Below are 72,089 nucleotides of genomic sequence, written 5' to 3' on the forward strand. Positions count from 1 at the left end.
CAATTTATGTAGGTGGCATGTGTCCAGGAATCTATCCGTTTCTGATAGGTTTCCCTGTTTGCTGGCATACAAGTCCTTATAGCAATTTCTGATGATTTTTTTTATTTCTGTGGTGTCTGTTGTTACGTTTCCTTTTTCATCTCTGATTTTATTGGTTTGGGTCTTTTCTTTTTTGGTTAGTTGGGCCAGTGGGGTGTGGTGTCAATTTTGTTTATTTTTTCAAAAAACCAGCTCCTCGTTTGGCTGATTTTTGTAATTTTTTTGGATTCAATCCTGTTGATTTCTTCTCTGATTTTAATTATTTCTCTTCTCCTACTAGATTTGGGTCTGGTTTGCTGTAGGTTTTCTAGATCCTTGAGGTGAACTGAAAGCTCATCTATTTGGTGCCTTTCCAATTCCTTGATGTAGGCACCTATTGATATAAACTTTCCTCTTAACACTGCTTTTGCTGCGTCCCATAAGTTTTGGTATGTTGTGCTGTTATCTTCATTTACTTCCAGAAAATTTTTGATTTCTCTTTTAATTTCTTCTAGGACCCATTGTTCATTCAGGAGTATGTTGTTCAATCTCCATGTGTTTGTGTATGCTCTAGGGATTCCTGAGTTGCTAATTTCCAACTTCATTCCTTTATGGTCTGAGAAGCTGCATGGTATAATTCTAATTCTTTTGAATTTGCTGAGACTTGCTTTATGGCCTAGTATGTGGTCAATCCTAGAGTAGGTTCCATGTACTGCTGAGAAGAATGTAAAATCTTTAGCTGTAGGATTGAAAGTTCTGTATATATCGGTTAGATCCATTTGGGCTATAGTGTCAATTAAATGTGCTGTTTCCTTGTTGATCTTCTGTCCGGTTGATCTATTTCTGAGAGTGGAGTATTGAAGTCCCGAGTACTATTGTATTGGGGTCTAAGTCTCCCTTTAAGTCTCTCAACATATCTTTTAAATACACCGGTGCCCTGTAATTAGGTGCATATATGTTTTTAATAGTTACATCTTCCTGTTGAATTGATCCCTTAATCATTATATAGTGCCCCTCTTTTTCTCTCTTAACAGTTTTTGTGTTAAAATTTATTTTGTCTGATATTAAGATGGCTATGCCCACTCTTTTTTCATTTCTTTTTGCATGGTATATCTTTTTCCAGCCTTTCACTTTCAGTGAACTTTCCCCCATGGGGCTTCAAGCCTCATTCTCTCTAGGCTCTTTCTTCCACTTTCCCTCCAGTGTCTCTGGCTGCTGAGGTTTTGCCTCACCTCCCTTTCCAGTGCTGGTGCGTAGATTCAGTGGCTGTGGTCCCGAGCCATGGGTCCCTTTGCCTCCACGTTGGTCCCATGTCCCACTAGTTCTGGAAGAGTTTCCTCTGCTGTTTTTTCCCTAACTCTTCCTGAACCTGCAGTATCTCCACTTTTATTAAATTGTCTTTTCCCGGACTATCAGTATGTTCCTTCCCTAGTCCACCATCTTGGAGCTCCTCTCAAAGATTATGAAAAATATTCCTCAAAGTGGCATTAAACAATTAGGACCTAAGAACAGCATATTCAGTCACTGGTGACTGAATAGAGCAGCCTGTGGAAAGGAATAACAGGGTGAGCAAAAGTCATAAATCTGAAAAGAGTTATGAAGTCAGCAGGTGTGAAGATTTAGAACAGGTAGGGAAAAGGAGAATGAAATAGGTTGAATATATGGTTAGGGTCAACGCAATGAATTCTGTAAGGATGATGGAAATGCATTTCCATGTGCACAACACTTGGAAAGGACTGATCACTCATATGGGAGCAAGTAAGCTTTCAGAAGAATGATTCAATTGCTGATTGTTGAGTCTTGGAAAGTAACTCCAGGTGTTTGGCAGAACCAAGAGGAAAAACTGGCAAGGCAAGACAAAGAAGACCAAATCAAGAAGTGGCAGAAATGGTATGTCATGAGGGCTAAGCGAGGAGAGAACATTGAGAAAGAATTGAAAATCAGCTTTAAAAGTGTAGTGCCTAAGAACCAAGCAAGACTGATTGAACATTGAACATCAAAGACATTAGAAGAATTTCATGGAAACAGTGAAAGAAGCACTCATCCTTGACCATGAAGGGGGCCTGAACTGTACAATGAATGCCTGAATCTTGAATGTCTACCCTGCCCTCCATCAGGGAGGCAGGACTGGCTATCACTTGCATGGCATAGTCAAAAACAAAAATGTGGGACACCTAGCTTAATAGTTATTAGATGGTATCTTAGGGGTCAGCATTATGGCACAATGGCTTAAACTGCCACTTGCAATGGCATCATCCCCTATTGAAGCCCTCATTTGAGTCCCAGCTGCTCTGCTTCTGATTCAGCTCCCTGCTAATGTGCCTGGGAAAGCAGTGGAAGATGGCCAAGTGCTTGGACCCCTGCACCTGTGTGGGAGACCCAGATGGAGTGCCAGGCTTTTGGCTTTGACTGGGGCATGGTGCCCACTTGGAGAGTGAACAGCAAATGGATGACCTCTTTCTCTCTGTCTCTCCCTCCACCTTTCTCTCTTTCACCCTGCCTTTCAAATAAATAAAAATAAATCTTTTAAAAATGAAATTTAAAAAATTAATTCAAAAGGATGGTAGATTAGTCCACATGTGCTACTTTATCAAAATACCTTAGTCTGGGTAATTTTTAGAACAGAAATTTGTTTCTCACAGTTCTGGAGGTTGGAAGTCCAAGATGCATGAGTAGCAGGTTCACTGCCTGGTGAGACCCTGATTTCTGCTTCCAAGGTGGTGCCTCCTCACTGCATCCTCTGGAGAGCACACTGTGCTCTCTCATAGCAGGAAAGCAAAGGAGAGAACTCTTGCTGAAGACTCTTTTAGAAGGACATTAATTTTTTCATGAGGGTGGAGCTCTCAGAACTTTCCACCTCTTAACAGCATCACAATGGGTATGAAGTTGCAACATTTGGAAGGGACAAAAACATTCAAACCTTAGCAGATGGCAACAGCGGAGCATTGCACTAAGCCCAAGGCCCCTCTGAGAATGGGCCCTGTGCTGCTGAGGACCTATGAGGCTGGCCCTGAGATAGGAAAGAAGAAAAGCAGAACACCCTTTGAAAACAAAACAGCAGTGGCTTTCTCAAGATGGTGGTTCTGAGCCTATTTTAAAAGCAAAACCAGGCCAAAGTGGAAAGCTCCCTACTTCATGGGCTACCAGCTAGTTTTATTTGGCTGACATCTCAAATTCAAAAATGGAACTCCTTTCATTGAAACATCCTTTTGTTGCCAATTTTCTTTTATTTCTTATGGGATGCACCACTTAAAACACACACACACACACACACAAGCCAACCTCGACTCAGCCTGGTTAGAGGGATCGGCACTGTGGTATAGTGGGGTAAGCTTCCACCTGTGATGTTGGCATCCACCTTCCAGGGGAACTCTTCTTCTGTTAGGGTCTGAAAAAGCCCACCACCCGAGGAACGACTCCAAGAGACTTTTTCTCTCATGCAACCAGCAAAGGGTTAAATTTATTGATCCAACATGTTGGGGCCCTCTGACAAGGACAGAGAAGCAGTGAGGAACTACAGCATAGGGTTTATAAAGGCAAAAACCGCAAAATCGGGAGGGGGGAGAGAATACACGGTTGCTAAGCGGTTGCTAATATCTTACAATTTGCAATTATGATCTTAAGACACAGACAAATCACATCTTTATTATTAGCTCAGGTAACCCAGGTGTAACCTTTTTATTTTTAAGCTTGGGCAATCATGCTAGGGGGTTTTTGTGCGTTGCCAAGGGTGATGTAGTGCACTGCTATTGTCCGACTATTTGAGATCATAGTTTCAGACCAGAGTCTCACGGTGTGGGGGTGCTTTCCCAGAATGGAGTCTCAAGTGCTCCAAAATGGAGTCCCTACTGTCAAGGTGCTACTTCACTCTGTTGTATTTTTACAGCTGCACCAGGAAGGTTTAAACCTGTAAGCTTAATCTTAACTTTTTACATCCGCACATATACAATTTTAACTCTTCACTTCAAAGCATGAGTATCTCCCTGCTGGGTGTGGGAACCATCCCCATCCTCCACTTTCCAAGACCAAGTACTCCTTTTGGACTTCAAGCCCAAAGCAGGTCAACACACATCAAGAAACAAAAGCAGGGACTGGTACTGTGGTGTGCTGGGTAAAAGCTGCTGCCTGCAATGCTGGCAGCCCATTTGGGCAGTGGTTTGATTGCCGGCTGCTCCACTTCCAATCCAGCTCCCTGCTAATGAGCCTGAGAAAGCAGTAGAAGATAGCCCAAGTGCTTGGGCCCCTGCACCCATGTGAGAGACTTGGAATAAGATCCTGGCTCCTGGCTTGGGATCAGCCCAGTGCTGGCCTTTGTGGCCATTTGGGGAGTGAACCAGCAGATGGAAATGCTCTCTCTCTCTCTCTCTCTCTAGCCTTCTCTCTGTAACTCTCTCAAATAAAAAAATAAATCTTAAAAAAAAACTGGTAAGAAATCTTAAAAAAAAAAAACTGGTAAGAAGTTGGGTCCTATGCCCGTTTCATTGTCTGTAAAATGGAAATAATTAGGAAGTTTTAAAGGGCCAATTTAATATAAAGTAACTACAGCCATCCCATCAGTCTATACAGATTATCCTATCAAATGTTGCCTTTGAATTCTCTCTTGAAGTCATTGCTTTTTTATTTATTTATTTATTTATTTGACAGGTAGAATTATAGACAGTGAGAGAGAGAGAGAGAGAAAGGTCTTCATTCCATTGGTTCACTCCCCAAATGCCCACCACAGCCGGCGCTGTGCCGATCCAAAGCCAGGAGCCAGGTGCTTCCTCCTGGTCTCCCATGTGGGTGCAGGGCTCAAGCACTTGGGCCATTCTGCACTTCCCTCCCAGGCCACAGCAGAGAGCTGGAATGGAAGAGGCGCAACCGGAACTAGAACCCAGGACCAGAAGTCATTGCTTTTTCCCTCTCCTAGATTCTCATCTTTGGTCATTCATGGGATCCTGAGCATTGGCCTCCCTGGCTCGCCTTCTTGCATCTACTACTACCAAAATCATTTTCCTTGCAAACAGGTTCTGTCCTGTCACTGCTCCAAGAGCCAGCTTCTCTACTTACAAATCTTAAATCAGTTTTTAAAGTGTTGCCTAATGGTCAAGTTTAAGCTTCCCTGTGTGGATTTCATGGCTCTTCCAGACCTAGTGGGAATCCTGGAGGGCCAGGTTGATTGAGCTTCACAAAGTTTCCTTCTGTCATTCTATGTCTTCCTGTTGAGGAAGGCCATGAGAATGCAACCTGAAGACACGCTTAGGAGCACTGGAGCAGGGAAAACTGTAGACTTTTATCTACTCTGCCTAACAGTTCATCCTTCAAAGAGACAGCATGGAATGCAGGACTCAGAGGCAATAGGTGAACACAATGTGGTCTGGAAGAGTACTGGTGACTGGGGAGTTAGAACATTATCTAAAAGCACTCACATTTCTAATGACCTAGACCATCCATTCAACAACACTTCTCATTCACTGACTCTGAGCCAGGACTCAGATTTAAGAAAGTCCCCTGATACTGCCTTCACAGACTCCATCATCTTTTACCATATTGTGCACACAAGGGTGCTTCAGAAAGTTCATGGAAAAATGGAATTAAAAGGTAAGGTTTTGTTGTGTGTGTGTGAAAAACTTTTCAAATGCAGGTATAGTTTTTCACAATACGTATTTTCCAGAAACTTTTTGAAGAGCCCTCATACAGTCTCATGATTCTTTCATGAGTCATCACCGGAAGAAAAAAATTCAAGAACTACAGAGTGAGGTACTTGGTGGTACATGAGGAGAAACAAGAAAGCAGGGCATTGGCTGAAAAGGAAATATTGAACTACCTATCAAAGGACAAGAAGCCAAGGAACCCTAGAACCATCCCTGGGAAGTGACCAAAACCGGGGAGTGGGGCAGCTCTCCTTGAGTATTTCTGGAGAGAGAGTGTGGTGTAGGAAAAGCAATGCCACCCCATGTCAAGGAGATAAGGTAGCAGGCTGGGGAAGAGGTGATGACAAACAGGGAGCCAGCCAGCACTTCAAGCAGGAGAAATGAGAAGGGTCCCCGTGACTCTGGGAGGGCAGCCAGTGGGGGAACTTGTGCAGAAGGCACCAAAGTGCAGTGTTTAAGACAAATGTCAGCCAAGATTTGGGGTACAGACTTAAGGGGCAGAATGGGGTGGTCCTTGGGCCACATCAAAGCAGTGGCAAAGGGAATAGAGAGAGCCACATGGAAGCAAGAGGGTGAGGAAAACAGTGAGGAGTAGACAAGGAGACTGAGCAGCAGTGCAGCAAGCCCTGGACAAAGAAGAGAAGTCTCAGGTAAGACAACTCACCTTCTCTGCCGTTCCTCACATGCCCAGAGACAGGCTTTTGTTGAGGCCAAGGTCATTTTGTGGGTTCTGTGTTTCTAGGGTGGCTCCTCCTGCAATGAGTGGATGCTCCAATCCAGCTAAAATGACAGACAGGAGGCAGCCATTTGGCCTAGTGGTTAACATGCCTGTCTCCTACATCGGAGTGCCAGGATTCAGTTTCCAGCTCTGGTTCCTGAGCCCAGCTTCCTGCGAAAGCAAACCCTGGGAGACAGCCAGGATAGCTCAAATCACTGGGTTTCTGCAACTCATGTGGGGCAACTGGATGGAGCTTCTGGCTCTGTGCTTCAGCCCCAGCCACTTGTGGGCATTTGAAGAATGAAACAGCAGATGGGAGCTCACTCCTTCTCTCTCCCTGTAGTCCAATTTTTTTTTTTATGAAAAGATGTCTGTGAAGGGGTTAGCTATCCCTAAAATGAAAAAATAGGGAATGTGATTTTGTGAAAGGGATGTAGATTGCATACTGACACTGCTGTCTGATGAATGCCAAATTACAACAGTAGGCATTTACACATGCCAACCTACTGTGAGGGAAACTGGGAATCTGAAAGCTTAAAAACCCAGCCCACAATGGAACCAGACTAGAAATCCATGAAATCCTCCTTCTAACTGCCTAACATCCTTCCTGTGAGCATCCAGGGAGAATCCTGAAGCTATGCGTACGGCTGGATGCAACAGCCACCTCTACACGTTTCCGTAACAGCTTTGGATGGGTGACTCTGGAAATACCTGATACTGCTGCAGCCTCTCTAATTCAGAGCAACCTGACTTTGAGCCTCCCTTCTCGACCTTCCCCTGCCTCTCAGGGGTACAGCTGCCACTGACCTCTCTAATAGTTTACAGACGGGTCATATCCACCAATGCTACACTTCACAATACCTTTAAGGATTTTGTGTGGCCGGCACCGTGGCTCAATAGGCTAATCCTCCACCTTGCAGCACCGGCACACCGGGTTCTAGTCCTGGTCCAGGCACTGGATTCTGTCCCGGTTGCCCCTCTTCCAGGCCAGCTCTCTGCTGTGGCCAGGGAGTGCAGCGGAGGATGGCCCAAGTGCTTGGGCCCTGCACCCCATGGGAGACCAGGATAAGTACCTGGTTCCTGCCATCGGATCAGCACGGTGTGCCGGCCGCAGTGGCCATTGGAGGGTGAACCAACGGCAAAAGGAAGACCTTTCTCTCTGTCTCTCTCTCTCACTGTCCACTCTGCCTGTCAAAAAAAAAAAAAAAAAGGATTTTGTGTGATCACCCAAGATTTCTGAGATACGTGGATGATTACAATTCATTAATCACATTTTACTAATGAGGATTAGTTTGCTTATCACACTTAGTTTTGGACAAATAGAACAGGACTCCTGCTTCCCGATCTCTAATAAAAGTGGTAAAGACTTCCCCTAACGTTTCTTCAACTCTGTTCAGTCTTGGAAGTCTGGAAGGTTAAGCTCGAGAGAGAAGCCATTAGAATTTGCAGTGGAAATCCACACACCTCTCTGCATTGCTGACATGATAGTCCCATCTTCTGGCATGTCGTGATTTATAAAAAAGTTGTGTACTGACCTTGTCAGGCAGAACACACTGCACAAGCACAGCAGTTCCAAGCTGCACTGGCTATAGAAATTATCCAACCTAATCATCTCTTTTATTGGTAAAGAGCTTAAAGCCTAGGGAATAAGTGTATTGCCCAAGGTCACACCAGCAGTTTGTGGCCAATACAAGATCAAATTTCAAGCTTTCTGACACCCTCTATTATAGCTCCGTACCCTCTCTTATGAAGGTAAAATTCTTTGTTGATCTCTCCAAACTACTTCCATAATATCTTCCTGATGATTAGCAAACCAATATAATAGGCATACATTCTGCAGGCAAGAGAGATTAAATGACTCTTCCCCGAGGGTATGGTGACTATTACAAAGGGAAGAAAAAACAAGAATAAAAAGTTCTAAGTCTCCTGAAATTGGAAGGATATGGCCGATAAAATTAGCAATCTTTCCAGGGTCTGGGTTATATGGTGTCTAACTTGCATCGGCATGTAGTATTTGCTCTTTTTAAAGAGAATTCTTTTTGTTGGAGTTTTGAGGAGTAGAGAATGGAGAAATTTGTTTAAACACATTTTCTTTCAGATAGAAATGCTTTAAATAACCAGTATCTGCAACACTGGAGAAAACATATCAAATTTACCAAAGTGGTTATTTCCTGCTTAAGCAAGATGAAACACTGGTTCTTAACTTTCAAAAGTGATCAGTCCTGTCACACTGTTCCAGTCTGTCCTGTGGCTATTTGATTCAATAGTAAGTGGCCACCCACTATGGCCAGAGGGCATGGCCAGGAGCTGAACTGTCAAAAGGAAACAAGTCCTGGCACATGCTCTGAAAGAGGACTGGGGTGCAGAGAGCAGAGCCTCAAGCTTTCAGTCCTGCAGAATGCATGGCCCCAAGGAGCTGGAGCGAAGAGGGAGGTCTTCCAGCAGAGGGACTTTCAAAGGTTTTTATGGAGGAGCTGTGTCTTAAAAGGAGATAGGATTTTCCTTACTTAAGGTATACTAAGCTGATCTTCTGTATACTAAGATAATCGAAAATGAATCTTGATGTGAATGGAAGGGGAGAGGGAGTGGGAAAGGGGAGGGTGGTGGGTGGGAGGGACGGTATGGGGGGGAAAGCCATTGTAACCCATGAGACGTACTTTGGAAATTTATATTCATTAAATAAAAGATTAAAAAAAAAAAAAAAAAAAAAAAAAAAAAAAAAAAAAAAAAAAAAAGGAGATAGGATTTTGAAATGCGGCCAAGAAGGAAAGGAACTGCAGGTAAAGGAGACACAGCTCTCAAGTGAGTTCTAAGATGAGTACACTGATTTCTAAACTATTAAATGCTTTGCTGGCATTATATTAAAAATGATTCTAGTATAGTCCCCTACAGCAGATAGAAAGATGTAGTGTCAAATAGAGGGATGAAAGGATGCAAAGCCAACTTTTCAGTTGACAAATCTTTGTTGCACATAAAATGCTCGTCAGTTACTGCATTAGGTATTGGGAATACAAAGATGTCAGCAACTTTGAATGAATTTATCAAAGGGCTTAAAAATCAGACACGCTCTTCAATTCATGGTAAAATGTTTGCTCTTCAAAATGATGCTATCATATACTTTCTTCTAGGCAGTCAGAAGATTCCATTCTATCATATTTTCAGGAGAAATCCAGAATGAACCAACACAAAATAGGATCAGGTGAATATGGACACACATACTATACGATCTCATCTCGTAAGAAAGATTTCATGGGGCCGGCACCATGGCTCACTTGGTTAATCCTCCACCTGTGGCACCGACATCCCATATGGGTGCTGGGTTCTAGTCCCAGTTGCTCCTCTTCCAATCCAGCTGTCTGCTGAGGCCCAGGAGGGCAGTTGAGGATGGCCCAAGTGCTTGGGTGCCTGCACCTGCATGGGAGACCAGGAAGAAACACCTGGTTCCAGGCTTTGGGTCGGCGCAGTGCTGTCTGTCTCTCTTACTGTCTGTAACTCTCTCAAATAAATAAATAAAATCTTAAAAAAAAAAGATTTCATGGTATACTAGGATAGACACAGGATGTCATTCACTTGAAACAATCAAGTTGCCTGGATGCACAATAGCTACAGCATGGAGGCTGCACCCCATGACCCCCCAAACTCAACACATGCCTCCTTCACTTGGCCCTGCTGCCACCCCAATCACGGAAGCTCTGCCTTCTTCATCTCTCCCACTTCCCAGCTTCCACTTTATCATCCTCACCAACTCTGGGCTGTACCTTTTCTACTATGCCTGAATGGTCTAAAACACTTATGCACCCCTTTCAGCTCAGCCAAAAGCAGCTCTAACAACACAACTGTTAGGCCATATGTGCAGGGAAGATGCCGGTATTATCTTAGATAAGAAATGTTAGACACCAGTGAAAAAGAGAGGTAAACTGAAAGGAAGTGAGGTATTTCAATGTAGTTTTCACCCTCTTTTGTGAGTATGTTTTCATAGTTGCTTTCCTGATTATTCAGAATTCAAATACAGATGATGAAAGGTTGTTGTCAAATTTAGCAAATAAAAACACAATCCAATGTACAAAAGATACTTGTTTTAATTTTAAAGATATTTACACCTTAGTATGTTTTAAACAAATTATTTAGTCAAATAAATTCTTGCCATTGTGTGCTGTTTCCTATGGCTATTCATTGGTGCCTATTTCAGGATAGCATAGACATGTTACTTACAGGCAAGAAAATCTTGTTTGAAAAAGCATGGATATGAGCAGTTATGAAAAATGGAGGATCCGCATCTGTGTCTCTAGATTAAAGTACAACCAATGGTTTGTAGTGCTCCAATAATTTATATGAATATAAAATGTAACAATTTGCATTCTTAAGTGTATGACATATATGAGATTGCAAATAACTTTATAAAAATTTTGTTCAGTAATAGGATTTTATTTCAAAGATGTGATCTTAAACAAAATGAATTATCTTAAATTTAAAAGCATACAATGATTCACTTTTATTATTTATTTAAGAAAATATTATTATAATGAATTATAAAATGTTTATCATGGAAAAACATCCGTTTTTGTTTCTTTAACCTTACCTCATACTGTAATTTAGAATCAATTTTATAGAACTAAAAATCTAATCTGTGCAACTAGTAACATGGTTTCATTCAAAAGATTTAGAGATAATATTTGCAATTCAAGCAGAATTTTGCTACAATTTTTCTACAAAGCCCTGGAATATCTACTTACTTAATTAGCTTTGCTTCTTAGAAAATCTAAAAGGGTTTCAAGTCTTCTACAGATACAGATTTTGAACTCTTTCCAAAAAAAGACAGTTATTTTAAGTTATCTTTTCCTCCACTGTAGAAAATCTTGAAGGTCTTTTTTTTCCTCTCCTAACCAAAATCTCATTTTCACCTGAAATAATCACATTCAGGTTTTCTCAGAAGGTAAAGTACACCTTCTCACAAGGTTTCAAATTTCAGGATTCTAATAATGCCTTTAGGTTAAGCACCCCCTTTGTGTGCCTATTATTTTGCAGTTCTGTTATTTGCACCCCATGTGGGTCCTTTGGAGGCTCCCAAGCCCTAACCAGGAATCCCTCAGTCCCTCAAAGTGGATCACTGACCACAAAGATGCTTGAGGATCTCCAAGCCCTATCCTCCGTCCAAAAGGAAAAGATAGGGCTTTGTGAGGCCGAAAGGAAGCGAAGGAAAACCGGACAAATGTAGCTCCTGCTCAAAGTGAAAAGTGTTTGGACAGATTAGTATATTTTTCTGCCATGCATCCTGCCAAACCTTTTTTTTTTTTTTTTTTTTTGACAGGCAGAGTGGACAGTGAGAGAGAGAGACAGAGAAAAGTCTTCCTTTTGCCATTGGTTCACCCTCTAATGGCCGCCCCGGCCTGTGAGCTGCGGCCAGCACACCGTGCTGATCCGAAGGCAGGAACCAGGTACTTATCCTGGTCTCCCATGGGGTGCAGGGCCCAAGCACTTGGGCCATCCTCCGCTGCACTCCCTGGCCACAGCAGAGAGCTGGCCTGGAAGAGGGGCAACCGGGACAGAATCCGGCGCCCCGACCAGGACTAGAACCCGGTGTGCCGGTGCCACAAGGCGGAGGATTAGCCTAGTGAACTGTGGCACCAGCTCTTTTTTTTTTTTTTTTTTTTTTTTAAGAGAGAAGAGTTATTATTAATTTTTTTGGTCTGATTTTTTTCTCTCAGTTTCTTGGAAAGTGTGGGTATTTACCACCCCCGTTGGCCCTGAAACCAGGGCCAGGCCCTTTTGTATTTTTCCCATCAGCCCACATCCCTGACCGCAGCTGCCCCCACCTCACCCTGTCAAAAGCCCGGCTCCAGGTGGCTCCTGAGGACACATCCTACTCTGGCCCTCTTGCCCATGAGCTCAGGATCCCCCACCCCAGACTTCCTGAGAGCCAGAAATCTTTACTTAAAGGCCTCCCACCCCCAAGGACCAATGCCTCCCGGTTCGCCCCCTACTCCCAGCGCCACCAGGGCTTGGCCACCTCCCCTCCCTCCGGAAGGCTTGAATTTGCACACTTCCTCCCTTCCTTGCCACAAGCCCCCCTGCCCCAGCTCAAGGCTGTGCTCAGGCAGAGTAGGCCTCACTAACAAGGTAAAAGAAGCATGATGTATTATTTAACTCAGTGTCAAGCCAAGCCTTCAGGTGGTTCTCCTTTGAATAAAAGTGTTTTATGCATGAATAATGCATTTATTAGGACTTATTTCAATGAAAGCAGGAAAGGCAGAATTCTCTTGTTAATTCAGTATATTAAAGGTACATTTGTTCCTTCACCCTCTGTGCATTTCTTGAAAAGTTACCAGCGGATCTGGGTTGCTTAAGTGAATACAAGTTTTCACAGTGGTGTTCTCCTTATTCCTTGCTCATGCAGAAGAGCTTGATAATGCTGAATTTTTGACACTTGCAATTGTATCCTTGTACAACTATTAGACACCAGGAATTATTAGAATTTTTCTCTGCAATCAAGGAGAAAATGGTTTTTAAGAGGGAAATTTGTATGACCTTGAATATTTTGGGAGAACTTTCCTATGGGTAGAGGCTGAAATTGTGCAACAGGTTAGGCCACTGCTTGTGATGCCGGCATCCCATATGGACACCAGTTCAAGTCCCTGGTGCCCCAGCTCTGATCTGGCTCTCTACTAATGTGTCTGGAAAATCAGTGGAAGATGGCCCAAATCCCTGGTACCTTGCCACCCACATAGGAGAACAGGATGAAGCTCCTGGCTCCTGGCTTAGCCTGGCTTATTACTGGCTGTTGTGACCTTTGGAGAGGGAAACAGCAGGTAAAGATTCTCTCCCTCTCCCTCTCCCTCTCCCTCTCCCTCTCCCTCTCCCTCTCCCTCTCCCTCTGCCTCTGCCTCTGCCTCTGCCTCTCCCTCTCCTTCCCTCTCTCCCTACCCTCTCTCTTTCTCTCTCTGTCTTCTCTAACTGCCTTTCAAATAAATAGATCATTTTAAAAATTCAGAATTGGGTAATAATGTCTAAAACCTAGGTGAAATCCTAGCCATCAGTATGTATGTACTGGTCATGTATCTGTATTCCTTGTTAAATGTAATGAAGGCGGTGGCACAGAAAGAACCTCTATATTGAAATGATCCAAAAAATGTTAGCAGGTCTGAAATTTATTTCAGAATGGGGTAACCATGCAGCAACTGCTATAAGTAAACATTGCTGAAGCTCTGGAAAGTCCTTGTAGTAGTCTCTTCATGAGTGTATATATGATGTTTTCTGTAGTAACAAGCTTAAAAAATGTTCCTGCTCTTGAACTAAGAGTCAGAAGACTGCTTCTCTCCTGACTCCTCCACTTATGAGCTGAGTGACCTGGGGTGAGCTTCTCATGTCACTTGGCTGCTGTTTGCCCACAATGAAATAGAAATTATTACTACTCTTGGGACCTTAGAGAGTTACTGTGATCAAATGAAATTATGTGTACAAAGACCAAGCACTTCATAAGTGTAAGGTGCAATTGACAAAACCAACTCCTGCCCTAAGTAGTTGATAACCTGGAGATCGATAGTGTGTGTGCCTTCACCTTCCTTGCATGTGAAGGTAGGAATGGAGCTAGGTCTGTCTGAAAAGCTGTGTGTTGGATTTACAGCAATTCTACAAAATGTCATCTTTCATTTGGGTTTTGGACATTGGTGTCTGGTTTACCCAGTGCTGCACCATATTTGTTGGTAGATTAATTGGGTTAAGGTCTGTGGACCAAATGTCCCTGAGAACACAATGTCAAAACTGATGAGTTTCATTATTTCGTTTGTATTTCACTGTTCAGGTTAACTCAAAGAGGAGTTTGAGTCTTTGCTTGGCCTTTCTTCCTCTCTCTCTCTTTCTTTTTTCTTTGACAGGTAGAGTTATAGACAATGAGGGAGAGACAGAGAGAAAGGTCTTCCTTCTATTGGTTCACTCCCCTAATGGCCGCTATGGCTGGCACTGCGCTGATCCAAAGCCAGGAGCCAGGTGCTTCCTCCCGGTCTCCCATGCAGGTGCAGGGATCCAGGCACTTGGGCCATCCTCCACTGCCCTCCCAGGCCACAGCAGAGAGCTGGACTGGAAGAGGGGCAACTGGGACTAGTACCCGGCAGCCCCACCGGGACTAGAACCTGGGGTGCCAGCACTGCAGGCGGAGGATGAGCCTAGTGAGCTGCAGCACCAGCCATCTTTTTAAAATTTTTAAAATCTCAACAGAATTATTCACTTTTATGTCACATATTGGAATTTCTCCTTGTATATATTCATAGGCTGTTCTGTGGCATGACTGCCCTCTTACATTTAAAATTTTGTCTCATGTACTCTGTTTAACTCATTAAGAAGTTCTGTCTACTGCAAGGAAATAGTTCTCATTAAGGAGCCCTAACCTCTGCTGGATTCTCTTTTCTTTGCTTCCTTTTATTGCTAAGTGATCTCATAATTTCAGTGTTAGGCATTCCTAATGATTAGTATAAAATTTACTTTTCCTAAAGTACTTTTATTTTTAGAAGGTATAAAGGACAAAGTTGGAAACAGTAACACACTTAGCAACAGAACAAGAAAAACAAAAGACTGCATTTCAAGGACCGACTTAAACTTTAGAGTACTGGCATATTTAAGAACTTTTTAGTGGAAACCAAGAGACTATCTGGGTAGTCTCATATTGAGAGTTTTAAATGATGAAGTCTACATTACAACCATGTAGAACCACTTAAAGAGGGTATTAAATAGCCTTGGGTAAAAATGGGATGTTTTCTTATTGAGCCATGAGAAACCAAGAGACATATTTAAAGACTGGGTTTAGGAGAGACTCCTAGAGCTAATCTGAGAGTGAAGTGCATGTACTTATGTAAGTCCCTTAAAGATTAGAGAGCATATGTCTTGGTAATAAAACTTTCTTCCTTTACACAATAACACACTAAACATTTGTGACTTCCTGCTAGGAATTACAAATTGTTTTAAGCCCATAGGACTTAATCAGCGGTTATTTAGTTAACGAGTAGCTCATTAGACTGGAACCAGTGCCAGTGTGTTTTCCACTAAGTCAGTCAGTTTTGAAGGGACACTGTTTTAGAAGCATCACTCTAGTCCTCAAATGTAGGCTGACTCAGGATCTCAAGCGCTGTATGAGCTCAGTTGATTCAGTGATACCAATTCCAGCCCTAGAAATTGGGGCTTTTGAGACAGGTCAAGAGAAGCATCTCTGTCTATGAAAGATGGAATAGGCTTTTATTTTTCATGTCAGTTGATATAAAATTAAAAGGTGGTGTTATCACTAGGCAAATAGAGAATGGTATAGAGATGTGTCCATGTCTCTGAAAGGACGGTTTGCTTATTAAAAAAGGAAGAAAGTGGAGGGAGATGAACTAAGTTGAAGTAAAGATGAGAGAACCTGGGGTAGCAATTAAGTTTCTTGGCAACATCAGAATCTAAAACCTGGTGAAGTGAAAGTAGGTGAAAAATGTGGCATGTCTAGAAAGCCACCCACCCACTGCTTGCTGAATGAATAAACCTAGAATGTTGTTTAACTTGCTAATTTCTGCACACCTGAGAACTTGTGAGCTTTGAGGAAAAGCTAAATGAGTTAATATTTGGCATCAGTCAGTCTCTCAGCTTCTGGAAAGATCTTGGAAACTAAGAATCATCTCCCACAATTCTCCCAGTATCTATGTCTGATGCAGAGTTGTGCTACAGGCTGGGGAGGGAGGGGAGGCAAGAGCAGAGGCAGGTGATTTCTAGAATGTCCTCTGGGCTCCTTGTGCTCCATGGCCTTCCCTCTCTTGGCTACCTCTCTGTAGCATCCTCTTGTCCCCCTCTGCTGGGGCTCCCTCTCACCTCCTCCTGATGTTCTCTTTCCTTCCTGTGACACTCAGCATCTCAGTGCTCTTCTGCTTTGACTGTGAGTCCAAGGTCTAAGCAGGAGACAGAAACCACACCTGTGATTTTAACAGAGAACTTAATGAAAGAATTGCTGGAGTAGAGGTTTGGTGCAGCAGTTTAAGCCATTGCTCAAGACACCTACATTTTACTCCACAGTGCCTGAGTTCCAGTCCCAGCACCACTTCTGTTTCCAGCTCCCTGATAATTGCATTCCAGAAGGCAGCAGGTGATGGCTCAAGTACCTGGATTCCTGATACCCACTCTGGAGACCTGGATTGAGTTCTGGCTCCTGGCTTTGACCTGGCTCATCATTTGGGGAGGGACAAGTGGATTGGGCAATCGTCTGTCTCTGTCTTGCCTTCAAATATTAATTCACTGATTAAAAAATGTAAGCCTTTCCAACAAGAGCAAAGTTATTAGCTAGTAAGCAGGAGTGGCATAGCCTACAGGAAGATGTCCCAGAGTAGGGGTCAGCGCTGTAATATAGCTGGTAAAGCTGTTGTCTGCAGTGTGGGCATGCCGTATGGGCTCCAGTTTGAATCCTGGATGCTCTACATCTGGTCCCGCTCTACGTTATGACCCAGGAAAACAGTAGCAAATGGCCCAAGTCCTTGGAATCATGCACTCATCTTGGAGACCTGGAAGAAGTGCCAGGCTCTTGGTTTCAAATCAGCTCAGGTCTGTCCATTGTAGCCATTTGAGGAGTGAACCAATGGATGGAAGACTCTCTCTGTCTCTTCCTCTGCCTCTCTGTAAATATGCCTTTCAAATACATGAATAAATCCTTTTTAAAAAAAATTACCCCAGAGTAACCAAGGCAGGCAACAGCATTGCTGGAAAGCAAACTAGAAGGAACCAGTACTTTCTGCCTCTTCCAGCCCTGCAGTTTCCCCACCTCCACCCCTTCTGTGTGGAGCCTCACACCAAGCAGATGGCCAAGGAGCTGGTGATGTTTGCAAGGGTGGCCCCAGCTTTACAGAGCAGAGTACAGAAGGCATGGAGCAATGAGGTGGCAGCTGGGCAACTGGGCCCCTCTCACCACCAGCAGGTGCTCCTGCGACCAGGGCCATGCGACCAGCCAGCAGCTATGGTGCTAAATCTCAGCCCCACAAAATTCCTCGTGCCACCCCCAGAGAGAAAGAAGCTTTCACAATCTGAGTTGCGATTGAAAATACAAAGTCTCCTCTGTCCTGCCCACCATTCTGCCATGACTACCAGATCTGGCTTCCCTCAACATGGCTTTCTCCTCCTAGTGTTATAATGCCTAAGACTGTGTCCTAGAGATGATTGCCCCACCCTTTCTGCTCTGCCCCCACCTCCATAACAGACTTCCTGATGGAAGGGCCTTCTACCCTCTACCTGTTGTTCCTTCCTCTCCACCAGCCTTGCATCTTGTCTTTGTATTTTGTAATTCACATGTGCTTGGGTCAAGGGCGTGTTTCAAATTGGATCAACAATAGGAGTCTTACCTCAGAAAAGCACACACAGCCAGCGCCGCGGCTCAATAGGCTAATCCTCCGCCTAGCGGCACCGGCACACCGGGTTCTAGTCCCGGTCGGGGCACCGGATTCTGTCCCCGTTGCCCCTCTTCCAGGCCAGCCCTCTGCTGTGGCCAGGGAGTGCAGTGGAGGATGGCCCAGGTGCTTGGGCCCTGCACCCGCATGGGAGACCAGGAAAAGCACCTGGCTCCTGGCTCCTGCCATCGGATCAGCGCGGTGCGCCAGCCGCAGTGCGCCGGCCGCGGCGGCCATTGGAGGGTGAACCAACGGCAAAGGAAGACCTTTCTCTGTGTCTCTCTCTCTCACTGTCCACTCTGCCTGTCAAAAAAAAAAAAAAAAAGAAAGAAAAAAAGAAAAGCACACACAGATGCTGCTTTGGTACAAAGTCCCTGTGATTCCTTGACACCCTCCACATCCTGGCTGTGGACCCTCCAGGAGCCAGCAGTCTGGAGGGCATGGTCACTCTTGATCCAGACATCAAGATCCAAAAGTTCCCTGTCTTAATACAGCTGGCTCTGGATCACCAGCTACTGTGGAGGTTGGCTCATTCTTTGACAATGCTTTGTGTTCCTTAGATTGTTTCTTTATTATGCCAGAAATTGGTGGCTTTCACTTATTTAAGAATTGTTTCTTTGAGAGGCACAGAGAGAGAGAGGAAACACACACAGATAGACTTGAGAGATCTCCCTTGCACTGCTTACTCTCCAAATGCCCACAATTGCTGGGGATGAGCACGGGCCAGAGCCAGAAACTGGCAATGCAATCTAGGTCGGCCATGTGGCTGACATGCACCCAACCACTTTACTGACTACTACATCTTACCAGGGTACACATTAGCAAGCAGCTAGGATAGGTGGCAGAGTCAGGACTTGAACCCAGGAACACTAATGTTGGGGGTAGGCATTTTAACCTGTTAGGAAGAACACCCAGCCTGGGTGGCTTTCACTGACCTATACATTCATGTATTCATGTCCCAGTTTTCCGACTCTCATAAACACTGTGTGGAGGAATTATGTCTCTCCCTCCTTTCTTTTCTGCACATCACACAGTATTTGCACTTTTAAAACTTTATGTATGTATGTTTGTATCTATGTATGTATGTATTTGAAGAGCAAAGTTACAGAGAGAGTGAGAGAGAGACTGAGAGAGAGGGGGACTTAGAGGGAAAAGAGAGAGAGAGAGAGAGAGAGAGAGAGAGAGAGACCTTCCATCTACTGGTTCACTCCTTAAATGGCCTCAGTGGCCCAAGATGGACTGATCTGAAGCCAGGAGCCAGGAGCTTCTTCCTGGTCTCCCACATGGATGAAGGGGCCCAAGAATTTGGGCCATCTTCTGCTGCTTTCCCAGGTGCATTAGCAGAGAGCTGGATCAGAAGTGGGGCAGCTGGAACTCAAATTGGCATCCATATGGGATGCCGGCACTGTAGGCAGTGGTTTTACCTGCTAAGCCACAGTACCAACCCCCTAGTAATAAGAAGCAACAAATGGATTGGGGCAGAGTATGGAGGGAGATAACTGCTCTAGCCTAAGGAGAAGATAGTTTAAAACATGTGGAGATAGTGTAGTCTCAGGGAAGAGTTAGGGGGGAAAATGGCAGAGGAAACTCTACCACAATTAGAGGGACATGGTAGACATATCTGGAGGGTGTGGTCACCCATGACTCAGGACTCCAACAGCCAAGAGCCTACACACCAGAGCTGGAAAGTGAGGTGAGATGGGACTGCTGTAGCCTTGGCCACTGGTGAAAAAGCAAGGAGAGCTTAGAGGGAATGAGGCTTGAAGCCTCATGGGAGAAAGTGTACCAGCCAAACTAGAGGAGAGAAAAAAAAATAAAAAATAATGGTATGGACACAGTTCCCTCTCTCCAATCACCTTACAATGGCATACAAACCAATAGAGCAGGTGCCATTTTGGAAATACATACCAGCTGCGCCAGCTAGTGTCTGCTCCTGGCAATCAGCCGAGTGGAGACTCCTGACTCTAGTAGGGAGAAATAACAGTCAGCTAGGAGCCTGTGACTGTGTGAAGCTTCTGAACTGGGACTGTGAAAAAAAACAGGGTGTGTGGGAGGATTCACAGTGTGGGTGGTACTTTGAGCAGTCTCAGTGGGAGATGCCACAAGCTCTGGTGGTCCTGGCTACCTGGTGAGAGACAGTGCTGGGGAATTGGAACTTAAACTGAGAACTGCATGGATGCTTTGTGTGGTCCTTGGGACAGAGCAGACAAATATTATATGTGTATGCTATGCTATGGTTACCCCAATGTGGAACACAGATCAGCATACCAATATCACAGTGATGTTACTATAAATCCAAACTCTTGATCTCTACCTGGGCTGAAGGTCCAGACACATTAAAGTTGGAGAAGCACAGTCATGTATAGCTACTGTAATTTGGAATAATACTTTTACTTGGATGTGTGATATAAATTTCAAGCTTGAGTTTATTTTGGAATTGTTACTATTGCTATTATTCCTTTGTTTCATGGCTCTATGGTGCTTCAGGAGTATTTCTCCACGATTGTTCTCTGCTTTGCCCCTGTTATGTGTGGCCCCAAGAAGCCTGTTTCTGAAAAAAGCTAGAAGATAGAGAATTAAATGATTACTATCCATGTTATTTAAATAAACAGTAAATTATTTGGTTTTATTTTAATTGTTTTATAAAAATTCCTTATCCCACTATTCCAGCAAAACTCCCAAACAATGATTTTGAAGGTAAGTAAATTTTATTCTATTATATAGAGAATTTGAAACATGGAAAATGTTCTTGAAAAAAGTTTACAAAATCTGAAATATAAAGCAAAAGTATTTGTGAATTAATATTGAGCTCCAATACAAAGAGGCTGCACATGTAGTTTCTTGTGTTCTTTAAAAACCCTTATTAAGATTTTAAATTGCTGTCAAGGGCAACTTATCATAGGAAGATGAAACTATGATTCATTTACCAAGTGTGACTGTGACAACAAAGATTAATTTAATTTGGGTTTTTAGACATGAGTATTCAAATGGAATCTGAAGCAAGAGAAGTAGTTGATTTTTGTCCATTTTTTTATGGAGATACTTTTCACCTTCTTCATTTCAGTAGTCACAATGAGCTGGTGGAATAAACAGTGATATCAATAACTTCAAATATGGGTCATGACTGAAAGTTATTCTAAGATGTTTTAGGTTCTTTAGACATATGCTGGAATGACACAATCATGGAAGCAGAGGGTATGACATTTATTGGGGAAAATAAAAGTTAGCTCAGCAGAAATGGACATTTCTAGCTTCTTGTGTGAATGTCAAGCATAGTTTCAAATCACTTTCCCATGTGGGTCCCTGTATCTTGGTCTTGGGCCTCAGCCCAGTATCAAATTAGTGGCTTACCTTTTATTCCCAAAATTAATATTCATGTCAGTCAGTAGCATGGTGGCAAAATTCAAAGCAAGCTAGATGTTTCCAGAGCTGCAATAAACTAGCAGGCATTCAGGAAATGAGGTTAGAGCTGGGAAGATGCACGGTGCTGTGCAAGTGTCAGCCATCCCATTAACGTCAGGATCCCTGAGTACCATGACAGGTGGGCTCTTGCAGATCTCATCAGTAACACTAATCTCAATTTTGAGCCTATTATCAAGATTATGCACCATGGTTGATATTTATTGGTGACACATCCATAGATACTCTGGATAACAAAATGCCCTACCCCTGTCCATCAGTGGTAGTTCTTTTATTTTTCTTTTTTGTCATATACCTATATATGATAAAATATCCCAACAGGCTTTAAATACTCCTACACATGACATAATAAATTGTTCATGGAGATCATGATAAAGTAATATAAATACCTTTATTCTGGCATGAAGGCAAATATTGTTGACTCCTACATTTTTCAATGATCTGAAAACATCTTTCCCATAAAGTTGAGGTGTCAAGATCCTGAAGGGCAAACTTTAGAAATTGAACAATGAGTCAACAGCATCACCAAGTAGAATATGGGGGGAAAATAACTCACTACAATATGTTGGAAAGAGCAATTACTGGTAGAATCTTATGTTATCATAAATAAAAATTACATAAAGTATAAATCACATTCTTACATAATTTGAATGAAGGAACTACCAATGTAATATTATTTTCCTCAATAGTTCTCCTATATGTTTATTTCCTATGTATAATAGATATTATATTACACTCAAAAATATTTAATAGTATACATTTTACATAGAAAAAATGAATGTCCTTCTTGAAAAGTTCCTTACTTTCATGTTAAAGAAACCGTAACTTTATAGAGAACATTTTGTAAAGCAATTTCAGCAAGATCATATGTGTTTTTAGAGGACATGATTTATGTGGACAAACCTAAACACTCCACCAAAAAGCTGTTAGAATTGATAAACCAATTCAGTAAAGTTGCAAGTTACAAAATAAATATACAAAATCAAGTGCTTTTTCTAGGTTAATGATGAACTCACAGAAAAAGAAATCAAGAAAGAAATTTCATTCACTGTCAAAAAAGAAAAAAGAAATTTCATTCACAATAGGCACCAAAAAATCAACTGTTTAGGAATAAATTGAACCAAAGAAGTGAAAGGCTTATACAATGAAAAGTCTCAAACATTGAAGAAGAGGTCATTAAGGGCTGCAAACAAATGGAAAGATACCACTAGCTCATGGATTGAAAGATTCAAAATCATTAAAATGTCTATTCTATATAAGCAATCTACAGATTCAGTGCAATCCCTATCAAACTACCAATGACATTCTTTACAAAACTAGAAAAAGCAATCCTAAAATTTGTATGGAATCACAAAAGACCCAGAATACCCAAAGCAATCCTGAATGAGAAAAGTCAAGCTGGAGGCATCTACCTGACTTCAAAGCATACTACAAAGCTATAGTGATCAAAGCAGCATAGTACTGGCATAAAAACCAATACATCTCTGCGAGTGAGATCCCAGTGGAAAGAACAGGTCATCAAAGAAGGAGGTACCTTTCTCTGAAGGGAGGAGAGAACTGCCACTTTGACTATGACCTTGTCTAAATATGATCAGAGTCGGTGAACTCAAAAGGCTTCCATAGCCTTGGCAACTCATGACTAGAGCCTAGGGTGATTACTGATGCCATAAACAAGAGTGTCAATTTGTTAAGTCAACAACAGGAGTCACTGTGCATTTACTCTGCATGTAGGATCTCTGTCCTTAATGTGCTGTACATTGTGATTTAATGCTATAACTAGTACTCAAACAGTACTTTATACTTTGTGTTTCTGTGTGGGTGCAAACTGATGAGATCTTTACTTAATTTGTACTAAATTGATCTTCTGAATATAAAGAGAATTGAAAATGAATCTTGATGTGAATGGAAGGGGAGAGGGAGCAGGAAAGGGGAGGGTTGTAGGTGGAAGGAAGTTATGGGGGGAAAGCCATTGTAATCCATAAGCTGTACTTTGGAAATTTATATTCATTAGATAAAAGTTAAAAAAAAAATACATAGAATGATGGAACTGAACAGAGAGCCCAGAAATTAATCCATATACATACAAGCCAACTGATTTTTGACAAAAGTGCTCAGACCAAACAGTGGAAGTAAGGATAGTCTCTTGAACAAATGGTGCAGGGAAACTGGATTTATATGCATAGAAGAATGAAATTAGATCCATACCTATCACCATATTCAAAAATAAATTCAAGGTGGATAAAAGACTTAAATTTTAGACCTGAGACTATGAAGTTGCTGGAAGAACACATAGCAAAATCACTCCAAGACATTGCTGTAGGGGATGGCTTATTGGATAAGATCCCCAAGCACAGCCGACAAAAGAAGAACTAAATAAATGGGACTATATCAGACTCAGCAGCTTTTTCAAAGCATAGAGAATAATCAATAGAGTGAAGAGACATCCAAATGAATGGGGAAATATTTGCAAATCACTTTTCTGACAAAGGATTAATATTCCAGATATATCAGTAACTTTAAAAACTCAACAATAATAAATAATCCAGTTGAGAAATGGGCAAAGGACTTTAATAGGCAGTTCTCAAAAGAAGAAATACAAATGGCCAAAAATATGTGAAAACAGGCTCAGCATCCCAAGCCATCAGGGAAATGCAAATCAAAACCACAATGAGCTATCACCTCACCCCTGTCAGAATGGCTAAAATCCAAAACAGAGTGCACCAAGTGCTGGTGAGGATGTAGAGAAAGGGGAACACTTATACACTATTTTTGGAAATATAAATTACTGAAGCCACTGTGGAAAATAGTGTGGAGATATCTGAAAAAAAAAAAAAAAACTAGAACTAGATTCGCCATATGATCCAACAATCCCACATTGGGTATATCTCAAAGACTTGAATACTATTAAGAGATACCTTCATAATTATGTTCATAGAAGCTCTTCACAAAAGCCAACATTGGGAATTAATGAAGCTGTCCACCATCAGAAAAATGGATAAAGAAAATGTGGTAGATATACACAATGGGGTATTATTCAGGTATAAAGAGGAGAAGGAAATTCTACCATCTGAAGCCAAATGGATGCCACTGGAGGACATCAGGATGACTGAAATAAACCAGACCTAGAAAAACAAATACTGCATGCTCTCCTTTATTGGTAGGGGCTAAAATTAAAAATAAAATAGAAGAAAAAAAGAAATGTCTGTGTGTATTAGCATTATTGAAAATACTGTTTCGTGAAATTTTGTTATATATCTTTGTAAATCCAGTGGTTAAATGTGTTATATTACTCTAGTTTCAATGATCTGTGACTACTTCAAAATTTATTGTACATTATTTTTATACCCATTGTCTATTTTTCCCACTAAACTAGGGTCTTTTGCTTTTTACTTGTTAAACTTCTTATTCTGGGAAGTGTTAAGCCTTCGTACCATAATATAAATTTGAAATGTTATCTCAAAAACTAAAACAAAGGGGGGGAGGAAAAAGTTTGGGAGGGAGAGATGGGGAGAGTGTAAAGGTGGTGGGGAAAGTTATTAGGTCCTTAGGATTACATATACAAAGTAAAATGAGTCTGTTAAAAACTAACTAAAAGTTAAAATTAAAAAAAAAAACACTTAAAGTTTTTAGAAATTTTAATGCAATCAATAAACCCCAGGATTGGGGGGAAAATGAATACATGGATGGTGGGCATTGTGGTGTGACAGGATGACATCAGAGTATCTAGGGATCAGATCTCATCCATTATTCAAATCCAGCTTCTTAGTGGTGTGCCTGCATGGCAGCAGATTGTGGCAATGATGCCTGGGTTTATGCTACACTTGTTAGAGACCCAGATGGAGTTCCAGGCTCCTGATTCAGCCTGGTCCAGTCCTGGCAGTTGCCAACATTCAGGGAGTGAACCACTGGATGGAAGATTTCTTGCTCTCCCTGTTGCGCTATCATTCACATATATGGATGGATGGATGGATGGATGGATGGATAACTGAATGTTAAAGTAATGGGTACTTGTGGAAGTGGCCTCCCTTTACAAAAATTCTCCTCCAGGCTTTCTTTCATTCTTTACTGCTTTACACCAGATATGACAGCTGAGGACAACTGCCTTTGAGAACCAGGTAAGATACACAATCTCACAGTGTAAAACCAAATAGCCAGAGTATAGGGAGGGGTCTTCCCTTCAAAGAGCAATTAGTCAAAGGGCCTCAAGTGTTGAACACTGTTTTCATCCTTACTGGTAGGAGGTTGCTGTGGTTCAGCTCATACCCACAAGTGAAAACTTTCAAATATTAGATGACCTTTTACAAGATACTTTCATGGCAGGGACACTAACCCACTGTTGGTGGGAATGCAAATTGGTTAAGCCACTATGGAAGTCAGTCTGGAGATTCCTCAGAAACCTGAATATAACTCTACCATTCAACCCAGCCATCCCACTCCTTGGAATTTACCCAAGGGAAATTAAATTGGCAAACAAAAAAGCTGTCTGCACCCTAATGTTTATTGCAGCTCAATTCACAATAGCTAAGAGCTGGAACCAACCCAAATGCCCATCAACAGTAGACTGGATAAAGAAATTATGGGATATGTACTCTTTAGAATACTATACAGCAGTCAAAAACAACGAAACCCGGTCATTTGCAACAAGATGGAGGAATTTGGAAAACATCATGCTGAGTGAATTAAGCCAATCCCAAAGGGACAAATATCATATGTTCTCCCTGATCAGCGACAACTAACTGAGCACCAAAGGGGAAACTTGTTGAAGTGAAATGGACACTATGAGAAACAGTGACTTGTTCAGTTCTTGTCCTGATGGTTGATGTACAGTGTAATACTTTATCCATTTTAGTATTTTTTTTGTTCTAGTACTATTGGTTGAACTCTGTAATTAACACACAATTATTCTTAGGTGTCTAAATTTAACTGAAAAGTGATCCCTGTTAGGAATTTGGAAAACATTATGCTGAGTGAAATAAGCCAATCCCAAAGGGACAAATACCACATGCTCTCCCTTATAGGTGACAACTAACTGAGCACCAAGAAGGAAACCTGTTAAAGTGAAATGAACACTATGAGAAACGGTGACTTGATCAGCCCTCATGCTGACTGTTGATGAGCAGCTTAATACGTTATCCCTCTTAGTATTTTTTTTGTTTGTTCTACTTAATACTTTTGGTTGAATACTGTAATCAATACACAATTATTCTTAAGTGCTGAAACTTAACTGAAAAGTGATTGCTGTTAAATATAAGAGTGGGAATAAGAGAGGGAAGAGATGTGCAATTCGGGACATGCTCAAGCTGACTTACCTCAAACGGTAGAGTTAGAAACATACCAGGGGATTTGAATTCAATCCCATCGAGGTGGCATGTACCAATGCCATCTCAATAGTCCCAGTGAACAATTTCTGTTCACAATTGATCATAATGATAGGACTAAGAACCAAAGGGATCACATAAACAAGAATAGTGTCTGCAAGTACTAGCTGATAGAATTAAAAAGGGAGAGAATGATCCAACATGGGAAGTGAGATACACAGCAGACCCATAGAATGGCAGATGTCCTAAACAACACTCTGGCCTCAGAATCAGCCCTTAAGGCATGTGGATGCAGCTGAAAAGCCCATGAGAGTATTTCAGGCATGGAAAGCCAAGACACTCTGGGGGGAAAAAAAAAACACCTAAATGAATGATCTCTGCGAGATCCCAGTGGAAAGAACGGGTCATCAAAGAAGGAGGTACCTTTCTCTGAAGGGAGGAGAGAACTTCCACTTTGACCATGGCCTTGTCCAAATAAGATCAGAGTCGGTGAACTCAAGGGGCTTCCATAGCCTTGGCAGCTCATGACAAGAGCCTAGGGTGATTACTGAGGCCATAAACAAGAGTGTCAATTTGTTAAGTCAACAACAGGAATCATTGTGCACTTACTCCTCGTGTAGGATCTCTGTCCTTAATGTGCTGTACATTGAGATTTAATGCTATAACTAGTACTCAAACAGTATTTTTCACTTTATGTTTCTGTGTGGGAGCAAACTGTTGAAATCTTTACTTAATGTATGCTAAACTGATCTTCTGTATATAAAGAGAATCGAGTATGAATCTTGATGTGAATGGAAGGGGAGAGGGAGCAGGAAAGGGGAGTGTTGCGGGTGGGAGCAAGTTAAGGGGGGGAAGCCATTGTAATCCATAAGCTGTACTTTGGAAATTTATATTCATTAAATAAAAGTTAAAAGAAAAAGAAAAAAAAGTTGAACTAAACTTGCTATAAGTAAGGCAGTAATTCAGGATGTGTTCTTATGGAAGAAAATGATCAAAAGCATTTGCCTTGGATTACTTTTTTAATGTTCATTTCTTTTCAGCTACTTGAAAGGCAGAGTGACAGTGAGACAAAGAGAGATGCTTCATCTGACAGCTAACTCTCCATATGCCCAGAACAGCTAAGGCTGGATTAGGCTGAATCCAGGAAGCTGAAAACTCATTTGAACCTCTTTCATGGGTGACAGGGGCCCAAGCACTTGAACCATCATCTGCTACTTCCCAGGATGCACTGGCAGGAAGCTAGATTGGAAGTGGAGGATCCAGACACAAAGTAGTACTCAGATATGGGCCAAGGACATCTCCAGGATGACCCAAGTCATTACACCACAACACTCTCACCCCTGGACTCTAAATAATGAACACCCATCTGTGATGAAATGTTTGCTAATCATTCACTATGATTAGAAGTGTAAAATGTGATGGTGCACAAAACTTAAAAGTGTCTTGGACCACAAATGAAAATCAAGTTAAAGATATGTTAGCAGATCTCAAAGTATATCTTTAGTTACCAGGTAAAAATATTCAATTATCAAAACCTAACTTAAAGCAGTTTTGAAATATTTGTAAATATGTCAGTTTGGTTGCATTTGTTAAGTTTATTAAATAGTTGCAAAATATTGAGGATGGCACTGTGGCATAGTGGACTAAGCCTCTGCCTGCAGTGTTGGAATGCCATACAGGTGCTGGTTCTTGTCCCCATTGCCCCTCTTCTGAGCCAGCTCGCTGCTATTGCCTGTGAAAGCAGTGGAAGATGGTCAAGGTACTTGGACCCCTGCACCTGCATGGGAGACCTGGAGAAAGCCACTGGTTTCTGACTTCAGATTGGCTAGGCTCCAGCTTTTGCACCCATTTGGGGAGTGAATCGCAAATGGAAGATCTCTCTGTCTCTCCCTCTGTCTGTATCTCTGCTTCTCAAATAAATAAATATATATTTAAAAATTAGCTGCAACATGCGTTTCATGTCTACATTAATGAGGATAATTACAACCATTACTAGCATACATATGTCAATCAAACTAAGTACTTCAACAAACTAAAAATAAGAAGTATATGAACAACCTGAAACCCAAGGGGAAAGAGGCAATATATCTAACCGTGTCCAAAGACTCTGCAGTGTTGTGATGTGAAGCCTGAGTTGCTGAAGTAGGAGTCTCCAAGTTTTGTTGTGGAGTAAGATCTCTGCTGAGCCAGAAACTATTAGCACGATTTCCAACGCTATGTGACACTACCGAAGTTTGCGTAGAAACAGTTTGCGTAGAAACAGACTTGGTTAATGTTCCAGTCTGTTGTTTCTCCAGGAGAAAATTTTTAGTTCTGAACTCTGCTAACACTTCATTAGCTCTGTGAAGATTGAAAGAACCAATGTTTAGTACTTCATTTTCCCCTTAATAATTCTTACATGAATTTCATTTTTTAAAAGTAAGAGTCAATGGGCATGCACAAATAACAGTGTTTTAATACTGAAAATGTGTCAGAGCACAGTTTCTGTATAATTAAGGCCTTTTAATTTTTTTTATTTTTATTTTTTTTTTATTTATTTAATGAGCATAAATTTCCAAAGTACAGTTTCTGGACCACAATAGCCTCCTCCCCCCCCCCCCGGTGTCTTCCCTCCCATCCACAACGCTCCCCTCTCCCACTCCCTCTCCCCTTTCCCTTCACATCAGAATTAATTTTCAATTATCTTTATATACAGAAGATCAATTTAGCGTATGTTAAGTAAAGATTACCACATTTTGCTCCTACACAGAAACATAAAGTGTAAAATACTATTTGAGTACTAGTTATAGCATTAATTAAACACCTAAGAGTAATTGTGTATTAATTACAGAGCTCAACCAATAGTTTTAAGTAGAATATAAAATGCATCTTTTGCATTGTTGTGGCTTCCCCCCGACCTCCCTCCCTCCCGTGGCCCTCCCCTCACCTATTTCCTCTCCCCTCCCCCCCCTTCATCACGTTTCATTTTCGGTTACCTTCATATACCGAAGATCGATTTAGTATATACTAAGCAGGGATTTCAACAGGTTGCACTCACACAACCGAACCAGGTATAGGGTATTGTTCGACTAGTAGTGTTGTATTTGAGTTTCATAGATAAACATATTAAGGACAGAGATCTTGCGAGGGGAGCATGAACCCAGTGACTCCCGTTGTTGATTTAACAATTGGCACTCTTATTTATGACGTCAGCAATCACCCGAGACTCTTGCTTTGAGCTGTCTAGGCTATGGAAGCCCCTTGAGTTCACCAACTCTGAATTTGTTTAGTCAAGGCCATATCACAGTGGAGGTTCCTTCCTCCCTTCAGAGAAAGGCGCCTCTCTCCTTGATGAAGGCCTTTTAATTTTTAAAGTTAAAAATTTCACAACGTGACTCAAACCCAGTACAAGGGAGAAGGATGCCTGTCAATGCTGTATGACTGATCCGGTGACATCTGCTTCCTCCCAAAAGGCTCTATTCTCAAAATCCTTGCGCATGCCATTAGAAATATTTTATTTAAATAACAATTCTGATATAATGGATGATGATTTCTTCGATGCTAGTAAACATTTTCTAATATATAAATATTTCAAAACATGTTTTGCCACTTAAATATATGAAACAGTAACTTTTTGAAAAGGATAGAAAACTAAGTTAGAGATTTAGAATACCACCAAAGACATTTTCAGGTGCTTACTTTCAACAGCCCTGCTTTTTTCACCCACTTTTTGGGAGAAATTAAGCAAATGCTTGATTTTTGGCATTGAGAGATAATTCAGAACAACAATGACTGTGGGGAATGAGATAGCCAAGTAAGTATTCAGCAACAACTAAAGCAGCCAGGAAGACGGTCAAAGGTGGGACTTGCTCTTTCTTTCTTCCAGACACTATACTTTCCTTCCTCTCTTTCTTAATCTTTCTCAAGGCCTCCTTTGGTGGTAATACCATTGATCACAATAAAGGATAGGTAACTAGACCAGTGCCATATTGTACCAGCAGGTGGAGGAGGGGGAGGGAGTGATGCTAGACACTTAAGTTGTAATCTTGAACTTAAGTTAACAGAGTTGTTAACATTTACGTAAATTGTTCTGCACTACAAATTCACTGGTAATTTCATTTACTAACATTATTTTACAAAATCACTTTGTCTAGGTAGATTATATCCTTACTAATCTCAGGAATCTGTTTCACTAAGAATTATGCTTTAGTGGCAAATTAGCGAATGTAAGCTATTGTCTGCGATTCTATGTTTTGACTTACTCATTCACTTGCTTTGAAAAAGCTTTTGCAACCTGAATGATCTCATCTTGTTTTCTTCTCAAATCTTCAAATCCCTCTAGAAGGAGTTGCTTATATTCCTCCAATTCTTTAGAAATGGCTTCCTGAGGAGCTTTCATTTTGGAGAGTTTAGATATCCCAACATGGATTCTGTGTTCTTTTTTGTATACTTTTTGAAATGTCATCACTCTCCATTAGATACTCGGAACTTTTTTGAGATGATGCTTTTTTCTAAAGCAAAATAAAAAGGTAATTTAAAAAATCATTAAAATATATATTAATGTTTTTATTTACTTCTTTTAGTTTTGAATCAGTGATTCTGAGAGAAATTTTAAAGTAAAAAACAAGCCAAAGTTTAAAATGTTTATCTTCAATACACATTGACTGAAATTTGAATTATAATGAAAATAATACCATTATTACATTACTACTCATGTAAATTTGTTATCAAAGAATATAAGCATTGATTAAAGTGAATAGCAATTAAAGCAACTAAAACTATACTATAATTCCTAAATTACAATTTGCCCCTTGAGGTTAATGAGAAATCACAATTGCTTCTTAGAAAATCTAAAAGGGTTTCAAGTCTTCTGCAGATACAGATTTTGAACACCACTGAACTCTTTCCAAAAAAGGACAGTTATTTTAAGTTATCTTTTCCTCCACTGTAGAAAATCTTGAAGATCTTTTTTTTCCTCTCCTCACCAAAATCTCATTTTCACCAGAAATAATCACATTCAGGTTTTCTCAGAAGGTAAAGTATACCTTCTCACAAGGTTTCAAATTTCAGGATTCCAATAATGCATTTAGGCTAAGCACCCGCCTTTGTGTGCCTATTATTTTGCAGTTCTGTTATTTGCACCCCATGTGCGTCCTTTGGAGGCTCCCAAGCCCTGACTAACCAGGAATCCCTCAGTCCCTCAAAGTGGATCACTGACCACAAAGATGCCTGAGGATCTCCAAGCCCTATCTTCTGTCCAAAAGAAAAAGGTAGGGTTTTGTGAGGCCGAAAGGAAGCGAAGGAAAACCGGACAAATGTAGCTCCTGCTCAAAGTGAAAAGTGTTTGGACAGATTAGCTTTTTTTTTTTTTTTTTTTTCTGCCAGGCATCCTGCCGAACTTTTTTTTCTCTCTTTTTTTTTTTTAAGAGAGAAGAGTTATTATTATTATTGTTTTGGTCTGATTTTTTTTTTCTCAGTTTCTTGGAAAGTGTGGGTATTTACCACCCCCGTGGGCCCTGGAATCAGGGCTGGGCCGTTTTGTGTTTTTCCCATCCCTCCACATCCCTGACCGCCTCTGTCCCCACCTCACCCTGTCAAAAGCCCAGCTCCAGGCGGCTCCCGACGACACATCCTACTCTGGCCCTCTTGTCCGCTAGCTCAGGATCCCCCACCCCAGCCTCCCTGAGAGCCAGAAATCTTAACTTAACCGCCCCCCTCCCCCAAGGACCACTGCCTCCTGGCTCGCCCCCCACTCCGAGCGCCGCCAGGGCTCAGCCGCCTCCCCTCCCTCCTGAAGGCTTGAATTTGCACACTTGCTTGGCACCGCGCCGCGAGCCCCCTGGGCCCAGCGCCTGGCGGGGCTCGGGCAGAGTCGGCCTCCCGGGCCCTCGTCCCCCGCCGCCGCCGCCGCAGTGCCCACCTCCTCGCAGCAGCCGAGCGCTGCCAGAGTCCGGTTACCTGTTCCGCGGGGCCGCGGACACGTGCGGAGGTCGCGGTGACGCCGCAGCCCCCTCTGGAGGCACAGCGCGACCCGGACCCTCAGGTGAGGAGCTGCGCGCTTGGGTGGGTGGGATGCCGGGTAGGGGGTCCCGGGGGAGCTCTGAGGGCTCGCGGGGGTCCAAGGCCGGCGCAGAGGTGGGGTGCTGTGTGTCCTCCCTTACGAACTGAGACGGGGTCGGTCACGGGGGCCAGTTCTCGTGAGGCAGCGGCGCCTTTCCCGGTCTGGCGAGGAGGCGACAGCCGGCCGAGGGGAGACCGCCGCCAACGGGAAGTCGCGTGGCAGCGCCCACGCGTCCGTGCGCGCGGACACCCGTTCCTCCAAACGGAGCTTGACCGCTCCTCGGACATCCGCGGAATCCGCACTTAAAGGGCTTAACGGGCAGCGCCTCAGGGGACTCCATGCTGGAGAAAGTGGTTCCGCCACCGCCCCACCCCCCACCCCCCAAACCAGAGCTGCGGCTCCAGCTCCCGGAGGTGCGGGCGTGGGCTCCAGCGTTGCCCACCGTGAAACACACGTTCACGCAGGCTTCCTGCTGGCAGCCCCGCGTGGACGCCTCGCTTTGCAGGTCTGTCCTCTCGGGAGCGCAGACCTCGGCGTTCGAATGCGTGGCCCCCGCCCGGCAGCCCCGGGCCCCGCGGCGCGGCCGCCCGGGTGTACCTGGGCGCTTGTGCGTGTGCGCACACGCGGGAGTGGCGGGACGTCCCCGAGGCTTCCTTCGTGGCCGAGACGGGGCCGGACTCCGCCGGGAGGGGCTGGTCCGGCGGCCGCCGGCGGCTCCCCCGCTACCTGTGGGGCCCCCGACCAGGCTCAGACCCCTCGGCGGGCTCTAGGGGCGCTTTCCTGGGCTGGCTGGGAGAGTTGTGACAGGAGTGCGTGTGGGAGGCTCCGCTCTCGCTGCGGTCCGCTCCGCCCGCACGCCGGGCCGGGAGGTCGCGCCGCTTTGCAGCTGCCGCTGCCCCTTTGATCCTGGCCAAAGGCCAGCGGGCCCGCGGTTGCGGGGCAGGTAATGCCGAGGTGTCCCGGGAAGTGCGGACGCGCGGCCGGCGCGGTGAAGGCCCAGCTGAGGCCGCGGCGGCCGCCGGGGAGGGAAGCTCCTTTGGCGGGGGAGCGCGGCTGCGAGGACGGGAAAATGAGGGCACCCCTCCGGGGCTTTGTTGTGCGGAGGGTTCTGGCTCCGGGCTGCACGCGGGACCCGGGCTCCAGGACGCCCCTCGCCCCCACCCTGGGCATCCTTCGTGGGGCTGCCCCTTCCAGGGCCTCCGGCTCACCCACCCCGGAGCAGCCCAATCCGCCCGGACCAGGTGGCTGGTTCTCCAGGTGTTTCCACCAGGGAGGTCCCTGGCAGTCGGAGGCAGGATTGCGTTCCTGGCCCAGACGCCTCGGGCCCCCAGCAAGACCACGTACGTGTGCGCCGCGTCTTTAAAGGTCTCCCCCTTAGAAAAACTGAAAGTAGAGAAAGAAAGGAAGCAATTTCCGAGCAGATGCGTGACCACCCCTTCTCGCACACTGCCCGGCCTCGGGCTCCGGGGTCCCGGGAGCCCCCACCCGCGTCCAGGCCCCCGGGCGGCGCGGCGCGCGAGGTATCAGCTCGGACTAGGACACTGACACGCCCGGCGCCTCCTCTTCCCCGGGTTCCCGGTATTCCGGGCCGCTCGGCACGCCCCCTCCCGTTGCCCTGCGTCCCGCGCGGCGCGCTCACCCCCGAGGGGCCCTGCAGCCTCGCCTTGCGCAGTGGGCTGCAGCCCTGCGGGGAGAGACAGTGACCCTGCTTTGCTCGGGAGGAGCCAGGCAGGCTTGGGCGGCGCGGGAGAGGGCTGGGTGCGCGTGGGGGCGCCGTGGAGGAGGGGAGGCTGCAGGAACCCCCGGGAAGGCCCCCGGGCGGTCTGACTTGTTCTCCTCTCTCCTTGTCCTCCTGTCCCCCGTTGCAGTCGCAAAGACCGCGGACCGAGACGCGCTCGGGTGGAGAATATGTGATCCCCTTGGTGTCTGTGCGGAGGACTTCGCTTCGGGGAGGGAAGAGGAGGGCTCGGCTCGCTCTCTGGAGGCTCGGCATGCGGAGTTTCGCTGAGGCGGCACCAGGGTTGTGCCAGCCCGCGCCAGAGCCAGCGGGGCCGAGGAGAGTGGGACCGAGCTCCAGGGAGCCGTGGCTTGCAGGCGGCGTGGAGAAGGACAGCGTGAGCGCGTCCACCAGCAGTACAAGTGCGTGGCGGAGATCGGGGAGGGCGCCTACTGGAAGGTGTTCAAGGCCCACTACCTCAAGAATGGAGGCCGGTTCGTGGCGCTGAAGCACAGGCAGGTGCTGACTGGCGAAGAAAACATGCCGCTCTCTATCATCCGCGAGGTGGCGGTGCTGAGGCACGTGGAGACCTTGGAGCACCCCAAGGTGGTCAGGTGAGCCTGGGGGTCCGCGCCATCAGGGGCCCGGGGAGGTGCGGGCTTCACCGGTGCCATGCAGCCAGTGCTTTCTCCTCGACCGCCCCGAGAGCCTTTCGGGGGAGGCCTCGGGGGCAGAACCAACCGACCTGAGACCCCCGCGCCAGACCCCACGCGTTTCCCTGCCTTCGGGGGATTCCCGCCCCCCCCCCCCCCAGCTACTGCAAAGGAGAGGGAGCAGGTTGTCCATGTGATAAGCGAGGAGGAGGAAACTGCTAGGATGGAGCCTTGCACAAATGAGGTCTTTAAAAATGCAGAAACGGATAAGAATATGTTTGCTAATCACACCCAGTTTCTCTGCATTGAAGTTGCACAATGAGCATGGCTTACTGATGATCAGGGGAGTCGCCCAGTTGCAGACAGCATCCTCCCAAAGCTGTCAACCTTCTTGTCCCTGCCACTTCTCTCTGGGCTGGCATAGCCCCTGGACCACCGCTACCAAGGGCTGGGTGTCCAAGGTGGCTTTCGATTCTCAATGCTCTTTGTCCTTGCTTTTCCTGGGTGACAGGCAGGAGTGGGGGACAGCAGTCAGTCCCTGAAGTCTCTGCTGTGCAGTGACCGGTATTAAAGCTATTAAATGAAACTCTGTGTGTGTGTGTGAGAGAGAGAGAGAGAGAGAGAGAGAGAGAGAGAGAGAGACTGACTTAGGAGAATGGTGTTTTCTTGGTGATCCTGGAATCGCCCCTTGCGTAGTTGACTGTGTGCATGTTTGTGCCATCCTTTTCAGAGGAGCTGCATGGCTTCAGGTCACAAGGAATGCATGGAGGCAGAGCCGGTTGTGGTTTTTACTCTTCTGGTCTCTTCACATGTTGGGGGAAGGAGGTCTTGGAACCTCCTTCCCTTCTCCTTCCCCGAGGCACTGTGCTCAACGCTTATGTGCCTACTGTGTGCACTGCGGGTGCAGTGATGTAAATAAGCATGGCTAAATATTTTTGTGAAAAGTAAGTTTAACGTTAGTCCACAAAACGGAGCGACTCAAGAATGACCTGAAATACCAAACCCTGGACAGGCTCAGGGAGACCGGGTGGCTGCAGTCTTCCTGGGAGGTTCTGACTTGCCTCTTCTTACCCTAGGCTGGGTGATTGGTGTAGTGTTTTGTTCCCAAGACAGTGAAGATTCAGGCTGGAAGGCAGCAGAGAATCATAAATACATCAATAGGGTAGTAAATGGCTGTAAAGATAGGACTCCATTATACCTTTTCATCAGCTTGTCAGGGTGGAGGTTGAAAGATAAAGAAACTGGGAGAACAGGTGTTTCGGGAGATGGGCTTATGTATTAAAGCAACAGGTTACCTTTTCTTTGTGTTTTTGAAAAAAAAAATACCCCTGGAGGGTATGTTTGTTGGTATCAGAGTGGGTATAGAGGGGACAGTTAGCTCCCTCTAACTTAGTACTTTCCCTAGGGTGTCACCTAAGCTCTTCCCAAAGGGTGAATTCACCAGTAGAATTTTGCGACCAAGATTTTTGATTTTGTCTTTTGCCTACAGAGTGTGCCATCAGAGGCAACTGCCACATCTGTCCTTCCAACATGGGGGTGTTACAGAGGCACACTGGTGGTACTAACACTGTTGTTAACAAAGGCAGGACTCGCTCTCCTGACGGAGGAAGCGTGCTTGCGCCCCTGTGCTGGGGCTCCTCTGTCCTACTCACAGGGTGAAACCTGCCGAGGCTGGTGTGTCTTCAGAGATTTCTCACTGAGCCACAGCTAAGATTCTGCACTGTGAACGTCAGGAGGATTTACCTAATGAATCAGAAGACACATTTTCTAAGATTGTCTTTACCTGTTGAGCGGTGCAGTGCCACCCACCCCTTGGAGTTGGTGAGGGTCAAGTGAGATGGTGTGTGTGAAAACACTTTGTGCATTTAGAAGCACTTCGGGTGTCTACATGTTGTTTGTGTTCCTGAAGCTTAGTGAGATGCCTTTGCCCAGAACAGGTTCCCAGCAGGTATCAGTGCACCTGACCTTTTTTTTTTTTTTTTTTTTTTTTTTTTGTCCAAGAACGAATCATATTCAGACCCTTACATTACAGGCTTTGGAGCCAAAGAAGCTGCTTGAGTACAGTTAGCCTGTAGTTTGTCCACAAAGGCTGCCAGTCACATGCCATGAAACTCAGTGACACTTGAGGAAATTATTGATATCACCCTCACGAGCTACAGATCTCTGCTCCTGTTTCATTTCCTTCCTGTTTTTTCTTCCACCTCTGCCTTGGGATGACCATTGGCTCCCATGACCACCTGGCCACACTGAGCAGTAATGGGTTTCAGAGGTGGCTACTCTGTTCAGGCAGAGTCAGGAAATCAAGGACAGGTGATGGCAGTTCTTCTTTTCCTAGAGAGAGAGAGAGATGCCAGAGTTTGACCCCAAGCCTGTGATTTGTTGCTGCCCCCAGGATCAGCTTTACAGGCTGATGCTTGGTTCTTCAAATGTTTCTTAAAAGGGCAGATGCCTTTATAAGTGCTTCCAAGTCATAAGTAATTGATTGTAATTACAGGCCCTCCCCACAGATAGTTAAGACTCTAAGCTTGAAGGAGCATAATAAACATATTAGTTTTTTTTCCCAAAAGTTTAAGATTTAATTTTGATGGACTTGCCAGGAGCACTGACTTGTTTCTGCTGGCACCGACACAGCCTGCGTGCACAGAGACAAGGATTGGAAGTTCTTGCTTACCTATTCTTGATGTGCCCCAGGCCTGTGCTTGATTAGCCAGTTAGTGTCCAGGGTGTAAATTTACTTCTATTTAACAGTTGCTAACCCAAATCCTAGAGCCCTTGGCAGAGTCAGGCTTAAGCATGAAGCTGAGTTGGAGCTCCTGCGCTCCACTTATGGATTGTGTTTTATGTCCTACGATGGAGAGAGAGAGAAAGAGAGAGAGAGAGAGAGAAAGAGAGAGAAAGAGAGAGTCTGGTTTATCCAGTGCTGCACCTTATTTGTTGGTAGATTACTCGGGTTAAGGTCTGTGGACCAAATGTCCCTGAGAACACAATGTCAAAACTGATGAGTTTCATTATTTCTTTTGTATTTCACTGTTCAGGTTAACTCAAAGAGGAGTTTGAGTCTTTGCTTGGCCTTTCTTCCTCTCTCTCTCTTTTTTCTTTGACAGGTAGAGTTATAGACAATGAGGGAGAGAAAGAGAGAAAGGTCTTCCTTCTGTTGGTTCACTCCCTTAATGGCCGCTATGGCTCGCACTGCACTGATCCAAAGCCAGGAGCCGGGTGCTTCCTCCCGGTCTCCCATGCAGGTGCAGGACCCAAGCACTTGGGCCATCCTTCACTGCCCTCCCAGGCCACAGCAGAGAGCTGGCCTGGAAGAGGACCAACCGGGACTAGTACCCCGCACCCCCACCGGGACTAGAACCTGGGGTGCCAGCACCACAGGCGGAGGATGAGCCTAGTGAGCTGCAGCACCAGCCATCTTTTTAAAATTTTTAAAATCTCAACAGAGTTATTCACTTTTATGTCACACATTGGAAATTCCCCTTGTTTATTTTCAGAGGCTGTTCTGTGGCATGACTGCCCTCTTACATTTAAAATTTTGTCCCATGTGCTCTGTTTAACTCATTAAGAAGTTCTGTCTACAGCAAGGAAATAGTTCTCATTAAGGAGCCCTAACCTCTGCTGGATTCTCTTTTCTTTGCTTCCTTTTATTGCTAAGTGATCTCATAATTTCAGTGTTAGGCATTCCTAATGATTAGTACAAAATTTACTTTTCCTAAAGTACTTTTATTTTTAGAAGGTATAAAGGACAAAGTTGGAAACAGTAACACACTTAGCAACAGAACAAGAAAAACAAAAGACTGCATTGCAAGGACCGACTTAAACTTTAGAGTACTGGCTTATTTAAGAACTTTTTAGTGGAAACCAAGAGACTATCTGGGTAGTTTCATATTGAGAGTTTTAAATGATGCAGTATACATTCCAACCATGTAGAACCACTTAAAGAGGGTATTAAATAGCCTTGGGTAAAAATGGGATGTTTTCTTATTGAGCCATGAGAAACCAAGAGACATATTTAAAGACTGGGTTTAGGAGAGACTCCTGGAGCTAATCTGAGAGTGAAGTGCATGTACTTATGTAAGTCCCTTAAAGATTAGAGAGCATATGTCTTGGTAATAAAACTCTTCCTTTACACAATAACACACTAAACATTTGTGACTTCCTGCTAGGAATTACAAATTGTTTTAAGCCCATAGGACTTAATCAGCAGTTATTTAGTTAACTAGTAGCTCATTAGACTGGAACCAGTGCCAGCGTGTTTTCCACTAAGTCAGTCAGTTTTGAAGGGACATTATTTTAGAAGCATCACTCTAGTCCTCAAATGTAGGCTGACTCAGGATCTCAAGCGCTGCATAGGCTCAGTTGACTCAGTGATACCAATTCCAGACCTAGAAATTGGGGCTTTTGAGACAGGTCAAGAGAAGCATCTCTGTCTATGAAAGATGGAATAGGCTTTTATTTTTCATGTCAGTTGATATAAAATTAAAAGGTGGTGTTATCACTAGGCAAATAGAGAATGGTATAGAGATGTGTCCATGTCTCTGAAAGGACAGTTTGCTTATTAAAAAAGGAAGAAAGTGGAGGGAGATGAACTAAGCTGAGGTAAAGATGAGAAAACCTGGGGTAGCAATTAAGTTTCTTGGCAACTTCAGAATCTAAAACCTGGTGAAGTGAAAGTAGGTAAAAAATGTGGCATGTCTAGAAGGCCCTCCACCCACTGCTTGCTGAATCAATAAACCTAGAATGTTGTTTAACTTGCTAATTTCTGCACACCTGAGAACTTGTGAGCTTTGAGGAAAAGCTAAATGAGTTAATATTTGGCATCAGTCAGTCTCTCAGCTTCTGGAAAGATCTTGGAAACTAAGAATCATCTCCCACAATTCTCCCAGTATCTATGTCTGATGCAGAGTTGTGCTACAGGCTGGGGAGGGAGGGGAGGCAAGAGCAGAGGCAGGTGATTTCTAGAATGTCCTCTGGGCTCCTTGTGCTCCATGGCCTTCCCTCTCTTGGCTTCCTGTCTGTGGCATCCTCTTGTCCCCCTCTGCTGGGGCTCCCTCTTACCTCCTCTGACGTTCTCTTTCCTTTCTGTGACACTCAGCATCAATGCTCTTCTGCTTTGACTGGGAGTCCAAGGTCTAAGCAGGAGACAGAAACCACACCTGTGATTTTAATAGAGAACTTAATGAAAGAATTGCTGGAGTAGAGGTTTGGTGCAGCAGTTTAAGCCATTGCTCAAGACACCTGCATTTTACTCCAGAGTGCCTGGGTTCCAGTCCCAGCACCACTTCTGATTCCAGCTCCCTGCTAATTGCACTCCAGAAGGCAGCAGGTGATGGCTCAAGTACCTGGATTCCTGATACCCACTCTGGAGACCTGGATTGAGTTCTGGCTCCTGGCTTTGACCTGGCTTATCATTTAGGGAGGGAAAAGTAGATTGGGCAATCAGTCTGTCTCTGTCTTGCCTTCAAATATTAATTCACTGATTAAAAATGAAGCCTTTCCAACAAGAGCAAAGTTATTAGCTAGTAAGCAGGAGTGGCATAGCATACAGGAAGATGTCCCAGAGTAGGGGCCAGTGTGGTGATATAACTGGTAAAACATTGTCTGCAGTGTGGGCATGCTGTATGGGCTCCAGTTTGAGTCCTGGATGCTCTACATCTGGTCCTGCTCTACGTTATGACCCAGGAAAACAGTGGCAGATGGCCCAAGTCCTTGGAATCATGCACTCATCTTGGAGACCTGGAAGAAGTGCCAGGCTCTTGGTTTCAAATCAGCTCAGGTCTGTCCATTGTAGCCATTTGAGGAGTGAACCAATGGATGGAAGACTCACTCTGTCTCTTCCTCTGCCTCTCTGTAAATATGCCTTTCAAATACATGAATAAATCCTTTTTTCAAAAAAGAAATTACCCCAGAGTAGCCAATGCAGGGAACAGCCTTGCTGGAAAGCAAGCTAGAATGAACCAGTGCCTTCTGCCTCTTCCAGCCCTGCAGTTTCCCCACCTCCACCCCTTCTATGTGGAGCCTCACACTGAGCAGATGGCCAAGGAGCTGGTGATGTTTGCAAGGATGGCCCCAGCTTTACAGAGCAGAGTACAGAAGGCATGGAGCAATGAGGTGGCAGCTGGGTAACTGGGCCCCTCTCACCACCAGCAGGTGCTCCTGTGACCAGGGTCATGCGACCAGCCAGCAGCTATGGTGCTAAATCTCAGCCCCACAAAATTCCTTGTGCCACCCCCAGAGAGAAAGAAGCTTTCACAATCTGAGTTGCGATTGAAAATACAAAGTCTCTTCTGTCCTGCCCACCATTCTGCCATGACTACCAGATCTGGCTTCCCTCAACATGGCTTTCTCCTCCTAGTGTTAGAATGCCTAAGTCTGTGTCCTAGAGATGATTGCCCCAAACCTTTCTGCTCTGCCCCCACCTCCATAACAGACTTCCTGATGGAAGGGCCTTCTACCCTCTACCTGTTGTCCCTTCCTCCCCACCAGCCTTGCATCTTGTCTTTGTATTTTGTAATTCACGTGTGCTTGTGTAAAGGGCGTGTTTCAAATTGGATAAACAATAGGAGTCTTCACCTCAGAAAAGCACACACAGATGCTGCTTTGGTACACAGTCCCTGTGATTCCTTGACACCCTCCACATCCTGGCTGTGGACCCTCCAGGGGCCAGCTATCTGGAGGGCATGGTCACTCTTGATCCAGACATCAAGATCCAAAAGTTCCCTGTCTTAATACAGCTGGCCCTGGATCACCAGCTACTGTGGAGGTTGGCTCATTCTTTGACAATGCTTTGTGTTCCTTAGATTGTTTCTTTATTATGCCAGACATTGGTGGCTTTTGTTTTTTACTTCTAAATTTAAAAATTGTTTCTTTGAGAGGCACAGAGAGAGAGAGGAAACACACACACACAGATAGATTTGAGAGATCTCCCTTGCACTGCTTACTCCAAATGCCCACAATTGCTGGGGCTGGGCAGGGGCCAGAGCCAGAATCTGGCAATGCAATCTAGGTCGGTCATGTGGCTGACATGCACCGGACCACTTGACTGACTACTGCATCTTACCAGGGTACACATTAGCAAGAAGCTAGGATAGGTGGCAGAGTCAGGACTTGAACCCAGGCCAACTGACAGTGGGGGTAGTCATTTTAACCTGTTAGGAAGAACACCCAGCCTTGGTGGCTTTCACTGACCTATACGTTAATGCATTGATGTTTCAGTTTTTCAGCTCTCATAAACACTGTGTGGAGGAATTATGTCTCTCCCTCCTTTCCTTTCTGTGCATCACACAGTATTTGCACTTAAAACTTTTATTTGTCTATCTATCTTTCTATTTATTTATTTATTTGAAAGCAGAGTTACAGAGAGTGTGAGAGAGAGAGGGGGATTTAGAAAGAGAGGGAGAGAGAGAGAGAGGGAGAGATCATTCATCTGCTGGTTCACTCCTTGAATGGCCTCAATGGCCCAAGCTGGGCCAGTCTGAAGCCAGGAGTCAGAAGCTTCTTCCTGGTCTTTCACATGGATGCAGGGGCCCAAGGAATTGGGCCATCTGCTGCTGGTTTCCCAGGTGCATTAGCAGGGAGCTGGATCAGAAGTGATGCAGCTGGAACTCCAACTGGCACCCACGTGGGATCCTGGCACTGCAGGCAGTGGTTTTACCTGCTAAGCCACAGTGTCCACTCCCTAGTATTTGCCTTCCTAATAAGAAGCAACAAATAAAACCTATTCATGAATAAGCATCCACTGAAGAATATTCCTGACCATTTATCCACATGACATGAATTTTCACACATCTTCTGTCAAGTAATCAATCTTTCTTCTTTGGAAACTATTGCACAATGCCTACTTGTGACCTTGTGACTGATCAGACCAGTGCTCATCCTAATCAGTGGTGAGTTGGTCGGTTCCATGGCATTTCAGGAAACACAAGTTGGTGCCAATCAGCATCGTGTGCAAAGTCTTTTCTCAGGCCCCAGTGGCTGAGCCAGGGGTTCATTGTCAAACCCGGGAGGCTGCACCTTGCAGGGATGACACATCCTGGCTGGGCTTGGTGTGGCTCCTGCTGTCTGTCCCACACCTTTTCCCATCAGGACACTGGTGGTCCACAGTCTTTCCCCACCTCTCCCTGCCTGCCTTGCCTCATTCCGCATCTGAAGCTGAAGTGAAATTCAGTATCTTATCAGCGAAATGAGGACCTAATAAAGGCAAGACTCAGTTATCATTTCTTGTTAACAAGCATTAAAGTAAAATGGTACTTATTGACATATGAAGTTAAAATGAGAAAATAGGGGGAATTTTGAACACTGATATTGTCCTCTGATTACTTAACTGTGTGAGTTGGGCCTGTTTACCTCAGATTTGAGCTTCCACTTGATTCTTGTGTAGACTTAAGGAAATCATCAAAGAGTATTGTGAAGACATGTGAGACAACTTGGTTACTTGGCAGAGCAATGTGGCATGAAGGAGGGAGAAGGATGGGAACACCAGGCAGGGTCAGCCTTGGTAAATCTCTGAGTACTCTCACATGAAGGCAAAGCAGAGAACTGGGATTAAGAGGGCAGTAGGATCCAGTCTGTAGTTCATTGTAATTTTATTTTTAAAAAGCCTCTCAAACTCTTCAAATAAATAGAAAATATATTAATTAGTCTAGTTCCCCTTTAACAAATGTAGTTTTAAATCTTCATCCAATGTGAGAAAGCCAATAATTCTGAATTTTGCTGTTTATATCTTCCCTAAAAAGAATTGCTCTGGATTTAAGAAATGAACTCAGACTTAATATGCCTTACTTGATTTAGGTAATTTTTTAAAAAAATCTATATCATTTAGGTATTCATATTTACTGCTAGCAGTGTGTGTGTGTGTGTGTAGACAGAATAGCTCTGTCTAAAAGAATTAACACAATACCATGCTATCCATTGAACTGCCTGTTTTCAAACTTGCTTTTGACTGGTATCAGGGACTCTATATTGTTCCCCACTCCCTAACTTGTTAGGGCGGTGGTTATAGCTAACCTGCTTGTGCAGAGAGTGGAGCTCTTATTTGTGAGACTGAAATCTATGGGTGTTCTGATAGTTTGTCTATGTAACCAATCCTCATTGAAAATTTTTTAAAATGGAGACTCTAAATAAACAACATTCTTGGGGGCTGGTACTGTGGCACAGCAGGGTAAAGCCTGGCCTGAAGTGCTGGCATTCCATATGGGTGCTGGTTCTAGTCCAGGCTCCTCCACTTCTGATCCAGCTCTCTGCTATGACCTGGGAAAGCAGTAGAAGATAGCCCAAGTTCTTGGGCCCCTGCATCTGTGTGGGAAGACCTGGAAGAAGATCCTGGCTCCTGACTTCAGATCAGCACAGCTCCGGCCATCGCAGCCATCTGAGGAGTGAACCAGCAGATGAAAGACCTCTCTCTCTCTCTCTCTCTCTCTCTCTCTCTCTCTCTCTCTCTCTGTAAATCTTTCAAATCAAATAAATAAAATAAATCTTTAAAAAAAAATAAACAACATTCTTTACAGATAAGTTCTCCCATATGTTGTCAAATTCAATTCTAACAGAATTTGATGTATTCCGCTTATTTCACTGGATGAGGACTCTGACAATGGTACTGTAGTTTTCCATACTTCACTTATCATTTACCACTATATTAACTTTCTTTTGTGAATTCACTCTGTAAGTAATTAACAATCATGAAATTAACTTTCTGTTGTGTCCTGTGTGTCCTTCCAACAAATTGATAAATCTGGCATTGTTCCCAAGGACCTTGGACACCAGTGATCAATGTGGTTTCCTATGTGAAGATTCCGAGCTGTCTAGTTCTTTCTATTAATTAGGGAAGATCCAGGAGAAGGGAGATGGACACATTTTCACAAAATGTAAAATTATTCCAAGACATGAAAAACATTGCTTCTTATAAAGGTCATTTATCTGCCCACACTACTTCCAATCACATGGGTCTCCAAATACTGATGGCTTCTTCTCCAGATCTCTAAGAGTAAGGCTATGGAGGCCACTAAGATAGCTGTTGATGCTGGAGGCCACCACATTGATCCTGCTCATTTGTACAAAAATGAAGAGGAAGTAGGTCTGGCCATCTGAAGCAAGATTGCAGATGATTCTGTGAAGAGAGAAGACATTCTACACTTCAGAAGTATAATGTATGTACAGGGCAGGTGTGATGATTAATGAAACACAATATGTGGGAATGATAATCATATAATTTGTTCAGTAGTTATTGAGGAATTGTTCTGACTGGTGTGATTTTAATCATACATTTTGGGGGCCGGCACCGTGGCTCACTTGGTTAATCCTCTGCCTGCGGCACCGGCATCCCATATGAGCGCCGGGTTCTAGTCCCGGTTGCTCCTCTTCAAGTCCAGTTCCCTGCTGTGGCCTGGGAAAGCAGTGGAGGATGGCCCAGGTGCTTGGGCCCCTGCACCCACCTGGGAGACTGGGAGGAAATTCCTGGCTCCTGGCTTCGGATCAGCATCGTTCCAGCTGTAGTGGCCATTTGTGGAGTGAACCAATGGAAGGAAAACCTTTCTCTCTGTCTCTCTCTCTCTCTCTCTCACTGTCTAAATCTATCTGTCAAAAAAAAAGTTGAGATTTGGAATATCTTTTTAAAAAATCATACATTTTAACATACAGCGTCCAGTATCATGAACAGAAGGTGAATATGGATTTCTAATGATTGCTGTCTTCAAATTTTTATCTTTTAAGTAAAGTCCCTTTACCTTTCTATTTCTCAACCCAAGCAATACAGATTATGGAACCAGATAGAACTGTAATCAAAGTATTGTGTTGATCACTTTCTGGGTTACTTCAGTAATTTTATTTTTTTCTCACTATGAATTGCAGCTTTTATCATAAGAGAGAGTAACATAAGAGCTCTTCCCATGCTGAACATGACATAGACGTTGGTCTTAAATTGTGTGCACAAATATTAAAGTATTCAAAGTATTTTCCACTCAATTATAAAAACATAAGTTATGCTAATTCTCATCAAGTTTAATGGTTAACAGGTGTGGAGTTTCGAATGATGAGCCAAGACATGGCATCTTCATCTGAAGAGAGCCACTAGATGGCTCCAGCCAGCACTTTTTATTATTTAGTCTAGGGTTCAACTAGTAACACAACAAGCAGGAGTGTACAGCTGGGCTAATCATTGTAAAACAATAACAAGCAGGCACAAGCAAGTGAGGTAAACACTATATGACATATTTATGATGGGAAGCAAAAGTTCAAGTTGCTCCTGGTGGTCATGTTGTTCCTAGCTCATCTCCTATGCCCTTTGGAGTACAATAAGGAGTTTCTTTAAAGCAATATCTAGTAATAATCCAAACTGTGCTTTTACTGCAGCTGCATTCCATTTGGGAAGATAGGCCTTTACAAGGCTTACTTAGGCAGAAGCAGGACCACAGCCATGTCCAATGTTTAGGAAGCTATGGCTTCATGGTGAACATTTAGGCAGTAGCCACTACAAACAGGATCAGATTAGTAAATTGCTTTGAAAATCTATCGAACATAATTCAAACAATGATCATTGTCATTACTTGATAAAATTCCTCTATCCAGGAATAAGTATATTTATGAGCAATATCCAAGCAAATGATAGAGGTCATGTAGATAGACAGGATGCAGGAAACCTGAAAAAAAGAGAATATTTTCAATCATTTCATCACTTTCTAATCAGCAGAAAAATTTGTTAGTACTACATGAAGTAAACTAAGAAATTTTACTAATGTATTCATTCAACACACTTTCTATCATTTACACACTGCAGCTTGGGTCCACTTTTCATAGACCAGAAATCATCTGACCAAGTTTAGAAGATTCATTGAGAAAACTTCAACTGGACTATGTTGATCTCTGTATTATTCATTTCCTAAGAGCTCTGAAAGTAGGCAGTTAACATAATGAAATTTATCTTTAGCTGTCAGCATGGCCATCATTTTCATGGGTGATTAAAGAATACTGATATAAATTTTTAGAAACTTAGTCTATACGATCTAAGATTTACTCAGACTAGTTTAAATAATGTAGTTTATTGGATCACATAAATGTAGATCCCAAGTCATGAGTACATGTACAGTTCTGAAGCAACCTTAGGAAATACATCTGTTTATAACAATCACTTTGCCACTACATTTCTCTAATTTTTTTTCTGAGCCTTTTCATTAGTGGCATAGATGGCCATGGAGCAATTACATTCTAATGGTCTTTAACATTTGATAGCTTCTCTAAATCTTTTAATGTTAGAATTATTATTAAATAGAGCCTTAATCAACCCTCTATGATTCAAGTGCTGGCCCTTTGATCAACAGGTTTTCAGGAGATGAGGAACAGCCTGCATCAAGATTACCTTATTGGTGGAGTTCAGGGTCATGTAGCTATATTGACCTTCACAGTGAGTGAAAGACATCTCTCCAGAGAAAAGAATAGAGGAACCCAAAGTCACATACATCAATAGGACACAATAGGACCTGGAAAATAATAGTTATAAGTATCTATAATAGACATAAAAGAAGAGAAAAAGTCTATACTCTAATGCCATTCTTTATTAATTCATATGCAATGCAATTTGTAATTATGTGGGATTTTGCTCTACTTCTTTCATGAAAGTTTGTTGTTCCAGTCATAAATACACCTTGGTGTCTGCCATGAGTGAGTAATTGAATTTGGTGACACCATAAAAAACAGTGCCTGCTGCTATTCCAGCCTGGGGAAGGAATTATTCCAACAGATGTACATGAAAAGGTCCTATTTGACAGTGGATATCTGTGCCACCTGGGAGGTAAGTACTTAGACGAGAGTGTGTTGAAGAAACCAGAGGAACGTCAGTTTATGTTTAAATTTGGGGTAATAGGATATGTGTTCTTGGATCTAGAAATCCATGTTATTGACAAGTGCTAATGTTCTGGAGTGGAGGGGGTAGGAAGGCAATGCTGGGATGAAACAAAAAGGAACAGAGGGAAGAATTAGTAGCGACAGGCATATTGTCTCCTCCACATATAATAATTCCTCTAGTTTCCTAACAAGGACATAGGAATCCTTTTTGTTGCTTCCATTGTCTTCTCTTATTCTCTTTACTAGTTTTTCTCTTTATGCCAGTCAGTGTCCATTAGCTACATTAAAATTTCTTGGCAGTGTTTATTTTCAACTGTTCTCTTCCATTTATATTGATTTAGCCAAATAGGGATATATTTCTTCACTGTGTTTCCTTCTAGGCCATGGAAAAGTGCAAGGTTGCAGGATTGGCCAAGTGCGTTGGGGTATTCAACTTCAACTCAGGCAGCTGGAGTTGATTCTGAACAAGCCTGGGCTCAATACAAGCCTTTTTGTAACCAGGTGAACATCTTCCATATCCCCTTGTGTTTTTCACTCCCTTCTGCACATACCACTACCAGGTGTCCAGTTGATCTCCACTCTTGTTCAAATTACTTTACAGAAAAAAAAAAAGATCATACAGGCAGAGCCTTTATGTAGAAGAGCATGGATGGCTGTCCATGGTTTCTATGTTTGTAAAAGCTTAGGAAAAAAATGAGGATATTTTTGCTGAAATACATGTAAAAATATAATGTTTATGAGTGGAATTGACATTTAAGGATTTGGTAGTTGTTTATAGTTGTTTATATTGTTGTTAATATATAGGTAAAATATATATTATACTCCTGAGGAACAGTGGTTTTTCTACTTACTACTTTTGAATTCTTTATTTACTGAAAGATTAAACCGTGACTATAAAGTAAATTGAAAATATGCCATTGAAAAAATTAAAAGAAAAAATAACTAAGGAAGGAGGAAGGAAGGTGAGTTTAAGGGTGGGTAGAAAGTATTTTTTGTTCTTAAAACCATATATATGAAATCCATGAAACAGGTTCCCTTCATATAAATAAAAAAGGGAAAAAGAATCTTGGGGGATAAAGATGATCAAGGATAGACCAATCAGGAATCAAATCTCGGAAGAAGTTGTATTTTTCCAAGATCAACGTAGGATGCAATGGAAGGTCACCTGGTTTATAGATTGGTGAACAGGTTGTGGAAGGAACTGTGTATAGGAATAAAGCATGAAAGCATGGAATGGGTGGTAAATAAAGACATAGTGAATGTAGGAAAGATAAATGGTATGGGTTTGCACTGTGTTCTAAAACTTGAATCTTTCCTCTTGGTATCTCTGCTTTCGGATGTTTTGAGCAGAAACCTAAATAAAGGGGAAAATGGAGATTATTATAATAGCTTAGGGAAGAGGGAGGAAGCTACCAATTTATGGTGATACTAGTGGTGGACAGAATCAGCCCTCAGAAAAGGATAGCAGGATTAGAGCTCATATTTTTCCGAAGCCCCTTTAAGTCAGATTCTCCTCCCTGCTTACTGCCATCAAGTCATTTAAGCACATCCGTTCTGTGCCACGTCACCTGTTCTAACCGAGTTTCTAACAACTTGGAATCACCAAGTAAGGACCTTTAATGGGAAAATATATTATAAAGTCCATGAATTTAATATATAATTATGCAGCATTAGTTTTCAAATATAAATATCACAAAGTTAATATTTATATTAGTTTTACTCCTTTTTACTGCAAAATTTAATCTAGAATATGTGATGAAGTGATACAGATATCTCATATACTTCCTCCTGTATCCAAACTTGTTGACATTTTGTCATGTGTCCAAATTAAGTAGACACATACGCATGTATCTGCATACCAACAATTACTCTCCCTGTTATTTAACATCCAGTCCATATTAGAAATTTTTATTATGACCTCCAAATGTCTTCTCTTTTACCTTTGACAAACTAGTAGTTTTTTTCTTTTGTTTCTGTTTTTGTTTTTCATTTGGATAGGCAGGTGGACAGTGAGAGAGAGAGAGAGAGAGAAAGGTCTTCCTTTGCTGTTGGTTCACCCTCCAATGGCCGCTGCAGCCAGCGCACTGCACTGATCTGAAGCCAGGAGCCAGGTGCTTCTCCTGGTTTCCCATGCGGGTGCAGGGCCCAAGGACTTGGGCCATCCTCCACTGCACTCCCGGGCCACAGCAGAGAGCTGGACTGGAAGAGAAGCAACCAGGACAGAATCCGGTGCTCCAACCAGGACTAGAACCAGGGATGTCGGTGCCGCAGGCGGAGGATTAGCCTATTGAGTCGCAGCGCTGGCCACAAACTAGTAGTTTAAACATATATTTTCTTTTTTTTTTTTTCTTTTTTTTTTGACAGGCAGAGTTAGACAGTGAGAGAGAGAGACAGAAAGGTCTTCATTTGCGTTGATTCACCCCCAAATGGCTGCCATGGCCGGCACGTTGCGCCGATCCAAAGCCAGGAGCCAGGAGCTTCCCCCTGGTATCCCATGCGGGTACAGGGCCCCAAGCACTTGGGCCATCCTCTACTGCCTTCCCGGGCCACAGCAGAGAGCTGGACTGGAAGAGGAACAACCGGGACAGAATCCAGTGCCCCAACCTGGACTAGAACCCGGGGTGCCGGTGCCGCAGGCAGATTAGCCAAATGAGCCGCAGCACCGGCCTAAACATATATTTTCATCAAGTTTGCTAGGCAGATTTTTTTTTCTGTGATAGTCTCATTGATTTTGTCAACTATTCTGGGATTCACATATCATCTCCTTGCAATAATAGATCTTTTGCTTCTCTATTCCACATTTCTGTAAATTAGAAATTAGATATGAATGCTGTATTGTATTTAGGTTAAATATTTTGGCAAGTAATGTTCTTAGAATCCTGTATTCCTCTAATAGCACAAAATGATAACCTGTCCCATGATTAATAGTGTAACTTTTGGCCCTTAACTCAAGCTAGTAAAAGTCAGATCTCCTTTCTTCCGAAATATGTTTTTCTCCTTTGTAATTACTAGTAATCAGCTAGGTGAAAATATTCAACTAAAGATATAATATCCCATAGCAAATTTTCACATAATAGATGGGTTCTTATGAATAATGTTTGCCTTAGTTATTTCATTGGGGTTTGTAAATAATTAATTGTATTTTAGCTCTCTTTGCTGTTTTTACTTGATATTTGCACTTAGCACAACCTAGAATTTTTCCTGTGACACCAGGTTAACTATAATACCTTCCCTTTAATTAAGAATTTACTGTAATGGTCACCATTAATGGGGCAAATATTTTTATGTCATCATTCTTTTTTCTTTTCTATGTGTTCATTACTATGAACTCATTTTTTAAATCTATGTATTATAATTGGGTTTATTCATCATTCCTTATTCCTTATTAGGTTGAAATCTACCCAAATGTTATTAGTAAGATTCCTATGAAACTACTTTTTCATTCCTCCCAGATATTCTCTAATTACTTATTAAAACTTTTTTTAATTATTTTTGGCACTGTCAGTGTTCAGGGGTCAAAGAGTACCTTCCTTGTCCCAGATCTGGAGTTTGTCATCTCTCTTTACAATGGAAAACATTGTTTGGGGACCACAATCTGATGTATAGAGTTGCTTTTTCTGAAGAATGTCATTTTTTCAACTTTCTGAAAGACATTATATTAAATTTATTTTCAGAATATTATTAATGATGACATTTTAAGTTATATTTCATGTTATTTTTTTAATCCAGCTACTTAGAATATTTCCATTCATATTAAAATTAGCATTTCAACTAATCCTATATTTTCCTACTTTGTCCATGTACAGGTGGAATATCATCCCTATCTCAACCAGAGCAAACTGCTGGATTTCTGCAAGTCAGAAGGCATTGTCTGGTTGCCTAAGTGCTCTGGGATCACATTGAGATAAATGATGGTAAAAGGACATCAAGATGCTTACCTAAAATACCCTTGTTGAGAACTACTTTTGCTCATACAATACTTAGTTTTATGAAATTAACTGTCAACTGGATCAGGGAAAGAGGAGAATTTGCATCTGTAGCAACAACTCAGATGATGCTAGCTGTGTTGGTCTAGAGAATTCATTTGAGAACCACGGGCCAAGAGTGGGCATCATACTCTATTTTGGAAGACTCCTAGCATGCTAGATATTCAAGGATCCAACCTTTCTGCCTTTACTCAAAGGGTGGATCAGAACTCTCAGTTTCCTTGGATGATACAGTTCTTTGTGCCTTGGCAAAAAAGTACAAGTGAGGTCCAGCTCTGATTGCCCTTTGCTATCAGCTGCAGCCTGGGGTTGTGGTCCTGGCCAAGAGTTTCATTGAGAAGTGAATCAAAGAGAACATTCAGGTGATGGAGGCATAAAAGATCCTACACAGTATTTTCTACAGGTGTTAATTCTTTCCAAAATGTCAAGATTTCTTTGGGCCAAGTCTATGTCTGTTTTTTTTTCTCATATATTAACAACATGTGTTTATTTCTACCACTTTTCTTCTTTTACCATGACAACAAGAAATGCATCATTATATATTTCAATTTGCCTTTAGATTTCCTCTGTATTTTTTAAGTACATGGCCATATCATCTTTAAATAATGCCAGCTTTGTTCTGCAGCTAACTGTGGGACCTTCTTTTATCTATAGTGATGTGAAGTTTCAATATGTCATATCTTGTAATGCATTTCTATTTATTTTCCACCCAGTATCTATTGATGGCTTGAGTGTTTTGTTTGATGTCTTGAAATGTTTGAAATCCTTTCAGAACTTCCAGGTTGACAAATATGCAGTATAAAATAATAAAAATCTTCTACTTCTCTACTAGGGTTTTGAATGCCAGTTGTCTTCAAAGAACATGAAAGTTCAGGATGGCCTGAACAGAAACCTTTGGTATTCTGCTGATTTGTACGTGGCCTTAGTCAATGCATTCTTCCATTTATTTTCTCAGGAAGAATGTAGGATAGATATTAGTCTCTGTTCTCCAATCATCTATGCGCTGTGAGGATCAACAATGTAAATGTTTGCAAAATGATGTTCACTTCATCTATTCCCAAACATGCTCTGTTCTTATCCGATTGAAGGCATCTCCAACGAGTTTGTGGTCATAGGCAAAAATTTTTATCACCTCTACATGGAATTGTTCATTTAATCTTCTCAACTTAAAAGTTTAGTAACTTGAAATCTCTCCCTTCCAGTTCTTTGCTAGAGATTCTAACACTGCATTTGCCTTGAGAAAAGCTGGCCGGAGAGGGTCAATAACAAGAGCTGGTTACGATTTTCTGAAATATGGTCATCTCAATGCAGAGGATGATTTTAGGGTCTATTAAAACCAAAGAATGGGTATGGAGGCAAAAAAAAAAACAATAATGGCAGAGTATTTATAGTCCACCAAATATATTTATGCTACATTTGTGCTCTAAGCTTACAGAATCTGAGAAAAAAAACATGTACTAGAAGCAGAGCATGTACAGTCCTGTTGCCCTGTGGAATTTTTAATACTTAATAAAAAGTAAGGTGATATTTTATGAATAAGATCAGCATAAAGCAAAATTATGCATACTCAAATTTGAAAATATAATAGCTAATGTTTTTGTTAGCATACACAAAAGTAATAAGGAAGGGAACAATTGCTGCTACCGATTAAATATTTTTATAGAGATTTGTTTTTACCGCTTTATATTTTGTGTAATTATGAAAATGTACAAATTATACAGGCAGTTCTTTGACATGGTCTCTAGCTTATCAATGGCATATTTTCCCTTTTCTAACTTTAATATGTTATGCTGTGTGATTGGCAATGAATAAATAATTATTGAATTAGTAAAATGAATATCAAATTGTTAACAATTTTATTCCCTGACATTTTTAAAAAGATTTATTTATTTGTTTAAAAGTCAGAGTTACAGAGAAGAGAGAGAGAATGAGAGACAGAAAGGAATCTTCCATCAGCTGGTTCACTCCCCTACAGGCCACAACTGCCAGGGCAGGGGTGGTCTTAAGCCAAGAGCCAATAGCTTCCTCTGGGTCCCCTTCATGGAGATAAGACCTCAAAAGCACAGACAACAAAAGCAAAAACAGACAAATGAAATTATATTGAACTAAAATAATTACATTAGTATTATATTAAACTAAGATTATATTAAACATTGCAAATATAACATTTACATATGTAACAATTATAGTAAAATGCTAAAATTGTTAAATCTACATATGCTTATTGTATTTAATGAGAGTAATTTCACCATTCCATGGGGAAAATAACTATTTTTTCTTGCTCTGAAAAGAGGTCAATTTGAAGAATATAAGAAGATTTTTATAACTCAAGAAAATACCAAAAACCCACAAATGATCAAATGAAATGGAGACAAAGAACTAAAGATGACATACAAATGATCAACAGCATATGAAGAAACTCAACATCACTAATCATTTGAGAAATACCAATCAAAACCAGAATGAGATATTGCTTCAAACTCAAAAGATCCACTAAGATTTTGAGGTTACTACTCTCTATATTTAATTTGCTGAGTTTTTATGAAAAAATATGTTGAGTTTGGTCAAGTATGTTTGCCACATCTGCTGAGGTGATCATGTCACTTTCGTCTTCTTCCTGTTAATGTGGCATATCACAGTTTGCTTTGCTTTATGTTGAAACATACTTTTATTGCAAGGAAATATCCTACTTTATCACAGCAAAGATTCTATTTAATTACTGATAAATTTTGTTTGTCAGTCTAAGAAAATGCAATGAATAGGAGTTCATATTCAAAGAGATTACTTTAGTCCCTAATTTTTCTGCATCCCTCATCTTTGAGCTGCTGGTAGGGAACACCTGGACTCCTAGTCATTTTACAAAAATATGCCTCATATTCCAGAATATATGCTGTGAATTTTCATGTTCTCCAGTATCCTAAGAGAAACAATGCCTAGTAAACAGATGCTAACTGCTACTTCCCTAAAGGCTGACAACCCCAAAATGTCAATGAAATGGCTCTAAAGGTCTAGGCAAATCAGTTTTTGTCCTAACAAGTCAGAAGGAAACAAACCATACACGAAATACAGTCATTGGTAGCTAGGGATCTTTAGAAAACACAACAATCTATTGTTTTGCAGGAAGTGACAGAAATTGAGTGTCTGTTTCCTGCCCTGTGGACACAGGTGTAACTGAGTGTGAATTGCTAAATAGCATGGATTACAAGAGAGGTGTCCAATCACTGGCGTCTGGGACACCTCCTGCATCATGAACCTCACATAGGGGCTTCCAGTAGATGTCATGACAAAGGCCTCCATGCTGAAATTCATCAGAAAATGGATGCATTGTTTACCTAGGGACACTAAAATTCAAAAGAAAGGGGCACCATCTGGTCTCAATGACTTCATGTTGCTAAACAAGTGATTTCTATGAAGCTGCAATTAGGGTGAAAATTTATTTACTGGTTATAGAATCTGCCTTTCTTTCATGAATACAACTTTATAATAAATGTTTATTAGTAATCATTGCTAAATTATCCAGATGGTATTCTCTTGCCTAGAACTTACACAAAACACAAAATGTCAACAACTGAAGCATCTCCCTCTCCCTTAGTTACATCTATCAACTTAGGAAAAAAATAGTCCATCCTCTTTTAGTTCAAATTCTCAAAGAAAATGGAAACTGATCCTCCCAAGTTTAGAACATAAATTCATCTAGCTTTTTGTCAACAATAAAAAAGGCATAAAAATCTTTAGTAGCAAGTTCACATCAATTTTACTAATTCATTAATTCTGTGTTCACTGTACAGCATATACAACACTGTACTAGATTTCACAAATGGAATGATGTTTGTAGGGCAGAGTTCCAAGTTCAAGGAATTGAGAGATCTTTATACTTTCATAAAAGCATAAGGTATAAACTGATAAAAGGATAATTTATTACAATACTTAACAGATAAGAATTATTGTCACTCCTGTCCCATTCCATATGTTTATACTTCGATCTTTATTTTACACTGCACTATTAAAATATTAGCAATGATAACATATCTACCATCTTTGAGTACATACAATTTCACACTGTACTAATCTGTTATATATTACCATATTAATTTCTTTTCAATTAAAATCCCAACTGGCTTTAATATGCACATATATAATATGTGTGTATATATACATATGTATGTGTATGTATATATATACACACATATATATCTATATACACACACACACATATATATGGTTACTCTCATTTATAACACATGTCTTTTCTCAGATTCTATAACCTGAAAGCATTAAATAAGAATAAAACTTTTATTTGTTGTAAATTCTTTCCAACAAAGGGATTTGGTCTCTACACTCTCCTTTGTTGTTAAAGACATTTTCACCCTCTCAATTGAGATTTCAATATTTTATTTAAAAAAAAAAAAGGCAGAGAAATTTTCAAGTATTCCTGACCATGGGTCTTGAATTTCGTAAAGGCCATACTTTTTCCCATGAGAAAGGATGAAACAGAAATCAAGCAAACCCATTGAAATGAGAAACGAAAGTATGATTTATTATTTTTAAGAGATTTGTTTTGCTTTATTTCATTTTTTAATGTTTATTTACTTGAAAGGCAGAGTTAGAGAGAGAGAGAGAGGGAGAGACAATGAGAGAGATCATCCATTCACTGATTCTCTCCCTAGATGGCCACAGCAATAGGGCCTGGGCCAGGCTAAAAGCAAGAGCCAGGAAGTACATCCAAGTCTTCACCTGGTGTGGCAGGGATCCAAGTATTTGTACCATATTCTAGGCTTTTCCAGGTACATTACGTTAGTAGGAATCTGGATTGGAATCAGAGCAGCCAGGACTGAAATTGGTGCTCATATGGGATTCTGGTATCTCAGGTGGCAGCTTCTTCTGCACTACAACATTTGCCTCTTATTTATTTATTTTAAAGGCAGTGTAACAGAAAGAGATGGAGAGGGGAGAGAGAGAGAGAGAGAGAAAGGTGCCAAACCCTTTGTACATGCATCTATGTGCATGCATTCTGTCTTCTTTCTTACATGTCCATGCCTGGGAGAAAGTTCATGTCATAAACAAGAACCATAAGAGATTAACTACAACTTGTAATAAAGTAGGCAATTTTAACAATACAGCGTAGTAACAATGCCAGCATTGGGCTACTCACTTTGAAGCAATCATCAAGTAAATGAAGGGTTATAGTAAAGTTAGTAACCTAGGCGACCGCTCAGTGGCTGACAGGTGGGTGTTATATACTGGATGGCTTCCCTGGGCAAAGGGAGGAGAGGGTGCTTGTGGCCGGGACGTGGGGGGTTCGGGAGAAGGTGGTACCTCATTTCATCATGATAACTCAGAGCGATGTGCAGTGTAACACTGAAGAAATGTTTATTCTGGAATTTCCCGTGACTGCTTTCAGGCCATGGTTGACTGTGAGTGACGAAACCTCAGAAAGTGAAACCAGGCACGAGGCAGGCAGAATGCTGCACAGAGGGGTTCACACCCGCACTGCATGGCCAGCGTGGAGGCTGCCGTCCTCTGTCCTCTGTCTGCCACACAGGGACAGGACTGAAGCATTTCTGTCTTTTAAAAATGCATGCAGACAATGCACATCTATGCTAAACGTTTTTTGGAAAAGTACTGGAAAACAAAAAGAAGACCGATGACACCCCAGTTCAGATACTACTATCACTGCTAATTTCATAACTGTTTCCAGTAATACCAGGTCCCTTCCAGGAGTTCAAGGCCATGCATAGTTTTTTTTTCATAGTATGCCTTTTCCATGAATGTTCTGAAGGTCACTTGTATACATAGATTTTAAAATTTTTTGCACCGAAATAAATTTATCTTCAATTTTTTTTTTAATTTAAGGAGCAGAGAGAGAGATGAGAGACAGACAGACATGGAGCTCCTAGCTTCTGCTTTATTCCCCAAATGCCTGCAACAGCAGGGACTGGGCTAGGTTGAAGTCAGGAGCCAGGAATTCCATCCGGCTCTCCCATATGAGTGGAAAGAATCCAACTAACTTGAGCCATCGCCTGCTGCTTCCTAAGGCATGTATGTGTAGGGCACTGGGGTAGGGAGCAGTCAGAACAAACCCAGAAACACCGATATGGGACGCAGACACCTCATCCCATGCTTTAACTGCTATACCAAACACCTGCCTCAGCTTACCTTTTAATTCCATTCTTGCCAAGTTTTTGCAAGTACCCTCCTATTATATATATGTGTATATATATATATATATGAGAATGGTAATATTAAAATATGCATTTAGTATTATATGACTACTATTATATGTTGATAAGTATTTTATTTTCCATATAATAATCTGAGTTTATATCTTAGGAAATCATTCACATTTTAATGTATTATATATTTAGGGGCTGGCATTGTGACATAATGGGTAAAGCTGCCACCTGCCACTCCCGTATCCCATATGGGCACCAGTTGCTGTCTTGGATGCTCCACTGCTAATCTGGCTCCCTGCTAAGGCATCTGGGAAAAGCAGAGGAAGGTGGCCCAAGTGTTTGGGCCCCTGCACCCATGTGGGAGACCTAGATGGAGCTCCTAGCTTTGGCCTGGCCCAGCCCTGGCCTTTGCAACCATCTGGGAAGTGAACCAGCAGATAGAAGATCGATAACTCCTCTCTCTCTCTCTCTCTCTCTCTCCCTCCTTCTCTCTCTCTCTCTCTCATCTGCCTTTCAAATCAATCCATCAATAGAAAAAAGAATGTTTGCACAGTGGTATCTGGGTGGTTTGCTCATCTTGTTCTTCTCTGGAAAACGGGAGGACCTAGGAAGCCATCTTTCAAAGCAGTGAACATGAGTCTCCTTGATTCTCAGTGGCAGGCAGCTCTTAGCACCTGCTTCCAGGAAACATGGGAGGCAGAGTTCTACAACGCCGTGGGGAGACAGAGGTAAATCCACTTAGGGATGAAATGAGCCTGCCCTTGAGGCTGCCATGAGCGACCACGGAAGTGAAGCAAGGTTCACAGAAATGGGGAATTTAAACTCAAGCTTATTTTGGTGCAAAAAATCTTGAAACCCATGCCTAGCTTTCTCAGAATGCACATTTCTTAGACACTTTCTGAAGAGCCTCCATGTATAGATCTCAATTTTTTCCCACCAAAGTAAAATTACCTTTTCATTCAATTTGCCATGTATGTTTTGGAGCACTCACATATGCAAAGTGTTTGAACACTGTCTCGGGGGCTGGTGCTGTGGCGTAGTAGGTTAATCCTCTGCCTGCAGCACCAGCATCCCGTAAGAGCGCCGGTTGGAGTCCCGGCTGCTCCACTTCAGATCCAGCTCTCTGCTATGGCCTGGGAAAGCAGTGGAAGATGGCCCAAGTCCTTGAGCCCCAGCACCTGTGTGGGAGACCCGGAAGAAGCTCCTGGTCCTGGCTTTGGATCGGCTCAGCTCCGGCTGTTGCAGCCAACTGGGGAGTGAACCAGCAGATAGAAGACCTCTCTCTCTCTCTCTCCCTCTCTCCCTCTCTCCCTTTCTGTCTGCAACTCTGCCTCTGAAATAAATTTTAAAAAAAGAAACACAATAAATGCTAGCTATGTGAGTACCATTATTATCACTTTAAAAATATATTTATTTATTTTCATTTTATTTAAAAGACAGAGAGAGACAGACAACGACAGATGAAGGGAGATGTTCATTCACTTGCTCACTCCCTAAAAATCACTACTGCCAGGAGCCCAGAAGTCCACCCAGATCTCCCATGTGAGCAGGGGCCCAAGTCCTTGAGCCATCACTGCTGCCTGCCTCCCAGGGTGTGCATTAGCAGGAAGCTGGAAAGGAAACAGAAGAGGCTGGACTTGAACCAGGCACTCAAGTGGGACATGGGCTTGACCACTGCTCTGAACACTTGCCCCCTTTATCGGTTTCCTTAGAGCTGAGTACCAGCACAGCATGACAATGGCCACTAGGGGCCACCAAGTGTTAGTGTTGTATTATAGTCCATGTAATAGGTTGCCTATTAGATTCCATTCGGGACGAGTTCATACATTTTAAAGAGGAGACTTTAGTTTTAGGAACAGTCTCAGATGGATGGGACGGTCAAAACAGCCCAGAGGGTCCCCAGCCCCTCATTCCTCCTGTGAGAAGCATCTGTCCTTAGTACGGTCCACTGGTAACAGCTAGTGAACCAACATCCGGGCACTGAAGGCCAGGCTCTAGGCAGAGCCTCTGAGTGTCTCTGCTCCCACTTCCCACCCAGGAAGTCCTGGTAGGCTCTTCCTGGTTGCGGCAGTCTTAGACTTCCCTTGTTTTTGATGATTTCGGCGATTTTGAGCAGTGCTGGTCAGGTATTTTGTAGATCTGTTTGATTTTTTTTTTTTTCCTGGTTAGACTGGAGTTTTACAGGTTTAGGGGAGGGTGAGCGCGGAAAAACCTTTTCTTATCGTATCAAGTGCACACTCTGATGGGATTTACCGCTGCTCATGCTGGCCTCGGTCATTGGCTGGAGCAGTGTGGGAACCCTTTCTTCTCTGTCCAGCTGCTGTCCAGTTTCCCACGCTGCACACTGGGGAAAGCAGTGGCCCAGCCACTCAGCGCTTTCCAAGTCGGGTGAGTGGTGCTCCCCCTGCTGGAGAAGAGAGCACCTACATCAACTGTTTGGAATTGCATTTCTTAGCCCCCAGAGTCTATCAGTATGGACTGGACTCTATTTTATGCATTCTTTGTATTTTGAGTGGCAATGATCTCGTGGAAGAGGGTCGTCCCTGCCAGGATTTCAGCTCCAATCCTTCTGAGTGAGCAAGACATAGCTTCTGCTGTCCTTGATTCGCACTGTATTAGATAGACAAGCATACTGTGTATTTACTCAGCATAAATTGGCTTGCTGATTGTGATTAACGACCCCCAGGTAGGTAGGGGAAAATGCCAAAGGTCTTGAACCGAATTTGGACTTACTACTTCCAGTGCTAGGGGTCCATGCAACAATTTTTAAACAGAGGAGTGGAGAGGAGATGCACTGGGGTGTCTGGGTGCTTTGCTCGTGTTGGTTTTCTCTGTTGGCTTCCAGTGGTTGGCACCAGCTCCTGTAAGCCCCAGACTTGAGTTCTTCTTGCACCTAGAGCATTTGCAGAACCCTCAGAAAGCAATCAGAAGACATTTGGGGTAGATTCTCTAAGGGCTGCAGTTCCTCCTCTTCCTCTAGATGTACCCCTGTGCACAATGGGACTTTTCTACTCCTTCCATCAAGGGCATGTTTCTCCCCACCACAGAAACGGGGACAGGACCCGCCAACATGCTTTGATTGATGGGATGTCAGCAAGGAAACCGGACACAAGCAGAGGCCTGAAAAAGCTTCTGAATTGGAGTTTGGTCTTTTGTGCTGGCTGAACCCCCTATAAGAAGTCTCAGCTGGGCTCCTGGAGAAAGGCAGATGGCCCACTGTCAGAAGCATGGGCCATCTTGGACCAGTCAACCCAGGAAGTCCATCCGAGGACTTCAGCCTCATGACCTAGGCGAGAGCAGCAGAAAACCAGCTCAGCTGAGCCCAGCCCATGCTGCCCACCCATAGAATCAGCAACATGACCGCTCTGAATCTTGGGATATTTTATTGCACAGCGACAGGTAACTGATGCAATCCATGGGACAGCCTGCTATTGGAAAGGTCTCTGATATAGACCAAATCATCAAGACAACCAGACAAGGCCACAATCCGCTCGGAATACCTAAACAGCCCAGTGGTGCAGCTCTGCTATTCTGTTTCAACACATCGTGGACTTACTCTTCTGTAGGACAATTGCAAATAGTTTCTTTAGTTACTCCACTTCTGCTTCTTGTATTTCTTCTTCTTCTGTTTTTGTCTTGTCTCTTCTTTTCAGTTTCTCTCCCAGCAACTTCTACTTTTTAGATACTTTAACTCTGCAGAGCGCCTCTGGACACCGGGTAATCCCAGAATGTTGCAATCTCCTTGGCTCTGGAGGTAATCTAGTGTCTCTGCCATCTGTTCCTCTGTTTGTTTCCTTTTTTTTTTTTTTTTTGACTTCTTGAAGGTACCCCTTTTTTAGATTGCTTACAATTTTCCTAGATTTTTCTCCCGAATTAAACACATAACATTGCTATTATAATAACTGTAGATATCATTTATTTTTTTGAAGATTTATTTCATTTATTTGAAAGGCAGTGTTACAGAGAGAAAGAGGGAGAAACAGACAGAGATCTTCCATCTGCTGGTTTACTCCCCAAATGGTTGCCAACAGCTGAGCCTGGGCCAGGCTGAAGCCAGGAGCCAGGAGCTTCTTCCAGGTCTTCCATGCGAGTGGGAAGTTCTGCTTTCTGCTCAGCGGTGCCAGGGAAAGCTGTGAGCTGAGGGACTGGTGCTCTCCCTGGACATTGGCCATCGGCACGCTGGGATCTGTCCGTGGCTGAGGGAATTCAAGCCAGGACTCCCACATGGAGGTGGCAGGAACCCAGTGATTTGACCCAGCTGTGCTGCCACCCAGGGTCTGCGTTGAAAAGAAGCTGGAGTCTGGAATGGGAGCCGGAAATCGAACCTGGACACTCTGATGTGGGATGCAAGCCTATTAACTGCCTGGTTCAATGCCTGCCCTTCAATGCAAGGTTCAAAGGAAGATAAGAAAAGTGCCAACCAGAGGTTCTACTTACAGAACACTTTGTGCAGACAAGCAAAAAGAAGAGAAGAGAAAGGGCTCTCAATTGCACTACTCTGGCACAATTCAGTTCTGTTTGCTTCCGGCCGCTTGCAACAGGGCACAGAGAGCATTTCTCGCCAGGAGGCTGCTGTCCCTGCTGGCAAGGGGCAGAGGGAGGGCAGGGGATTACCCTGAGGTCGCAGCGAAGGGAGAACACTCAGGTGAGAAGCCCGGTCTAGTGGTCTCCTCTTTAAGGGGAGATGGTGCTGCAGTGGGTATTTGTAAATTAGGTATTGATTTAGTTTCCATTTCACGTGGAAGGCACAAGGCCTTGGAAGCGCCTGCTCTGGTCCCCTGGGAGAGCAGTTTGCAGAAGTTCCTCCCACCCAGCGAAAGCCCCCAGTACTCCTTGTCTGGGTTGCACATCAGTGCGCTTGCGGATTTCTGTTTGCAAGGGAGCCGGAGAACCGGGTGTCGGTCACAAGCCGAGCTTGCAAACGTTGACGTGGATACGGAGGCCCTGCAGGCTCAGGAGAGGGTCTGGGGCTTGATAAAGTCTCATCAATGGCTTCGGGGCTAAACAAGGCAGGAGACGTGTCCAGGTCCCACGGCCGTCAGAACCTGCGCCGGGCCTCCCTTCCAGTCTGGGGTCCTTCCAGGCAGCTGAGTCAAGGAGACAGCTGAGCTCCCCTGCTCCCAGCCTCCACCTGGGCTTCCTGAACCTGCTGGCTCTGTGGGATACCTGGATCCGCCTGCCCCAGACTTGCCCTTGGCCTGGCTGTGGCACCTGGCCAACACCTCTCACCAGTGGCCCAGCAGGTCTCTTGGCTTTCTCCCATGGGGGGTGGGTTCCAGCACCCTACAGATACCCAAATCTGAGAGTGCTAGAGTCCCTGATGTAACATGTGTGGTTTATTTGCATATAATCTATACCGATTCTCCCATACACATTAAAACACCTCTAGGTTACATACAATAATGCAATACATTCAACAACAGCCAAGTCTGGGCCAGGCCATAGGCAAGAATTGGGAGCTTCTTCTGGATTGCCCAAGCGGGTGCAGGGCCCAAGCACTTGGGCCATCCTTTGTTGCTTTCCCAGGCCATCAGCAGAGAACTGGACCAGAAGTGGAGCAGCCAGGTTAAACTGGTTCTTATATGGGATGCTGGTGCTGCAGGCGGCAGCTCAACCCACTACGCCACAGCACCAGGCCCCAGATGCAATTTTTTCAAAATAATTGCAAGGTCCAGGGGTGTAAGGCGGCAGCAGTGTGCAGTTTTCCCAGCAGGTGTAGTGGGCTCATTACCTTCCCTATCTCAGCCAGCAAAAGCTAACTTTCCTCTTAGTGACTCCCTGTTCCTCCAACTTAGTGTGACTACAAGGCCCCAGCGATCATCCCTGTGACTTCTCTGTCCCCAGCTCCCCTCTGGGGCCTCCTCGCTGGCCTCTGACCTGTGTGCATGCGGGACCCTTTCCTAGCTGTCCCCTGCGGGGGTCCCATTCCTCTACTGACCCCCACTCTGTGCAGAGCTGCAGCCCCAGTGCCTTGGTTTGGGGTGGGGGGGTCCTGTAACATTACTACCTCCTCCCAGAAAAGTAATTTGCATATCAGCTTTGGTTATTGTCTGTCTCCACCTTAGGATTTCATCCCCAGGAAGGGGGGAATTGTGGTCAGTTTTGCTCCCTACTGGGTCCTGATCTAGGAAAAATCCTAGGAGCATCCTAAGGGTTAACCCTTTCCCGCAGGGCTGAGCCACTCAGATCTCAGCTGTTTGCTGCCTGCCTCTGTTGGAGGTGGGCCTGCCCCCCAAGGTGTACCCCCAAGCTCTGAGGTCCCTTCAGGGGGGTGGTGCTCAGGGCCAGAACATCTGCGTGTCCCCTTCCTGCCAGGAGGTGGCAGTGTTGAGCACTGCGCTGGGAGCCATGGCTTCAAGTAACCTTGTTCCAGGGTCTCTGGAGACAGAATGTCCCCAGGATCAAAGGACCGGATAAAAGCCTCTCTTTCCCTCTGCTTCCTGAAGAGGATATGACCCCCGGCTGTGCATATATTCAGGGCCCGCCAGAAGTTCTTGGGGTGTGTTTTTGTACGTCTTTGTTGTTTCTTCCCAGTGATACCCCTGTCTTGCCCCAGATTTCCAAACACCTTCAGGTTGGTTGTTTACTGAGCCAGAGAAAATCACTTCTTTGTTGTTAGACATTTTAAAATTTTATTTGAAAGCTGAGTTACAGAGAGAGACGGAGAGACAGAGAGAGAGGTCTTCCATCTGCTGGTTCACTCCCCAGTTGGCCTCAATGGCTGGAGCTGGGCCAATCCGAAGACAAGAGCCAGGAGCCAGGAGTTTCTTCCAGGTCTCCCACATGGGTGGCAGGGGCCCAAGGACTTGAGCCATCCCCTACTGCTTTCCCAGGCCATAGCAGAGAGCTGGATCGGAAGTGGAGCAGCCAGGACTCGAACCGGAGCCCATGCGGGATGCCGGCACTGCAGGCGGTGGCTTTACCCGCTACACCATGGCACTGGCCCCAGGAGATAACTTTTTAATCTCAGGTATCAGGCAGTTTTTGAAAGTTGGAATTTCTTGTTTGAAATTTTAGCTATTGAATCCTTAGGAAAACAAACAGAGAGAGAAGTGCTATTCACTTGGCTTTTGCTAGAAGTAAATGTTTTGACACTGGGTATGTTTAATATCCATACAAAAATGGTAAGGATTAGGCAGGGGGACTACTTAATAAACACTCTGCATTCCTGACATGATGCTAGCTCCTGGGAAGCTGACAGTGAATGAAACAAGCTCACTGATGTCAAGGAACTTAATGTCCCAGTGAGGGTCAAAGACACCCACATGACAAAGTAGGAGCACTGTGGTCGAAGCCCAAGAGAAGGTACTAGGGCAGACAGAATCAGGAAGAAGCAATTGTGACCCAGGAAACCAGGGGAGGCTTCCTGGAAGAGGACGCTTTTAAGCCCCTGACTTGGAAGGCTGGGAAGAGGGAAAATGCTCCTGACTCTGCCCATCTTCTGCTGCTTTCCCAGGTGCATGAGCAGAGAGCTGGACTGGAAATGGAGCAGCTGGGACTCGAACCAATACTCATACAAGATTCTGGGGAAGGGGTTTTGGGAAAGGGGTGGACCATTTGGGGAGCCAGATGCCCAGCTGACAGCTTTGGTCTTGGCACCTGCACAGTTCCCCTTCAATGAAGCCCCCTCCCCAGCCTGTCTTCAAACCCCAGGCAGGTGCCGGAGGAAATACCATTTGCTCCTTGGAATTGATTTTCAGACAGATGAGGATTTTGAGGACCACAGTGGAGCTGCCCAGGCTTCCAGAGACCCGGCAACTGCCCCCCCATGAGGAGAGGGTGGGGCTGCAGCTGGGACAACACCCAGCCCTGGACACCCCCATCCTTGGCCTCTGCACTGCCTCTTCCTCACCAGCCATGACCTCTGAGGAGGAGGAAGAGGAAGAAGATTACCTCTCCCAGGGCTTGCAGCTGGCAGGGAAGTGGCTCAGCTGCACGGGGGACACTCAGGGCTTCCCCTGGGGATGGGTTGGGGAAGCAAGAGCACCCCAGGCTTGCTCAAGGCCAGTTGTTTCCAAGAGTGTGGGACTGGTACCAATGGTGCATCACTTGGAGGGGGCGCTCTGGGCAGCTTCTGGGGTTCCTCCAGTTCCTGTGAGTACAGGGATGGGGAGGAGGAAGCCTGAGAACATGGAAGAGACTCCATCTGGGAAAGCCTCACTGGCAGCTGCACGGGCTCTCTGACCCCTGGAAGAGAGAGAGGTCTTCCTTCCGCTGGTTCACTCCTCAAATGGCTGCAACAGCCAGTGCTGGGCCAGGCCAAAGCCAGGAGCCAGGAGCCAGGAGCTTTTTCCAGGTCTCCTATGTAGGTGCAGGGGCCCCAGGACTTGGTCCATCTTCTGCTGCTTTCCCAGGTGCATTAGCAGAGAGCTGGATCAGAAATGGAGCAGCCAGGACTCAAACTGATGCTCATACAAGATGCTGTCATCGCAAGTGGTGGCTTAAACCATGGTGCCACAATGATCCAAATCCTAAATCAAGTAGCCTACTGTGAGATTTCTCTTAATCAATGGGTTATGTATTATATGGGAAAATTTAGTATTTTAGTTTTCTTCAAATTTTACCTATTTGCTTTTATTTTTAAATATTTGTTTTGTACCTTTGATCCACTCTTTATTAATTTCTATTTTAAATATTATTACTATTGTATATGATTAATTTCCGTTGAAAAGAGAATTTTGTTTCCTTTCCTTGACCGCCACCTAGTGGCTATCATCAGTAATTACAGCCATTGGACGCTGATGCAAGAGGAAACAGAAAGACCGGAAGTTGTCAGCAGGTGTAGCCCTATTTCGTGTTCTCAGGGATGCTCCTGCCTGGCCCTGGTGTCAAAGCCCTAGATGCTGGGGTTGCAAAGGCTAAGGGTTCTCGCGTCCTTGTGGTTGACGTCCCTTGGTGTTTGGAGGACCCAGCTTGCAGCTTCGGTCACCCCTGCATCTGCAGTTCCTGACCCAGGATCTTAACTGATTTCCCTAACTACAATGAAATAACGCTCTCCAGCGGCTGGGGCTGCAGCCACGCCTCGGGAGCCCGCGCTGTCCGGGTGCAGGAAGCTTTTCTTCCTAGGAGGAGGATGGGGTGGCTATGGGGGCCGTGGACCATCCGGGCTGCGGGTGCCTGAGTTTCCAGCACGTGGTTCTCAGCCCGGCTTCTTTCTGGGGGCCAGAGTTGCTCCAGTTCACCCCGACCTTCCCCCAGGTTGCAGGAGAACGTTAACACGTGGGGTTCTCTCACTTCTGAGCTCTCTCACCAGAAGGGTTTGTTTGGATCCCTCATACCTGTTCACCAGCAAAACAGGCGACAGCAAATACAGATCGATTTATTTAATTTGAAAGGGAGAGATCTTCCATCTGCTGGTTCACTTCCCAAATGGCCCCAACAGCTGGGGCTGGGCCAAGTTGAAGCCAAGATCCGGGTCTCCCATATGAGTGGCAGAGATCTAAGCCCTTGGGTTGTCCCCCACCGCCTTCTCAGGCATATTAGCAGGGAGCTGGATCAGAAGCAGAGTGTGGTGTAGCTAGTTAAGCCACTACCTGCAGTGCCGGTATCCGGCATCCCATAGGGGTACCAGTTCAAGTCCCGGCTGCTCCACTTCCAGTCTAGCTCTCTGCTTATGGCCTGGGAAAGCAGGAGATGGCCCAAGTGCTTGGGCCCCTGCACCCACGTGGGAGACCTGGAAGAAGCTCCTGGCTCCTGGCTTCTGATTGGTCCAGTCCTGGGCATTGTGGCCATTTGTAGAGTGAACCAGTAGATGGAAGATATCTCTCTCTCTCTCTCTCTCTCTCTCTCTCTGCCCTTCAAATAAATAAATAAATCTTTTTTTTAAAAAAAAAAAAGGGACAGACCAGCTGGTGCTCATATCGGATGCCAGTGTCGTAGGCGGCTCAACCCACTGCTCCACAGTGCCGGTCCGAACGAGTGACACTTAGGTGAGACCCTGGGGACCTTATGTGAGCTGGGGTCCGCAGCTGTCATTTCCCTCCCTACACTGGGCCCACATCACTGCTGCTTAGCCCTGGACTGTAGAGATCTGAATGACATGTCCTCTTTTCCTTTTGCTGGGGAAACGCTTTGTGTTTCTGGCAGTAATATTGAGTTTCTCGGAAATCTGCCGTGTCCGAGCAGGTGACACAGTGACACGCAGAGGCACCTGTGGGTCCCGTCATGCAGACGGTGTGGGCGTCTGTCGACCTGAGCCCTGCTTTCGCAGATGGACCTGTCAGCTGGGGAAGGGGAGGCGCTACCTGCAAGGGGCAGTGCTGGGCACAAGGGGGCAGTGTTGGGCACTACGGAGCTAGGGCGGGAGTCCTAGGGGTTCTGAGACTCAAGATCTGCTCTCCCAGGGCAAAGTCAGTCCCCCACCCCCATACAGCTTCCTTTGGTGGAAGAATACTGACTATGGGAGCCACGGGAGGAAGTGTGTATACGGGGCAGAGGTTTGGTGCTGTGGTTAAGACACTGCTTGAGATGATCATATCCGTATCAGACAGTCCGGGTTCGAGTCCCGGCTCTGCTTCTGATTCCTGCTTCCTGCTAGTGCAAGAACTAGGAGACAGCAGGTGATGGCTCAAGTCCTTGGGCCCCTGCCACCCACATGGGAGACCCAGATGGAGGTTCTGGCTCCTGGCTTTGGCCTGGCCCAGCCCTGGGTGTTGTGGCCATTTGGGGAGTGAACCAGTGGATGGAAGATCGCTCTGTTTCTCCTCTCTCTCTCTCTTTCTGTAACTCTGCCTTTCAAATAAATTAATTAAATCTTCAAGAAGAAAAGGAAAAGGCAGAGAGGAGGCCGGGACTGCAAGCTAAGTCCAGTCTCAGGTGCAGGAGTCTGGAGGAGACGCTGGCTCCAGGAGGCAGCCTAGCAGCAGGGTTTGTGGCCTGCGGAAAATGCAGTCCCATAGCCCTACTGTGCGCTCCCCGGGGAGCAGCCGGCCTCGGCCCACATCTGCCATTGAGGCCGCTTGGCCTGGGCCCGCTGCACTCCGTGTGGGTCGTGAGGCTGCCACCAACGACTACTCACAAAGGCCTCCTGTGGTTCCGGCCGTGCTGGCCTCTCGATGTGCCCATGGCGCAGGAGGTGCGATCTTGCCATGGGGCCTGTACCGTGTGTCCTGCCTAACTCACCTCCTGCTCCACTCTCCCTCCCTGCTCGAAATTTCAGTCTCCTTCAGCTTCTCCCATCTGTGCACCTGCTCACTCTCTCCCCCTCTCTCCCCTTGCCCTTCTCCCTCTCTCCCCTTCTATGAGTTCTCTCTCTGGGGCCGGTTTTCAGCCAGGATCTTTGGTGTCCATGGGCTAACAAGGGTGCCTTCTGTTCACGGAGAGGCTCCTTGGTGCCACCCTCTGACTTGCCGAGGAACTGCATCCGGCCCCAGGACATCCCTGGAGGGAGGCGTGATTGGCGGCTGTGTAGGTGGGCAGGTGTCTCGCGGTTGGTCTGTGGCTGCTGGGGTGAGGCAGGAATGACGGGTGCTGCCAGAGCTTCTTCACCGCTGTCCCTCCTTGTTCCCCAGGCCGTGAGGACATTCATGGCCCCTGTCCCTGCCGGCCACAGTTCCCTGGGTGCGTTGTCCCAGATTCCCCTGACCTTGACTGTGACTTTGTGCCCCGCCTGGACCCAATCCCCCACCCCCTAATGCTGCTCCAAGTTTCCTGACCCTCAGAAGCTGTGCACAGGAGTTTGTTGTTTTAAACCTCTACATTTTGGGTAATCATTTGGGCAGCAGTGGAAACTAACACGGTAGGTATTTATTATTATTATATTGTAGGGAATTGCTTCCCTGCAGGCTCTAGGAAGCAGGGCTGGGTTTCGCCATGCGGAAGGCTCCCTCGGCCCACAAGCTGCTTGTTGGAGGTGAAGTGGCATGGTTCAAGTTCAAGTCCAAGGGTAGTCCCACACCTTGCAAATGGCCCAAGGGGACACAGGCCAGGGAGAGAAGCCTGCTCGCCTAGTTCATCAGGAAAGCCAGGCTCGTGTGCAGGCAGCAGAGACCTGACCATGAGGCAATAGGGCCTCCAAAACGGCTTAAAAGCAAGCCGTACACCCGGTTGCCTTTGCACCCACGTCTCTGGGATTGGAGCATCCAGCTGTCCATCTCCTTAAGCCCGACATCAGGCGAGAAGCATGCAGAGCTTGAGGCCCCGAGCGTGCTCCTCCCTCTAGCAATCGGTACTAAAGGCGAGATGGCGTTTCTTCCCACGTGGCCAGAATCGCTGCCCGGGGTTTGTTGCTGTGTTTGCTCGCAGTAACCAAGGGTGGCCGACTCTCAGGGATGCGATCTTTTCCGCTGCACCTCTCCTTCTCAGATGCGCCTGCCTGTGGCAAAGCAATCAAGTCCTCCTGTCTCCCTTTGCCTGTGGGACTGGCATTTTTGCAACATTCATCCCCTTGCCTGCACAAACACTCACACCTGAAGCACCTCTGATAAAATCACCTCTGACTTCCCTTTGTTGGGCTTTAACAGGGAGCTAACGAGGTTCCATCGGCAGGAGCCGGAACGCACCCTCCCCACCCCCACCCTGTCCCAGCTTTCCCAGTGCTCTGGGCTCAGCTGGAGGCCACTGAACCATGGCAACTGCCATCTCAGTGACATTATTTCTAATAAATGACCGCCTGACGGTTTATGGGGTGTTACTGGCCCCGGCTCAGGGTAGCCAGCGGGAGGCGGGGCAGGGCCATTTCCTGTCCCCTCTCCCCAGGGCTTTCTCTGCTACGCCATGAAAGATCACAGGAGTATTTGATGTCGGGGCTGGGAACCACGATGGGTTCATTAAAATCACTGAACGTCTGAACAAATTGGATGCATCGCTGGCCGCGCAGGAAAGACAGCACCAAGGAGGCCGAGACAGGAAATGTCTGCTTTTCTGCAGCAGAGGGGAGCGAGGCGCCAGGACAGACAGCCATGAGAGTTTTTTCTCTACAGCCTGGGGTCCCTGCCTCTCCCATCAGCAACTCGCTCAATCTGTGAGATGAATCGGGGTGATCTCAGCTTCTCTGCCAAAAGGCAGCTGGGAGAGAGAGGGGAGAGAGGAAAATGGGGGTTCTTCACCACCCGTGAGTGTCAGTTACGGCTGCTTGCCGTCCCAAGAGAAGAGAAGTGAGCAGTGTTTGAGGTGGAGGGTCACGGACGCCCGGGTTTGGGACAAGCCAGGATCTGTGGTGTGGGTGAGTTTCTGTGTCTCCCAAAGGCTGTGAGATCAGTGCATGGCCCCCAAACTCTCCTGTGGATGGGTAATGGATCAGGAGTGGACATAGAATTGAATTGAATCCAGTTATTATATATACACGGTGGAACACTACCCAGCCATTTGAAAAAATTGAGATCTTGTCTTTTGCAATAAAATGGATGCAACTGGAGAACATCATGTTTCGAGACATAAGCCAAACCCCAAAAGACAAATTTCACATGTTTTCTCTCATTTGTGGTAGCTAATACAGTAGAAAAAAATTGGGGCTGGCCCTGTTGTATGGGGAGCAAAGCCTCTGTCTGCAGCACCATGTAGGCACCCGCTCCTGTCCTGGCTGCTCCACTTCCAATCCATCTCCCTACTATGGCCTGGGAAAGCAGCAGAAGACGGCCCAAGTGCTTGGACCCCTGCACTCATTTGGGAGACCTGGAAGAAGCTCCTGGCTCCTGGCTGCTGCCTGGCCCAGCCCTGGCCTGGCCGTTGTGGCCATTTGGACAGTGAACCAGCAGATGGAAGATCGCTCTCTCTATCTCTCCCTCTCTTTCTCTCTCGCTAATTCTGACTTTCAAATAAATCTTTAAAAAATTAAAATATAATAAGAAAAAGTACAAGAAAATAAGCTATATGAGTGAAACTGACATATTGGGGTCTTGATTGTAGCCCTTGTCTGTATTCGTGCTGAACAGAAGTCTTTATACTTTTCACTTGTTGAACCGTTTATTTAGTGGAGAATTGGGCCTGTGACTATAAAGCAAATTAAAATTACGTTATTGAACATTGAAACAAATGTTTCAATTTGGTATCATTTGGGTTTTTTTTTAAGATCTATTTTATTTATTTGAGAGGAAGAGACAGAGAGAGAGGTCTTCCATCCACTGGTTCACTCCCCAATTGGCTACAATGGCCAGAGCTGCGCCAATCCAAAGCCAGTAGCCAGGAGCTTCCTCTGGGTCTCCCACCTGGGTGCAGGGGCCCAAGCACTTGGGCCATCTTCCACTTCTTTCCCA

At 44.3% G+C, this 72,089-nt stretch overlaps 1 long non-coding RNA gene and 1 pseudogene across 2 annotated transcripts; both read left to right on the forward strand.

Moving 5' to 3' along the window:
* The first annotated feature begins 33,933 nt into the window (after positions 1-33,933).
* LOC149122805 (uncharacterized) lies at positions 33,934-44,347 on the forward strand. The gene is made up of 3 exons (XR_016219856.1): positions 33,934-34,262; positions 34,403-34,865; positions 44,140-44,347. It is a non-coding gene; the product is annotated as an uncharacterized LOC149122805 (long non-coding RNA).
* Positions 44,348-44,882: 535 nt separating this feature from the next.
* LOC149122806 (prostaglandin-E(2) 9-reductase-like) lies at positions 44,883-53,521 on the forward strand (annotated as a pseudogene). The gene is made up of 7 exons (XR_016219855.1): positions 44,883-45,025; positions 46,656-46,791; positions 47,610-47,685; positions 48,119-48,239; positions 51,545-51,612; positions 51,894-52,086; positions 52,557-53,521. The product of XR_016219855.1 is annotated as a prostaglandin-E(2) 9-reductase-like (transcript).
* Positions 53,522-72,089: the final 18,568 nt, after the last annotated feature.

The sequence above is a fragment of the Oryctolagus cuniculus genome, chromosome 13 (assembly GCF_051225735.1).
Source record: "Oryctolagus cuniculus isolate XC-2025 breed Fujian yellow rabbit chromosome 13, ASM5122573v1, whole genome shotgun sequence".
Lineage (NCBI taxonomy): Eukaryota > Metazoa > Chordata > Mammalia > Lagomorpha > Leporidae > Oryctolagus > Oryctolagus cuniculus.